At 44.5% G+C, this 72,089-nt stretch overlaps 1 protein-coding gene across 2 annotated transcripts; it reads left to right on the top strand.

Annotated features, from left to right (window-relative positions):
• The first annotated feature begins 27,404 nt into the window (after positions 1 to 27,404).
• Positions 27,405 to 52,287, top strand: CYSLTR2 (cysteinyl leukotriene receptor 2). 2 transcript variants are annotated; one of them, XM_025263241.3, is made up of 4 exons: positions 27,405 to 27,940; positions 46,029 to 46,327; positions 46,812 to 46,922; positions 48,343 to 52,287. In XM_025263241.3, exon 4 carries the CDS (start codon positions 48,344 to 48,346, stop codon positions 49,379 to 49,381), a length of 1,038 nt encoding a protein of 345 aa, XP_025119026.1. In that variant the 5' UTR covers positions 27,405 to 27,940; positions 46,029 to 46,327; positions 46,812 to 46,922; position 48,343; the 3' UTR covers positions 49,382 to 52,287. The 2 variants fall into 2 exon arrangements, with proteins under 2 accessions (XP_025119026.1, XP_025119025.1); XM_025263240.2 differs by lacking the exon at positions 46,812 to 46,922 and having other exon boundaries at positions 27,420 to 27,940; positions 48,343 to 52,286.
• The last annotated feature ends 19,802 nt before the right edge of the window (positions 52,288 to 72,089 follow it).

Raw genomic sequence — 72,089 nt, 5'->3', positions numbered from 1 at the left:
AAGAACAGAGAAATGGACGAGCAGCCAGAAAGGTGTGGGGTCAAGAAATTCACTGAACCTGCCTGTAATGCAGGAGACCCCGGTTCAATCCCTGCATTGGGAAGATCCCCTGGAGAAGGGAATGGCAACCCACTCCAGTATTCTTGCCTGGAGAATCCCATGGACAGAGGAGCCTGGAGGGCTACAGTCCATGGGGTTGCAAACATCAGACACAACTGAGTAATCAACACTTTCACTTCCATTATTAAAGCCTATCAATATGTTGATTGGAATGATGAAGAACTTGATGCTGTAGGAACAGGAGCTTGAGTAGAGATAGGTGGTTGGAGGACAGCACAGGAGAGAGCTGGTTTTGGAGAGGAGCGCTCATCTTCACTCCCCACTATCAATCAAGAAGGCAAAACGCGTGGTCCCAACACAGGTCCTGGGTTTGGTGGTGGGAAAATGAGGTAGTTCTCATCTAATTTATCTATTTTCTCCATAGAGTTTGAAATGAGGTCACAAGCTGAAAGTGAGGGGGAAAGTTTCTTGGAGGTTTGAAGATGGAGGAGAAGATGCCAAATAATCTGATTCAAGAGAAGGGACTGGATTCACATGGGGAAGCAAAATGCCCAGCTAAGTTGTTGTTCTTTAGTTGCTCAGTCATTTTCAACCCTTTGGGACCCTATGGACTATAGCCTGCCAGGCGCCTCTGTCCATGGGATTTCTGAGGCAAAAATACTGGAGTGGGTTGCCATTTCCTTCTCTAGGAGATTTTCCTGACCTAGGGATCAAACACACTTCTCCTGTGTTGGCAGGTGGGTTCTTTATCACTGAGCCACCAGGGAAACCCACCCAGTTAAGAGCTATCAGTTTAAAGTAAAACAAAAAAAGCAGTAGGATGTTTGCTTTTCTTCATCTGGTTTTGGCAGCTGGAGTGCCTGCATGAGGTAGGCAGACAGTTGAGTTTAATTAGGGCTGGAGTTCTGCCAAGTGACTTCAATGGCATGAGAGAGACCGGAGACCAGGGCTGTTTGTAGGAGAGGGGCTAGAATGCTGAACTCTGAGCTGGGAATGGAAGAGATGGAGAGGGTGACTCTTTTGTATGCTGTGTGTGTATGCGTGTGTGTGTGTGCGTGTGTGTGCATGTGTGTACTGAGCATCAGGGCACCTTGTGATTTTGAAGTGTAACTGAAATGCAGGAACATGAATGAATGAGTCAGGAGCTGAGGAAGTGGTGGTCATGCATGAATAGGGTGTTTGAAATAAAGGATTTGGATAACATGTGGTTAATGGTGCAGACGGAGCTGAGGCTGCTCCCGGGGGATGGCTGAGACTGAGTGGAGAAAGTGAACATTGCAGCCAAGAAGCCAAGAGGCTGGAGTTCAGGTCCTTTCTGCTCCCACCAGGCCCTACATTCTATCAGTCCTTGGGAACTGTTGACTAAAGAAGGGCCAGAAGCCAGGTACTGAGGGGAAGAGGGAGTAGGATGGATTTAGTAATGAATGTGGAGGGAGGGAGAGGGGGGAAAAAGAGGGAAGAGCAGTTTCTAAATCATCTCCTGTCCCCTTGGGCCTACCTGAAAGCTGTCACTTGGGAGACTTTAATAGCCTCTAGCAGAGTAATCTGAAGTGGTTTGCCATTCCCTTCTCCAGTGGACCACATTCTGTCAGATCTCTCCACCATGACCCGCCCGTCTTGGGTTGCCCCACGGGCATGGCTTAGTTTCATTGAGTTAGACAAGGTTGTGGTCCTAGTGTGATTAGATTGACTAGTTTTCTGCGAGTATGGTTTCAGTGTGTCTGCCCTTTGATGCCCTCTCGCAACACCAACCATCTTACTTGGGTTTCTCTTACCCCTTGGGTGTGGGGTATCTCTTCATGGCTGCTCCAGCAAAGCGCAGCTGCTGCTCCTTACCTTGGATGAGGGGTATCTCCTCACCGTTGCCCTTCCTGACCTTCAACGTGGGATAGCTCCTCTAGGTCCTCCTGCACCTGCGCAGCCACGGCTCCTTGGATGTGGGGTTGGTCCTCCTGGACGCCGCCCCTGGCCTCAGGCGTGGGTTGGTCCTCCCGGCCGCTGCCCCTGACCTCGGACGCCGCCCCTGGCCTCGGGCTTGGGGTGTGGGGTAGCTCCTCCTGGCTGCCGCCCCTGACCTCGGACGGGGGGTAGCTCCTCTAGGCGTTCCTGCACCATCGCAGCCTGGCACTCTCGGCTGCTGCCCCTCACCTCGGACATGGGGTAACTCCTCTTGGCCACAGCCCTTCGGTCAGTATTCTTCTACTGACCCAGTATTCTTCTACTGAAGCCCAGCTTCAGTATTCTTGCCTTGAGAACCCCATGAACAGTATGAAAAGGCAGAATGATAGGATACTGAAAGAGGAACTCCCCAGGTCAGTAGGTGCCCAATATGCCACTGGAGATCAGTGGAGAAATAACTCCAGAAAGAATGAAGGGATGGAGTCAAAGCAAAAAGAATACCCAGCTGTGGATGTGACTGGTGATAGAAGCAAGGTCTGATGCTGTAAAGAACAATATTGCATAGGAACCTGGAATGTCAGGTCCATGAATCAAGGCAAACTGGAAGTGGTCAAACAACAGATGGCAAGAATGAATGTTGACATTCTAGGAATCAGGGAACTAAAATGGACTGGAATGGGTGAATTTAACTCAGATGACCATTATATCTACTACTGCGGGCAGGAATCCTTCAGAAGAAATGGAGTAGCCATCATGGTCAACAAAAGAGTCCAAAATGCAGTATTTGGATGCAATCTCAAAAACGACAGAATGATCTCTGTTCGTTTCCAAGCCAAACCATTCAATATCACAGTAATCCAAGTCTATGCCCCAACCAGTAATGCTGAAGAAGCTGAAGTTGAACGGTTCTGTGAAGACCTACAAGACCTTTTAGAACTAACACCCAAAAAAGATGTCCTTTTCATTATAGGGGACTGGAATGCAAAAGTAGGAAGTCAAGAAACACCTGGATTAACAGGCAAATTTGGCCTTGGAATACGGAATGAAGCAGGGCAAAGACTAATAGAGTTTTGCCAAGAAAATGCACTGGTCATAGCAAACACCCTCTTCCAACAACACAAGAGAAGACTCTACACATGGACATCACCAGATGGTCAACACCGAAATCAGATTGATTCCATTCTTTGCAGCCAAAGATGGAGAAGCTCTATACAGTCAGCAAAAACAAGACTGGGAGCTGACTGTGGCTCAGATCATGAACTCCTTATTGCCAAATTCAGACTTAAATTGAAGAAAGTAGGGAAAACCACTAGACCATTCAGGCATGACCTAAATCAAATCCCTTATGATTATACAGTGGAAGTGAGAAATAGATTTAAGGGCCTAGATCTGATAGATAGAGTGCCTGATGAACTATGGAATGAGGTTGGTGACATTGTACAGGAGACAGGGATCAAGACCATCCCCATGGAAAAGAAATGCAAAAAAGCAAAATGGCTGTCTGAGGAGGCCTTACAAATAGCTGTGAAAAGAAGAGAAGCAAAAAGCAAAGAAGAAAAAGAAAGATATAAGCATCTGAATGCAGAGTTCCAAAGAATAGCAAGGAGAGATAAGAAAGCCTTTTTCAGCAATCAATGCAAAGAAATAGAGGAAAACAACAGAATGGGAAAGACTAGAGATCTCTTCAAGAAAATTAGAGATACCAAGGGAACATTTCATGCAAAGATGGGCTCGATAAAGAACAGAAATGGTATGGACCTAACAGGAGCAGAAGATATTAAGAAGAGGTGGCAAGAATACACAGAAGAACTGTACAAAAAAGATCTACACAACCCAGATGATCATGATGGTGTGATCACTGACCTAGAGCCCGACATCCTGGAATGTGAAGTCAAGTGGGCCTTAGAAGGCATCACTATGAACAAAGCTAGTGGAGGTGATGGAATTCCACTTGAGCTCTTTCAAATCCTGAAAGATGATGCTGTGAAAGTGCTGCACTCAATATGCCAACAAATTTGGAAAACTCAGCAGTGGCCACAGGACTGGAAAAGGTCAGTTTTCATTCCAATCCCAAAGAAAGGCAATGCCAAAGAATGCTCAAACTACTGCACAATTGCACTCATCTCACATGCTAGTAAAGTAATGCTCAAAATTCTCCAAGCCAGGCTTCAGCAATATGTGAACTGTGAACTTCCTGATGTTCAAGCTGGTTTTAGAAAAGGCAGAGGAACCAGAGATCAAATTGCCAACACACGCTGGATCATGAAAAAAGCAAGAGAGTTCCAGAAAAACATCTATTTCTGCTTTATTGACTATGCCAAAGCCTTTGACTGTGTGGATCACAATAAACTGTGGAAAATTCTGAAAGAGATGGGAATACCAGACCACCTGATCTGCCTCTTGAGAAATTTGTATGCAGGTCAGGAAGCAACAGTTAGAACTGGACATAGAACAACAGACTGGTTCCAAATAGGAAAAGGAGTACGCCAAGGCTGTATGTTGTCACCCTGCTTATATAACTTATATGCAGAGTATATCATGAGAAACGCTGGACTGGAAGAAGCACAAGCTGGAATCAAGATTGCCAGGAGAAATATCAATAACATCAGATATGCAGATGACACCACCCTTACGGCAGAAAGTGAAGAGGAACTAAAAAGCCTCTTGATGAAAGTGAAAGAGGAGAGTGAAAAAGTTGGCTTAAAGCTTGACATTCAGAAAACGAAGATCATGGCATCTGGTCCCATCACTTCATGGGAAATAGATGGGGAAACAGTGGAAACACTATCAGACTTCATTTTGGGGGGCTCCAAAATCACTGCAGATGGTAATTGCAGCCATGAAATTAAAAGACGCTTACTCCTTGGAAGGAAAGTTGTGACCAACCTAGATAGCATATTGAAAAGCAGAGACATTACTTTGCCAACAACGGTTCGTCTAGCCAAGGCTATGGTTTTTCCAGTGGTCATGTATGGATGTGAGAGTTGGACTGTGAAGAAGGCTGAGCGCTGAAGAATTGATGCTTTTGAACTGTGGTGTTGGAGAAGACTCTTGAGAGTCCCTTGGACTGCAAGGAGATCCAACCAGTCCATTCTGAAGGAGATCAGCCCTGGGATTTCTTTGGAAGGAATGATGCTGAAGCTGAAACTCCAGTACTTTGGCCACCTCATGCGAAGAATTGACTCATTGGAAAAGACTCTGATGCTGGGAGGGATTGGGGGCAGGAGGAGAAGGGGACGGCAGAGGATGAGATGGCTGGATAGCATCACTGACTTGATGGACGTGTGTCTGGGTGAACTCCGGGAGTTGGTGATGGACAGGGAGGCCTGGCGTGCTGCGACCTCTCATGGGGTCGCAAAGAGTCGGACACGACTGAGCCACTGAACTGAACTGAGCAGAGTAATCTGAGGTCCATGGGAAGACATATTTCAGATCAGATCAGATTTATTTGATTTCATTCAATTTGACCAATTTTACTGAGCACCTACTGTCCTGGTGGCTCAGACGGTAAAGCGTCTGTCTACAATGTGAGAGACCTGGGTTCGATCCCTGGGTTGGGAAGATTCCCTGGAGAAGCATGTGGCAACCCACTCCAATACTCTTGCCTTGAAAATCCCATGGATGGAGGAGCTTGGTGCAGGCTACTATCCATGAGATCGCAAACAGTCGGGCATGACTGAGTGACTTCGCTTTCACTTTCACTGTGTTTGGAATGGCAGGTTCTAGAAGTTTATACCGTAGTTGGAGAGAGGGCATAACCCAGGTGTTAGAATGTCAGGCAGCTTCAATGAAGTGCCAAACAGTAAATAAAAAGCCTTACACACCATTGCTGGGCTTCCCAGATGGTGCTAGAGGTAAAGAATCATCTCACCAATGCAGGAGACATAAGAGATGAGGGTTTAATCTCTGGGTGGAGAAGATCCCCTGGAGAAGGAAGTGGCAACCCACTCCAGTATTCTCACCTGGAGAATCCCATGGACCAACGAGCCTAGTGGGCTATGGTCCATCGGGTTGCAAAGTGTCGGACACAACCAAAGCAACTTAGCACGCACTGTTGACAGTGAAGTAAATTCCTTGAGAGGATTGTTTGAAATTGTAGAGTCTCTGCAGGTCTGAGTTCTTTTTTGTTTGTTTGTTTTGTTTTTTAATTTTATTTATTTGCCTGCCCTAGGTCTTAGTTGCTGCATGTGGGATCTAGTTCCCTGATGAGGGATCGAATCCAGGTCCCCTGCATTGCAAGTGTGGAGTCTTAGCCACAGGACTACCAGGAAAGTTCCCATGGAAGACAAGATTTAATGCAATGTGGAACTGAGATTGAAGAGGCCCCAAATCAGAAACTCGCAGAGAGTTGGATTGATTACTTGGTTATTATACACACCCTCAGTTCAGTTCAGTTGCTCAGTCACGTCCGACTCTTTGTGACCCCATGAATCGCAGCATGCCAGGCCTCCCTGTCCATCACCAACTCCCAGAGTTCACTCAAACTCACGTCCATCGAGTCGCTGATGCCATCCAGCCATCTTATCCTCTGTTGTCCCCTTCTCCTCCTGCCTCCAATCCCTCCCAGCATCAGGGTCTTTTCCAATGAGTCAACTCTTCGCATCAGGTGGCCAAAGTACTGGAGTTTCAGCTTTAGCATCAGTCCTTCCAATGAACACCCAGGACTGGTCTCCTTTAGGATGGACTGGTTGGATCTCCTTGCAGTCCAAGGGACTCTTAAGAGTCTTCTCCAACACCACAGTTCAAAAGCATCAATTCTTCGGTGCTCAGCTTTCTTCACAGTCCAACTCTCACACCCATAAATGACCACTGGAAAAACCATAGCCTTGACTTTTTGACCTTTGTTGGCAACATAATATCTCTGCTTTTCAATATGCTATCTAGGTTGGTCATAACTTTCTTTCCAAGGAGTAAGCGTCTTTTAATTTCATGGCTGCAATTACCATCTGCAGTGATTTTGGAGCCCAGAAAAATAAAGTCTGTCCCTGTTTCCACTGTTTCCCCATGCATTTCCCATATACCCCCTACCTCGCTTCAAAAATGCTCTGAATTTGTATTCCCCAGAGAGAGCAGTTTTTAGCCTACTGTCTTCCTTGTATATCAATCTTACTTATTTCTCATACATTTGTCATATGTTGTACTTATCAAGTTTTCTCCAGAGAAACAGAACCAACAGGACACAGGCACGCAGAAGTTTATTTTAAGGTACTGGTTCACATGAATGTGGGGTCAAGTTCAAAAACCACTAAACAGTCTAATAGGCTGGGAATTCTAGTAAGAGTTATGTTGTAGTCTTGAGTCCAAATCCCCCAGGGCAGTAGGCTGGAATCTCAGGCAGGGTTTCTGTGTTGCCATCTTGAAAATTCCTCCTATTCTGGGGAATCTTAGTCTTTGCTCTCAAGGCCTTCAACTAATAGGATGAGGCCCACACAGACATGATACAGGATAATTAGCTTTGCTCAAAGTCTGCTGATTTAATTGTTCATCTCATCTGAAAAAACACTATCACAGCAACATCCAGACTGGTGTTTGACTAAACAACTGAGCACCATAACTTAGCCAAGGTGATACATAAAATCAGCCATAGTACCTGCCTAGAAGATAATTCAACATTAAGGAGTCTAAATTTAATCATCTTCTCTGCAGAACTTTCACATTCTACTTGGAGTATAATTTTTGTATAAGTGTCTTATCTGAACTACTAGACTTTGAGCTGACTCACTGGAAAAGACCCTGAGGCTGGAAAAGATTGAGGACAGAAGGAGAAGAGGGCGGCAATGGATGAGATGGTTGGATGGCATCACCAACTCAACGGACATGAGTTTGAGCAAACTTGGGGATAGTGAAGGACAGGGGAGCCTGGTGTGCTACAGTCTATGGGGTTGCAAAGAGTTGGACAGGACTTAGCAACTGAATAAAAAAACCATGCTTTAGGAGACAGTGGGGCTAGAGAGACATCTTGGGTGTTCTAATTCTGGCTCATAAGAAGAAATTCATTTTTTTCTTTTCTATCACTTTACACAGAAAGAAAAAACATAAGCCTTACATCAAGCTGGTTTTTAACACACCCTGCTAGGTTTTCTGGGGTTTCATCCTTCCAGGCTCCTAATTACTATACATGATCAAAACAGAAGAGTGTTTCTATGTGCACCAGCAGAAAGAATTTGTAAGCACTGACATCCCTAGAGTGTGAGAAATTCAGAATGCCTTCCCTGGTGAATTCCCTGGTGGTCCAATGGTTAGGACTCCATGCTCTCACTGCTGAGGGCTTGAGTTCAATCCCTGATCATGGAACTAAGATCCCACAAGCCTCGTGGTGTGGCCAAAAAAAAAAAAAAGCAACAAGAAGAATGCCTTCTCCACTGTGCATTTCCCATCTGTTTATCTGCAGCACCCACACCTTTACCAAACCCACCTCCCTGCACACCACCAGGATGGAGCCCAGGCTCCTTTCCTTCCACAGCATCAAGCTCCCCTGTTCCCCACCAGCACAGAAAGCAGCCTCTAATTGCACCCTGGCTTGTCATCAACAGGAGCCTCCTGGCTTGTCTCTGAGAAGCAAAGTGAATTGGCTGGTCTGGGCAGTTCCAAGGGCTTGGTACTTGGACCTCCCTAATGACTTGGATGAAATAATACAATTTCCCGGGCTTTGCAGATTTCTGAAGTCTCCAGCTATTCAGTTCAGTTCAGTCGCTCAGTCGTGTCCGACTCTGCGACCCCATGAACCGCAGCACGCCAGGCCTCCCTGTCCATCACCAACTCCCGGAGTCTACCCAAACCCATGTCCATCGAGTCGGTGATGCCATCCAATCATCTCATCCTCTGTCATCCCCTTCTCCTCCTGCCCTCAATCTTTCCAGCTATTAGAGTACTGCAAAGTACTCTTGAGATACTTTATTAATTTTATTTATTTATTTAGGGCTGTGCTGGATCTTCATTTCTGGGTGGGTTTTTCTCTAGTTTGAGAGCTCTGGTTCTCACTACAGTGGCTTCTCCTGTCATGCAGCACAGGCCCCAAGGCACAGGGGCTTCAGTTGGAGCATGTGGGCTCAGTAGTTGAGGTTCCCAGGCTCTAGAGCACAGGTTCAATAGTTATGGTGCATGAGCTTAGTCGCTGGCAGCACATGGGATTTTCCCTGATCAAGGATTGAACCCATCTCCTGCACCGGCAGTTGGATTCTTTACCACTGAGCCACCAGAGAAGCTCTCATTAGGTACTTAAATGCATGATACATGTTTTTTGTTTTGTTTTCTTCGCCCGTCTATTCTGTTGCACATGCCCAGTTTCATTTTAGTTTAGCCTGTCCAAGAGGCCCTTGCTGCTTGCATCCTCAAGCTGTTAAGACGCACAGAAGCCTGCTTAACTGAGGAAACAATCATGCTCAGTGAATGTGAGTGTCACGTAAGTGCTCAGCAAGGCTAAGAGAAGCTATTGGTTCTGTTAGTAAGCATAAATTCCCTAATATGGGCAGGATGGGTTTATCATAGCCAAAGGAACTACAGTTGGTATTGTTAGTATTTGCTAATGATAGGAGGATGCATGATTACTCAGGCTTCCCAGGCTAGAGGTAATGAACCCGGCTGCCAAAGCAGGAGACAAAACAGACTCGGGTTCCATCCCTGGATGGGGAAGATCCCCGGGAGAAGGGAATGGCAACCCACTCCAGTATCCTTACTTTGGAGAATCCCATGTACTGTGGAACCTGGCGGCGTACAGACCATGGGGTTGCAAAGAGTTGGACACGACTGAAGTGACTTGGCACGCATGCATGATTACTCAACTTTTCTGAAATGCAGGATCCTTATCATTTGGATATTATAAGATAGGACTGTATTTCACTGTCACTTCGATCACTACATGAAATCTGTGTGTGGCAGTGCCTGGCATGGGCCTGACACGTGAAGGGTGGCCAGCAGCTGACTGCTGGAGAAGTGAGTGTGGTGAACACATCCCTCAAAGATGAGGGAAGGGAAGCCCCTCCCTCAGCTTACCTGGACCTTGGTGACACAGTCACCAAAGACTAACCAGAAACACAGAAGCCATTCTGAATATTTAAAACAGGGAAGGTTTGGGGACTTCTCTGGCAGTCCAATGGTTAGGACTCCACACTTTCACTGCTGTGGGCCTGGGGTTCATTCCCTGGTCAGGGAACTAAGATCCCACATGCCATGTAGGACAACCAAAAAAATAAAATAAAATAAAATAAAAACAGGGAAGGTTTGCTCAGGTGATGCAAGAGCTGAGAGACCAAAAGAGGAAAAGACAGACTAGGGTAACTGAGACTAACAGCCCATGTGACCATCATGGGCTACATGGACAGAGGGCAAACATGGCCTTCTCCAGGCTCAGGGGTCACCCAGCAGAAGTTGGACCCATGGCAGGTGGGGGGGTGGGCAGAAGCTGGAGCCACAGTGGAGACACAGCTGCCATCAGAAAAGCTACCTGGGGGACTTTCCTGGTGGTCCAGTGGTTAAGACTCTGCACTTCCACTGCAGGGGGGTTGGGTTCAACCCCTGGCATGCCATGCAGCACTGCCACAAAAAAAAAGAAAGAAATGTCACATGAGGAGCAGATGAGAATAAATACCATAGCTTTTTCCTCCCTTTCTTCCACTAGTTCCATGCCCCACTAAGGGCAAGAACAGGGGAGAGACAGGAACACAGCTGTGAGTCAACAGGCCCAGGACCTGGGTTACCCAGCTGGCTCCAGAGCCTCTGGAGCAGAGGGACCAAGTGAAGTGGTCTTGCTCCCAGCTCTCCATCTAGGGTGAGTTTGTTTCCAACCCATCTCCTTCTCTCCTGTCCTTGCCCCCAGTCAGCCCCATGCCTCTGTTTCCCCGATGTCCCTGAGGTGTTCTGCTCAAGCTGGGTCATTCTTCCATCTACAGATGGGAAAGGAAAATAGACAACAGGCCCACTGCGCCATCAGGGCAGCACCGCTGTCTAAATGTCAGCGCGCGTGCAAGGTCTGAGCCCGCCAAGCAACACGGAATTCCGGCAACACCATGCCCCTGCAGCGCATGCGCTCTGCCTAGAGTTGGAAAGAAGTAGGATTTTTCCCATCTCTGGGCGCTTGGACTTGGGATATCATATCAGGGGAGACTCCGCTCCCCGAGCCACCTATATTACTAGTTCTTAAAACCCTGGCCTCAGATGCAACTCAGGGAATGTGGAGAACAGAACATTTTTTAGGATTTTCTGATGGCTCATTTGTCATTTATTTCAAGAGTGTTTCCATTATCTGCTCTATTGAGCTTAATGTTTACAAACTCCCTCCTTATATTTGTTATTGAAACTAACCCGGAGCCATCCGCAGTGGTCTGTCACCCCAAATTTGTGAAAAGCTTCATGCATCAGGGGAAAACAGATAACAATGAAGACAATTTATTCTCCCAGCTGTAGTGCCTCTTGTTGACAAGTTAGTTCAGTCATTAAAATGTGTATACTGCCATGGGAAGATCTGTTAAAGTGTATGGTGAGGGAAAAGTGGAATGAAAATTTATGTCAAACACGGGAAGTGACAAATTTATGACAAAAGTAGAATGAAAATTTATGACAAACACGGAAGCAAACAACAGAGTAAAATGTCCAGAAGGCAGTGCAGGAAAATGCTGTGTTTGGGGGCTTTTTAGAATGATTGATGGTGGGGTTCCCTGGTGGCTCACCCGGCAAAGATTCTGCCTACAGTGCAGGAGACCTGAGTTTGATCCCTGGGTTGGGAAGATCCCTTGGAGAAGGGAATGGTTACCCACTCCAGTATCCTTTCCCTGGGAAATCCCATAGACAGAGGACCCTGGTGGGTTACCATCCTTGGGATCGCAAAGAGTCAGACACAACGTTACTACTAGTAGTCGTAGGACTGATATTTGTGGAAGGAGACTAAGTTTATCCTAGAAATCCTTGTGTTCAGTAGTAACTGGTCATACTTGCCTTTGTATCCTCAATTTCTTCCCCTTGCCCCAGGGAGGAGTTCCAGTGTGTTTCCAAAACCACACAACAGAGCCTGAAGACATCGGACCAGACTATCTCTTGACTCTCTTTTCAGGGTTCTTATCTAGCCACCTGTCACCTCAGGCAAAGATGGGAATGAAGAAGGCAGTCAGTTGCCAGGACGGAAGTCACACAGGGCAGGGAGAGAGACTTGAGAGCTGGTCAGGCTGGGCTCATGATGTCATGGTTGGGATTTAAAGGAAACCAGAAGGCAACAATGAGCAATTCCAGATTTGAAACTAAACAAGGGAGTTTAGATTCTCTTCTGTATGTGTGTTTTGTTTAGGCTCTAATTCTGTGGGCTTTTTCCGGAATGCTGTTATGTTCTAATATATTCTTAGGGCCTAATTTATCAAAAGCTACTTTGTTTCCTCTAAAAGGTCCAGGATCGGCAGCAAGAGATTTTCAGGGGCTCAGAGAGGGGGGCCTGAAAAGGAGGGCAAGGGGGTCTGATAAGGGAATGAAGAGTAGGAGGGCTTCTCCATCTTCGTGGGCTAGTCGCTCAGACGTGTCTGACTCTTAGCGACCCCATAGACTGTAGCCTGTCAGGCTCCACTGTTTACCCGCTTCACAAAGAAACCTCTGCGTAAACTCGATTGTACACATCATACTGAGGAAAACGAACTTGCTTCTTTGCCAAGACTGTCAGCTGGGCCCCTTGATGTCTAGACCTGGAGTCTCCTGACTCATTACCATGCAATGTTCTGCAAGGAAAATTAACCTCCTGTTAGACTTCTCAACTCAGCAACGCATCACCAATTTGCTCAACGTTTTTTTAAAAAGCGCTTTGCAGGGTTTCCCTGGTGGCTCAGTAGTAGAGAATCTGCCTGCCAGTGCAGGAGACATGGGCTTGATCCCTACCCTGGGAAGATCCCACATGCCTCACAGCAGCACAGCCTATGCTCCACAACTCCTGAGCCTGTGCCCTAGAGCCTGTGCTCCGCAACAGGAGAAGCCACAGCAATGAGAAAGCCCTGAAGTGCGGCTGGAAGGTAACCCCCTGCTCCCGGCAACTAGAGAACAGTGCAGCGAGGAAGACCCAGCACAGTTAAAGATGAAAAAATAATTTTTTTTTTTAAGTATTTTGCAATGGGATAAGTGTGTATGTGTTGGGGGTGGGGAGGGGGCGCTGTAATGTGTCACGTGACTGACCAGCAGCATGGTTCTCCTCCATCTCCTTCTTCCTGCTCTCTGATTGGCTGGACTAGTGGCTGTTAATGTTCACGTCAGGCTTCCGAGGTGGTGCTCATGGTAAAGAACCTGCCTGGAGACACAAGAGACATTCAGGAGACCCAAGAAACTCGGGTTCAATTCCTCGGTGAGGAAGGACCCCTAGAGGAGGGTGTGGTAACCCACTCCAGTATTCTTGCCTGGAGAATCCCGTGGACAGAGGAGCCTGGAGGGCTACAGTCCATGGGGTCGCAAAGAGTGGGACACGACTGAGTGACTTAGCACAGCACACAATGCTCCCTCCAGCCTCAGCATCTCTCCACGGAGCCAGCCCTCCTTCGAAAGCTAAGTTGTTTCTCTGAAGGGAGGATTAATCATGAAAGACTGAAAATCAAAATATTAAAATAAGAGAATTTTTATCTTAATAAAAACTAAGTCCTCTATGGATTAAACTTTCAGATGGTTCATGGCAACCGACCACTTTCTTCCTGAATTTTAGGTCCTCGAGGTTGGAGAAGGTAGGTGTATGAGCTCCCTAAGACTGTCGTACAAGTTGCCATTAGCTTGGCTTAAAACAACAAAAAATTTATTCTCTCACAGTTCCGGAACCAGTTTTCTGACATCAAGGTGTTGGGAGAGCACCCTCCGGAGGTTCCAGGGGAATTCTTCCTTGTTTTTTTCCAGCTTTTGTGGCTTCCGGTTAGAATCAAGGACAGCGGATCCACTCTGTCCACTTCAGGGGCCCTTCTCCCCGTGGGGTTCTGTCAGAAGTCTCTCGGCCCCTCTGTTACAACAATCCCTGTGATTGCATTTTGAGCCCACCTGAGTAATCCGGGAGTGATTCCTCCTCTTGGGATCCTTATATCAGTCACAACTTTTGCCATAGAAGGCAGTATTAGGTGATCTTTCTGAACATCAGAGAAGCCACACTGGAGAGGATGAAGAACTTGAACTTTCTGGCCATGTCGTGTGGCATATGGGATCTTAGTTCCCCGACCAGGGATTGAATCTGCACCCCCTTCAGTGGAAGTCTTAACCACCAGTCCATCAGGGAAGTCCCAAGGATGAAGTACTCTAACTGTCAGTATGCTTTCTTTTTGCTGCTTTTGTTTTTTAAATTTTAAGTTACTGGGACAAGCCCAGTCACTGCAATATTAAACTCTGGTTGTAGATTTTGTTCTACTTCAACATCAAGGGATGCCTGAAGAGTGGGCACTCAAGACATGGCCTGGGAGGAAGGAGGTCCTAAAGGCTTTCTGTGGATTCCTCACTCGCCAATTGCTGGCTCAGGGTCTCCTCACCACACATTGCATCAAGTAAAGCACACCAGCCTTGCCTTTTGTAGAATTAAACTGATGAGTATCAGGTATAACTAAGGAATAAACATCAAAACCAGTTAAGTGTTTTAACACATATCCAAGACTTCTGATTTGCAAAGAACTGAGCCATACTGAACATAATTTAATCTGATTCAGAATAAATTTAGAACATCTCTCCAAAACATGTACAGATTCTGGGGTTAGGATGTTATGTTTTTGGTGGCACCATTCAGTCCACTACACTGGCTAATTCTTTTCTCTTATCACAGAATGAGTCCAACTGCACATGGAGTTTGTTGTTTTCTAAATTGCATGAGTTTTTAAGTTTTGCTTTCATTTTTTTCCCTTTGCTAATTACCTAAGTTGGACTGAGAAAAGACATAGAAACCAGAGATCAAATTGGCAACATAGAAAAAACAAGGGAATTTCAGAAAAACTTCTGCTTCATTAACTATGCTAAACCCTTTGACTGTGTGGATCACAACAAACTGTGGAAAATTCTTCAAGAGATGGGAATACCAGACCACCTTACCTGTCTCATGAGTAACCTGGATGCAGGTCAAGATGTAACAGTTAGAAATGGATGTGGAACACGGACTGGTTCAAAATTGGGAAAGGAACACATCAAGGCTGTATATTGTCACCCTGCTTATTGGACTTCTATGCAGAGTACATCATGAGAAATGGTAGACTGAATGACTTACAAGCTGAAATCAAGATTGTCGGGAGAAATATGATATGTAGACAATACCACTTTAATTGCAGAAAACAAAGAGGAATTAAAGAGCCTCTTTTTGAGGGTGAAAGAGGAGAGTGAAAAAGCTGGCTTAAAACTCAACATTGAAAAAACAAAGATCATGGCATCCGGTCCCATCACTTCATGGCAAATGATGGGGAAAAAGTGGAAACAATGACAGATTTTATTTTCTTGGGCTCCAAAATCACTGAGGATGGTGACTGCAGCAATGAAATTAAAAGACGCTTGCTCCTTGGAAAAAAGCTATGACAAAACTAGACAGCATATTAAAAACAGAGACATCACTTCACTAACAAAGGTCAGTATAGTCAAAGCTATGTTTTTTCCAGTAGTCATGTATGGATGTGAAAGATGGATCATAAAGAAGGCTGAGTGCTGAAGAATTGATGCTTTTGAGCTGTGGTGTTGGAGAAGACTCTTGAGAGTCCCTTGGGCAGCAAGGAGATCAAACAGTCAATCCTAAATGAGGTCAACCCAGAATATTCACTGGAAAGACTGATGCTGAAGCTCCAATACTTTGGCCAATACATGGTGCAAAGAGCTGACTCATTGGAAATGACCACCTGGTGCGGGGAAAGATTGAAGGTGGGAGGAGAAGAGGGTGACAGAGGATGCGATGGTTGATTGGCATCACTGACTCAATGGACATGAGTTTGAGCAAACTCCAGGAGATAGTGAAGGACAGGGAAGCCTGGTGTGCTGCAGTCAATGGGGTCAAAAAGAGTTGGACACAACTTAGACTGAACAAAAACAAATGACCTAAATAGAAACATGATTCCTGTTTACTTCTTCCTTGTGTTCTGAAAATAAGCTACTCTCTCTGGTTCTGATTATTTAGAAATCCCAGATTTGTGTTTGTGAGAACATGCATGCTAGAGTCGAGCTTGGCGGTGGTGGTGGTGGTTTAGTTGATCACTTGTGTCCGACTCTTTTGTGACCCCCATAGACTGTAGCCTGCTGGGCTCCTCTGTCTGTGGGATTCTCCAGGCAAGAAGACTGGAGTGGATTTCCATTTCCGTCTCCAGGATATCTTCCAGACCCAGGGATCAAACTCAGGCAGATTCTTTACCAACTGAGCCAAGCTTATGTCTAAAAGTCTGAGTCAACAACCCTGTGACTAGTGTTTTCATGTAACCAGCAAGAAATTGGCCCCATTTCTCCTTAACTCACTTTGTCATCCAGGAATAAACTTAAAGATCTCCTTCAAAATTAGAGTTGATTCTTATCATTGATGACTTCTTCTGGCCCTTTAGAGTTCCAGAGAAGTTCTCTGTGCACTGTGTGTATTGAACATGTTGCCATTTTTGTTGTTGCTATTTATTTCTCAAGGTCATCAGGAGTAACAAGTTGAAAAATGTGTTGATTCATTTCTCTGCTGTCTAAGGGTTATCTTCTCTTTAAAGCCATGGACTCTTTCCCTGTCTACTGCAAACAATTTCATTTTTTCATCCTGGCAAATCTGATTAAAATGAAATTTTATTTCTTTATGTCCTCAGATCAAGTTGTACAAGGAAAGAGTTTATAATGGATACCTTTCATCCTGTCTATATAGCTATTCGAAATCCTAGGCTGTTCTAAAAATAAAATCTTGAAGAGATTTCTCCTTTCCCTGAGGTTAACATGTTGAGGTAGGGAGGGAAAAAAATGAAGAAGAAACTTTTCTCTCCGTATCATTCTTTAAAAAGAGTCTTGCTCTGCTCCTTGAAAACCTGGCATGCAGAGCTAGCTCTGGAAGTAGAGGGCTGAATTTTCTTTTAACTTTATTTTAATGAGATGTACATTAGTCAAGACTCTTGAGAGTCCCTTGGATAGCAAGGAGATCAAATCAGTAAACCCTAAAGGAAATCAATCCTGAATATTCATTGGAAGGATTGCTGATGAAGCTGAAACTCCAATACCTTGGCCATCTAATTCTAAGAACTGATTCATTGGGAAAAACCCCTATACTGGGAAAGATTGAAGGCAGGAGGAGAAAGGGATGACAGAGGATGAGATGGTTGGATGACATCACCAACTTGATGGACCTGAATTTGAGCAAACTCCAGGAGATAGTGAAGGACGGGGAAGCCTGGTGTGCTGCAGTCCATGGGGTTGCAAGAGTTAGACATGACTTAGTGACTGAACAACAAAATTAGTCAATCTATTGGACTTTTGGGGAAAAGAATGAAAATCTATAGTGGTCAATTATAGAATTATTTTTTCAAGCTTTTTTTTCCCCCTAAGAGTAAGAACAGTAATGTTGTAATATTTGTACTCTGTGAATTTTCACGTGAGTTAATTAAATATTAGAAATAGAGTCACAGGCTCAGGAAGAATCTTATTTTCAGAGCAAAAGGCTTGGCCTCAGCCCCTCTCCACAGCTCCACGAAGAAGCAGCACAGAGAACTGCCTGCCCTCATACTCAGTTCTTCAGTGTGAAGATCAGACCACCACACTGTCCTGGCCACAGTCATGGCCAGAGAGCAATGGGACATTCAGGCAACAGATCCAGGAGCCTCCTCCCTCTCCATCTTTGTAGCAGCAGCCCAGAGCTTTCAAGGAAGACTTATTTTTCATTGCCTTAAGTCTTCCCTGGTGGCTCAGACAGTAAAGAGTCTGCTTGCAATGTGGGAGACCTGGGTTCGATCTCTGGGTTGGGAAGATCCCCTAGAGAAGGAAATGGCAACAACTCCTGTATTCTTGCCTGGAAAATCCCATGGACAGAGGACCCGGCAGGCTACAGTCCTTGGGGTCACACAGTCGGACATGACTGAGCAACCAACACCATGTACCACTATGTACTATGTAAGTCTCAAGATTTTTGTCATTTTGGGGGAGCTACAGAATGGATGAGGAAGGTCAGGACCAGGGCTGGGAAGGACTGGGGCTGAGTACTGAATTGACTGGTTTCCAGGACAGAGGAGTCCAAGGATGAGCGTGTATCCAGAGATAGCTTGTCTTTCCTACGGCCTCTAGGTCAACAGAGGGCAGAAGGGGAAGCAGGCATCATGGACTCTTAGCAGCTTTTCAGACCCTTGCTCTGGGATCCAGGCCTAGAGGAATATTTACTAGCTGTGTGCAGGGACTGGGGAGGAAGTGAAGGGTTCAGCAGGTCCGAGCCTCTGTTTCTTCATATGGATCATGATCTTCTTTTTTTCCCCCAGATCTTTTATAGTTCCAGCAAATAAACTATAAACAAGCAAAACAACAAAAGCCTTCTTACAGTTCAAGGAAGGATTTGTTATTTATTTTTACCTAACACAATAAACTCCTTACCATTTTGCACTCCTCTCAGGGCTGAAAATAGTGCTTTTTATTTTGGGAGATGAACAAATAGTTCAGTTTGACTGGAGTGTGGGTAAGGAGCAAGAGGGCTCCTTAACAGGACATGTGACCAGAAAGAAAGGCTGAGGTGGGACCTTGAGGGCGGAACTGCTGGTAGCCTAAGGCATGGAGAGACACTGCCCTGGGTGTCAGGCTTTGGTCCACCCCGCTGTGGTCCTCTCCCAGCCCTTTCTGTCAGAAGGGGGCTGGGGGTCTGTGGGGCTAAAGGATGTGCCCATCCCCTTGGCCTCCTTCCTGAGAATCCCCCAGTCAAATATTCCCAGGGGCTGCAAGCTCTCTTCCCTGGATGTGTTGGAGCATACATCTTGCGTACCTCTGTGGCCTAGGGTGGCCAAGAGTGGCTGTTTGCAGGGGCAGCGAAACAGACATGAAGGCTGGAGTGCCCACAGGCCTAAGTGTGGTCTTGGCAATCTTGTCAAACAATGATTGTTTCTCAGCTTTCTATGCTGCACCAGTAAGCAATATATCTGTCTTTATGCTAACCCTAAACATTTGTTTTATTACTGTAGTTTTGTAGTAAGTTCTGAAATCAGGAAATGTTTGACCTCCAACTTTTTTCTCCTTTTTTAAAACACTGTTTTGGCTCTTTAGGGGTCCCTTTAAATTCTCCATTTTGAATGTTCAGGAATAGCTGAAGCAAAGCCAATGAATCCCTGAAGTAGTAATTAGTAAAAGTTTATTGTGCACATATTGAAAAGATACTACAGACTGGGAGGATTCAAATCAAAACCTGGAATGAGGCGCAAAAGTATATTGTTATAAAGCAGCTTCTATAGGGAGAAAGTAGTAACTGCTCATTCTTCACAGTGATTGGTTCATTTTTCACAGTGATTGGTTAAAATATTAGAATTTTCAGTGATTGCCTCATACCAGTCTTGGGAAATAGTTCAAGTTTTGCTTATGATTTCCAGAGGCATAAGCAAGAAATGACCCTAGCAGTGTTAGTCTTGCCAGTAAATGAAATTAATCTTTATATAAACTGGTTTTGTTTTTCAAGGCTGGTCTCCATTTATTTTTTATTTTAATTGTTGTTTAGTCACTAAATCGTGTCCATCTCTTGGCGATCCCATGGACTGCAGCACACCAGGCTTCCCTGTCCTTCACCATCTCCCAAAGTTTTTTCAAACTCATGTCCATTGAGTTGGTGATGCCATCCAACCATCTCATCCTCTGTTGTCCCCTTCTCCTCCTGCCCTCAATCTTTCCCAGCATCAGGGCCTTTTCCAGTGAGTCTGCTCTTCACATCAGGTGGCCAAAGTATTGGAGCTTCAACTTAAGCATCAGTCTTTCCGATTTATATTCAGGGTTGAGTTCCTTTAGGATTGACTGATTTGATTTCCTTGCTGTCCAAAGGACTCTCAAGAGTCTTCTTCTGCACACAGTCAAAAGCTTCAATTCTTCCATGCTCAGCCTTTTTATGGTCCTTTTCATCATTCTTTCAGCAGGCTGAGAGTATCACCAACTGATATAGCATTACTCTCATTTACCTACTGTTGGCAGATAGGCCAAAGAATGGCATATTCGCTGTGTTCATTAGTTGACTCATAAGGCCAAAGGGCCATGTGGTCATCATCTTCATTATTTATGAGGTTATTGTTGATTTCACCGGTTGTCTGATTGTGATGGATACCACTTTGCGTGAGAGCGGCTCTGACAGGCTTTAAAAATCCTCAAGAGAATGCAATGTCCTCAGGAGGTTAATATGATAACTACAAGGAAACTAATAGCCAAGGATTGGAAAGTTTCCTGAAGCAGAGATTCCCCAGGAGACAAGATTTAAGCAATTAAATAATTCAAATGGGTTATAATCAGATGCAAGTTTTACCTCTAAGTCTATTTACAATTTTTTGGATAACGTGTAATTGGGTTTAAATTTTTAAATTTATTTGCATGGACTCAACATGAGGTAATAGCAAACACATATCCTCATATTCTCATGGTTGCAAGATGAACATGAGGATGTTGTAATTCAAGAGATGGTATTGAAGGTGAGTTTCCACTAAGATTAAGCTTCTGTAGGGTGTAAGCTGGGCTTCCCCACTGGCCCAGCAGTAAAGAATCCACGTACAATGAGGGAGACTTGCAGGAGATGTGGGTTCGATCCCTGGGGTGGGAAAATCCCCTGGAGAAGGAAATGGCAGCCTACTTCAATAGTCTTGCCTGGAGAATCCCATGGACAGTGGAGCCTGGCAGGCTACAGTCCATGAGGCCACAAAGAGTTGGACACAACGCTTGAAGGGACTGAGCACACAGCACAGAGTGTGAGCAACCAGGTAATTTAATGAGAGTAGTTTCCATGGAAACAAAAGAAAAATAAAGGTTAATATAAAATTATAAATTCCATTTCTGAGCAAATTATAAATTCAGTTTCTGAGTTTGGAGAGCAGCCAGTTGGGAAAATTTCCAGATGTTGAGTTTGCCCTTCTTCAGGTGGAAGGCGGGCAAGCAGCAGCAATAGGTTTCCCTGGTTTGCAGTGTGAATATCTCGGGTGATTTTTCTAAGTGATCACATAGCAACAGGAACAAAATGGATCACACGTGAGCTGTTGTGATGATTCCTCTGAAGTTTATTTTAACTTGTCCAGCTTTGGCTTGCATAACTTTGGGGAAATGACAGTTTTTGTTTACAAGTCAAAATGGGAAAAAATCAGAAATGTTTATTTGGGAAGTTCTAGCCAAATATTGGAGAAGGAAATGGCAGCCCACTCCAGTACTATTGCCTGGAGAATCCCAGGGATGGGGGAGCCTGGTTGGCTTCCATCTATGGGATCGCACAGAGTCGGACACGACTGAAGCGACTTGGCAGCAGCAGCAGCAGCCAAATATTGGAGGAAACTAGAAGAATTCAGTTTTCATTCCGGTAAATAGGTAGAAAACAAAACCTTAAAGATGACAGCGCTAGAATCTGATATCCAAAAAGGTATATTAATAAAATACAATTTTTTCTCTCTATAATCTTTCCCTCTTTTTTAAATCACAGCTGATTACAGTAAGATGAATTTGTTTGCAAATTAAGCTTAGTTTCAATTAACTTGGCCTGATTATTTATATAAGTGCAGCACGAATAGTGATTGACTATATTATTTTAAATCTCTGCTATAACTTTAGTCAGGAATCGCAGCTTGAACTATCGAAAGACTCTCAAAATAAATAAATAAAAGCAAAGATGGGGGAAAAAAACCTCTCAAAGCTAAGAAGTCAAGGTAAGAACTTGACCAATTGTGCCCTGGCTCAATGATAAAGAATTTGCTTGCCTATTCAGGAGACTTGTGTTCGATCCCTGATCCATGAAGATCTCCTGGAGAAGGACATGGCAACCCACTCCAGTATTCTTGCCTGGGAAGTCCCATGGACAGAGCAGCCTGGCAGGCTACAGTCCTGCTGCTGCTGCTAAGTCGCCTCAGTCGTGTCTGACTCTGTGCGACCCTGTAGACAGCAGCCCACCAGGCTCCCCCATCCCTGGGATTCTCCAGGCAAGAACACTGGAGTGGGTTGCCATTTCCTTCTCCACTGCATGAAAGTGAAAAGTGAAAAGTGAAAGTGAAGTCGCTCAGTCGTGTCTGACTCTTAGCGACCCCATGGACTGCAGCTCACCAGGCTCCTCCATCCATGGGATTTTCCAGGCCAGAGTACTGGAGTGGGGTGCCACTGCCTTCTCCAGGCTACAGTCCATGGGATTGCAAAAGGGCTGGACATGACCAACAGTAAGCAGATTAGATTTCTATTGAGCATAGACAAATACAAACATTGTCATGAAAAATAAAAATCTTTAACAAAAAATTCAAAATTCTGGAAGGATCAGGTAAGGAGAAAAATGTAAGTGTGCTAACTTTTGTTGCAAAGATACCCTTTACCAAATTGTCATAAGTTATTGATAGATTACTTTAAAGAGAGGAGAAAAGGGAGTACTTTGAATCCCAGAAGTAAAACATAAAAGAAGCAGCAGTGTTTTATATGAAGTCATAAAAATTATAGTCATCTTCATCAGTTCATTTAGTAGCCTGTAATTAATTCTTGCTTGGAGAATCCCAGGGATAGGGGTGCCTGGTGGGCTGCTGTCTCTGGGGTCGCACAGAGTCGGACACGACTGAAGCGACTTAGCAGCAGCAGCAGCAATTAATTATTATTTATCTTGATCTGTTATTAACAGTTTTATAAATTCATCAGTTTCCATCAGAGTTTTAGAAATTCTTACTTTGTTTATTATTATGATCTTCAAGTTATCAGAAAACCTCATTCTAAAGTACTTATCAGGGTCTTCTCTGTGAATTTCTTCAAGGATATTTTGCAATATCTTTGAAGCAATTTTGCAAGAACACTTTTGCAAAAGCATCAGAGTAAAGCAATAACCATCGACAAATGACAAAAGACTAAAAAACAGCCATGGTTATAGATCGAGTGAAAGGGCACAAACAGACACACACAAAAAATGGCAATTGGCAAATAAATTTAGTTATTTCTGTGACATACATTTAAAAATTATGACTGATAACATTATGTCGACCAAAAAAAGATGTACAACTTGAGAGTTGTGAGTTAAGTTTTATTTGGGGCAAAATGAGGACTGCAGCCCAGGAGGCAGCATCTCATCTCAGAAAGCTGCTCCAAAGCTGCAGTTGGGGAAGGTCAATACATAAGGTTTTGGTGAAGTGCGTTCAATACGATGAAGCACTCATTTTACAAAAGGGTTTTTGTTAGTCATGAGGATCTGGTGTCACCATGAAGGGATTTAGTGCTTCTCTAGCTATGAGGAGATGCAAGGATTGAGACCATAAAATCTGTTCCTAAAAACATCCAACTATCTAAAGTCCTGTCCCACCAGATTCCCTGGAGCACAGAGTGCCTCACTCCACCCACCCTGAACTCCCTGCGTGGGTGTGGCAGGTCAACAGCTATGGCAGCATGGGGTTCAATCTCCACAGCAGATGGCAAATGCCTCTGTTGTTCAGTCATTGGCAATTGGTAAGTGCCAATTTGTAGTTGACAATTATATCAGAATTTTAGGAATTTTATATTTTTTAATTTCTAGAACATGTTGTTGTTTAGTTGCTCAGTCATGTCCAGCTTTTTGTGACCCCACGGACTGCAGCATGCCAGGCTTCCCTCAGTTCAGTTCAGTTCAGTCGTTCAGTCGTGTCCGACTCTTTGCGACCCCATGGATTGCAGCACGCCAGGCCTCCTTGTCCATCACCAGCTCCCAGAGTTTACGCAAACTCATGTCCATTGAGTCGGTGATGCCATCCAACCATCTCATTCTCTGTCGTCCCCTTCTCCTCCGGCCTTCAACCTCTCTCAGCATCAGGGTCTTTTCAAATGAGTCAGTTCTTCTCATCAGGTGGCCAAAGTACTGGAGTTTCAGCTTCAACATTAGTCCTTCCAATGACTATTCAGTACTGAATTCCTTTAGAATGGAAAGGTTGAATCTCCTGGAAGTCCAAGGGACTCTCAAGAGTCTTCTCTAACACCACAGTTCAAAACCATCAATTCTTTGGCGCTCAGCTTTCTTTATAGTCCAACTCTCACGTCTATACATGACTACTGGAAAAACCATAGCCTTGACTAGACAGACCTTTGTTGGCAAAGTAATGTCTTTGCTTTTAAATATGCTATCTAGGTTGGTCATAGCTTTTCTTCCAAGGAGTAAGGGTCTTTTAATTTCATGGCTGCAGTCACCATCTGCAGTGATTTTGGAGCCCCAAAAAATAAAGTCTGACACTGTTTCCACTGTTTCCCCATCTCTTTGCCATGAAGTGATGGACCAGATGCCATGATCTTAGTTTTCTGAATGTTGAGCTTTAAGCCAACTTTTTCACTCTCCTCTTTCATTTTCATCAAGAAGCTCTTTAGTTCTTCGTCACTTTTTGCCATAAGGGTGGTGTCATCTGCATAGCTGAGGTTATTGATATTTCTCCCATCAATCTTGATTCCAGCTTGTGCTTCTTCCAGCCCAGCGTTTCTCATGGTGTATTCTGCATATAAGTTATATAAGCAGGGTGACAATATACAGCCTTGACATTCTCCTTTTCCTATTTGGAACCAGTCTGTTGTTCCATGTCCAGTTCTAACAGTTGCTTCCTGACCTGCATATAGATTTCTCAAGAGGCAGGTCAGGTGGTCTGGTATTCCCATCTCTTTCAGAATTTTCCACAGTTTGTTGTGATCCACACAGTCAAAGGCTTTGGCATAGTCAATAAATCAGAAATAGGTGTTTTTCTGGAATTCTCTTGCTTTTTCAATGATCCAGCAGATGTTGGCAATTTGATCTCTGATTCCTCTGCCTTTTCTAAACCCTCCTTGAACATCTGGAAGTTCATGGTTCACATACTGTTGAAGCCTGGCTTGGAGAATTTTGAGTATTACTTTGCTAGCATGTAAGATGAGTGCAATTGTGTGGTAGTTTGAGCATTCTTTGGCATTGCCTTTCTTTGGGATTAGAATGCAAACTGACCTTTTCCAGTCCGTGGCCACTGCTGAGTTTTCCAAATTTGCTGGCATATTGAGTGCAGCACTTTCACAGTATCATCTTTTAGGATTTGAAAGAGCTCAACTGGAATTCCATCACCTCCACTAGCTTTGTTCGTAGTGATGCTTCCTGAGGCCCAGTTGACTTCACATTCCAGGATGTTTGGCTCTAGGTGACTGATCATGCCATCATTTATCTGGGTCATGAAGATCTTTTTTGTATAGTTCTATGCATTCTTGCCACCTCTTCTTAATATCTTCTGCTTCTGTTAGGTCCATACCATCTGTCCTTTATTGAGCCCATCTTTGCATGAAATGTTCCCTTGGTATCTCTAATTTTCTTGAAGAGATCTCTAGTCTTTCCCATTCTGTTGTTTTCCTCTATTTCTTTGCACCGATCACTGAGGAAGGCTTTCTTATCTCTCCTCGCTATTCTTTGGAACTCTGCATTCAAATGGGTATGTTTCCTTTTCTCCTTTGCTTTTTGCTTCTCTTCTTTTCTCAGCTAGTTGTAAGGCTTCCTCAGACAACCATTTTGCTTTTTTGCATTTCTTTTTCTTGGGGATGATCTTGATCCCTGTCTCCTGTACAACATCATGAACCTCCATCCATTGCTCATCAGGCTTCCCTGTCCTTCACTATCTCCTGGAGTTTGCTCAAACTCATGTCCATTGCATCTATGATGCCATCCAGCCATCTCATCCTCTGTTGCCCCCTTCTCCTAGAACACATAGCATGTAACTATGCAAATACAACATAAAGCTTAATTTAACATATTAAAGAAACCTAATCAGTTTAACTTATCTCCTTTAAAAGACAAGATAAATCTTTTGCGATGTTCTAGGGGCCTTCTACAAAATCTCAACTTGCTTCCAGATCCAAAAGACTCCAGTTTACAATTTGCTTTTGGGAAGTTTGTCAAAACAATTTTACTCAGGTTAAGTTCATCTTGCAAAATAAATTAGCTTAATTAAAATTATTTTAGTTTAGCTTTAGTTGTGCAATCAGGTTTTGTTTGCTGTTGGAATTTTCAGGGAATTTTTTTCACAGCATGAATTTTAGGATGGATTTTTTCTGTTTCTTTAAAAAGCACCGTTGATAGGGATTGTGCTGAATCTGTAGATCAGTTTGGGGAGTATACTAATAATATGAAGCCTTCCAATTCATGAACATGGGATATCTTTCCACTTATTTACATCTTTCATATTTTTCAGCCATGTTTTATTTTCAATGTACTAATGTTTAACCCCCTTGGTTAAGTTGATTCCTATGGGGATTTTCTGATGCTATTATAAATGAAATTTCCTTGTTGGATTGATCACTGTTAGTGCATAGCAATGCAATTGATTTTTGTGTATCCTGCCATTTTGTAAACTTTTTTTATTAGTTCTGTCAGGTCTCTGTGTATGTGCAATCTTTAATATTTTCTGCATGTAGGATTATATCATCTATGAACAGACATAATTTTACTTCCTTCTTTCCAATTTGGATGTCTTTTGCTGTGCTTAGTCACTCAGTCATGTCTGACTCTCTGCAACCCCATGGATTGTAGCCCTTCAGGATCCTCTGTCCATGGAGATTCTCTGGGCAAGAATACTGGTGTGGGTTTTATTTCTTGCCTAATGTTATTGCAGTATTAATGCTGAAGATATTAATGAAATGGGGAAAGTGAGAAATGGTTAGACTTAGAACATATATTGCAGGTAGAACAAATGGAATTGTTGGCTTGCATGTTGGCTGTGGGAGAAAGAGGGAAGTTAAGGATGGCCTCTAGCTTTATGTGAGATTGGCTGGCTGAATCACTGTGGTGCCATTTCATTAGATTGGGTAAATGAGAGAGTGTGCATTTGAGTAGGGAAGAGAAAAGCTCTGTTTGGACACATTACATCCATGAATGTGGATCATACAGGCTTCCCAAGTGGCTCAGTGGTAAGAATCTGCCTGCCAATTCAGGAGACACAAGAGATGCAGGTTCAATTCCTGGGTCAAGAAGATGCCCTGGAGGAGGAAATGGCAACCCACTGCAGTGTTCTTGCTGGGATAACCCCATGGACAGAGGACCTGGCAGGCCACAGTTCTTGGGGTCGCAAGTCAAACATGACAGGGTGACTGAGCATGCATCCAGGGGGGTAATATAGATAAAAGCAGAATATGATGAGAAGAGATCAGAAGACAGACTGTTGTGTCTTCTGGTCTTGTAGCCCATTTCTAAAAGCTCACATTTAGAAAAAGGAGAAAAGAAGGAGAACCAGAAAGGAAGCAAAGAAGAAATAATCCAAGGAATAGAATAGGAACCAAGAGAGTCAGAGAAACAAGGAGGAGAAAGTTTCAAGAAACTGACAATGGTTAACTGTGCAAAACAAATTGAGGAAGGAAGACGGGACTAAAACGGGACCTTTAAGTGAGGATACCATGACAGCATTTGACAGCATTTTCACCAGAATGGATAATATCTCTGCCTAAGTACAAGTAAGTTGAAAAAGCAAGTGGGTGTTGGAATTGCCCTGTTTGAACAGCTTTGAAGTGCTGTACTAATAAGGTGGTGTTGATTTTTGTGTCATCATAGAAATAAAAATCATGTCGGAGAACTAAAGCCACTTAAAACTCCTGACTCCAGCCCATCACGTCCCCTTGATTTGTTGTGAAAGATGCCAATAAAAACAATGAGAGGGGAGGAGCTAATACAGATTTCTTTCTTTAGCTGTGGTCCCTAAGTAGAAATCTTACACTCTTTATCTTGAGAAGGAAGCCAGCACCATCTCTGACACAAAAGTTCCTTCCAGCACAAATGGCTGTCTGACCAGAGTTCCTTCTTCTCTTGCCATTGGCTGACATTGTTCATAAAATACAATTTGCTGTTTCACTTTTTTTTAAAACAAGCAAACTGAATTACTTGGAGGAGGAAGACAGCAGAGACAGAGGAGACAGAGCCACGGCAGCTGAAAGAAAGAAAACTCAGGTGAGCATTTTCATCTTTGCCCTGTTAACTTGTTAAAAATTGTTCTTTGCTATGCTTCATAGGAAGAAGAATAATTTTTTAAAGTAAGTTTATTTTATTCTACTACAAACTTTTTTCTACTACATGGTACTTTAAAATATACTGGGAAAGTACAAAAAAAGTAGAAGGAAGCAAAAACCACCACTGAGATAGCTGCTATTGATATTTTGGGGGTTATTTCTTTCCATTTATTATGTGCGTCTACCTATGATTTCAGTTAATTTTCGTAGTCATGCTTGTACACAACAGATATGTTTATATTCCTTTTTTCCATTACAGCATACATTTTCCCACATTGCTGTAAATGCTTTATAATCATAATTTAAAATTGCTGCATAGTATTACATGGAGGAAATCTTCTGTACTTTGCCCAAGCATTCCCCTATATAGGGTCATATAGCATCTTTCCTTTTTTCATAGAGTGGGTCATTTGATAACATAAGATATATTTTTTTTCCTTTCAGAGTCTTGTTTTTTGAGGAGAGGAGGTTAAACTTGAGGATGTAGATTTCAGCTCTCAGTTTTACTGAGTTTCAGTTTTACTGAGTTTCAGTTTTACTGAGAGGCACAGTGGGAGGGAAGGTGTGTATGAGACTGTGTGCTTATAATCTGCTTGTGAGCCTTTGGGGACCTCAGTCAGTGGTTCTCAACTCTGGCTGTACATTCCATCAGAATCATTCAATTCTGGGGAGATTAGAAACTTATCTTTAGAATAATTGAAAATTAACTTTGGTGAGGAGCCACTCATCTGTTGTTGTTGCTGTTGTTTTAACTTTTAAAAATTTCTCAGGTGGCTCTAACGGGTGAGAAGCATAACAACAACCAACCTAGGTTATTTGTAATATTTCTCTCTCTCTGACCCATACCTGAAAGCTATACATTTTAAGGGAATGGGGATGCACTATCAAGCAAGCTGTCTAAGTCTCCCTTTCAATACTGCCTTCACTGTCTATGAAATTCCTTCACATACAGTCGTTCATTTGATTCACATGAGTGCTGGAGTGTGTAACTCTTACTTTAAAATAAGAAAGTGCAGCCAAGAGGACACAGGATCTTTCCTAGGATCGAACCAGAACTGGCCCAATCTGGTTCAGTTCAGGGCACATACATCTTGAGTAATGGTTATTGTAGAAAAAAATTGTTCAAATTTTGTTATGTCTATATAATTGCATATTCTGTTAGCTCTTTACATGACATTGACATGTAATAGTTATTTACATGGCAATGATCATGATTTAGCAAGAAGAAAAAAGCAAGGTTACAAAAGAGCATTAAAATATGGACTCATTTTTGTTTGAAAATATGTATATTTGATGAAAAGTGAAAGGAAGTAAAGGCACAAACATTTGTATGTGTCTGGTTGGTGGTAAATCTTATAATTTAAGTTTATTTCAGCTGGTATTACTTTACTTTTTTTTTTAACCACATTCATGGCTTGTGTAATAAAGATGTGAAGTAAATTGAATGGAATTGTTCTTATCTTTCTGGTTGGCTCTTCTCCAGATGAAATGGTACCAGCTCATTTTACTTGGCCATAAAGAAGCCTTTCTTTTAATTCTTGATGAGTTTTGTTCATACTTGTCACAAATGTTCCTGTTGTTGTTAGCTAGCATGTTCTTATTATTGTTAGCTAGCATCACCTGGAAACTTACCAAGTGTCAGGCATTGAGTTAATTGTATCAGTTTTCCTCATCAATGCCCAATCTTCCCTCTGCGGATGAAGGTCTTGAAGCACAGGAGTAATAGTGACCAAGAGGCAGAGCTGAGGCTCAAACCTAGGTCCCCTCTAACTCAAAACACATGTTTTCATTCGTGATCCCATCTTTCCTCCCTGACCCGAGGTCATCAAGGGTACCCCGCATCACGTACACATCACTCATTTGGGAAGAAAGTGATGTATTTTTTGTGGTGTATTCATCGCATTGGAAAAGCCCCTGATGCTGAGAAAGACTGAAGGCAAAAGGAGAAGAGGGCGACAGAGGATGAGATGGTTGGATGGCGTCACTGACTCAATGGACATGAGTTTGAGCAAACTCTGGGAGATAGCGAAGGACAGGGAAGCCTGGCGTGCTGCAGTCCATGGGGTTGCAAAGAGTTGGACATGATTAGTGACTGAACAACATTGCTATCCGTCAGGATCACCTTGGGCATTTGAGTATCTCATGTGTGCTCCAGACCCAGGGACTCCTGCTTTCCTAGTTTGTGTTGCTCACCAGATATCTGAGGCATGCTAATCCCCCAAGGCTAAATCTGGACAGTAGAAGCCTAACAAGGGATTGTGCAATGACCCAGTGAGCTCTGGTTTATACAGCAGCCAAGCTGGGCAATGTTGAGAAAGTCAAGAACTGGCCTAGGTTTTTCAGCTTTTCTGTAGAGCCTTATCAAATCCACAACAGAACCCACAGCACTGTATCTATGGTGTCCTCATGGAACTGCCCACTACTTCTTTGTGTTTGAATTACTTATGTGTGGGTCTCATTCCTTCTGCTGAATGAAGAACGGCTGAAGATGGAGTCTCTGCAGACAGCCCACTACACGGGCTCCATTAAGAATAAATGTTGTTTTTATCGCTAAGTCATGTCCGACTCTTTTGCAATTCCATGGACTGTAGCCCACATGGCTCCTCTGTTCAGTGGATTTCCCAGGCAAGAATACTGGAGTGACTTGGCATTCCCTGCTCCAGAGGATCTTCCCAACCCAGGGATCGAACCTATGTCTCCTGCATTGGCAGGCAAATTCTTTGTCACTGAGTTACCTGGGAAGCCCTAAGAATAAATGGGCAGGTGTAAATACATTAATTCATCAATGAATGTGAACTTTAGTTAACAGCTTCTTTTTATCTCTATTGAACCTATTAACTTCTTTATGTGAATTGACCCACAGAGAATGGGTATAGTCTTGGACAATCTTTAAAGGAAAACTTCTCCTCTGGCTTGGTGGCAGTAAGGGCTGACTCCTTGGACAGAGAAAGTAATGGAAGCTGGAACAGCAACCTGGAACCAAAGAATCTTAAAGTTGGAGCATCCTCAGGAAGAGCCAGGGTTAGTGCAGAAGCTTTTTACATCTTCAGTATTTCAAGAAGAGGTTTTAAAGAAGCAAGCAGATCTGAGGAAGAACAAGAAGAAGGGGGGATATGTGGATAAGTCAGGGGAAGAGCAGCGAAAGGAAGAGAGAGGAAGAAGGGGTAGAAAGGGGAGTCTATTTGCTCCGGACGTTCATCAAGCCGGGAGAATTGAAAAGGGTCCAGTCCATGGTTATTATTTCTATTGCATGTTATGAAAACAAGAATATGTTTATCATGGAAAAAACAAAACACCATTCCCCAAGTAAGTGTCTTCCTGTGGGATTATCGTTTTAGCTTGTTTGTTCCTCTGGTACATAAAACACAATCATCTACAAAATGCTTGAAGGCATCACAGATTCTTTGAAATAAGTTTGTTATTTTTATTTTGAATCTTACCTCAACTAGAATTTTGTTGTCTTGCAAATTCTGCGAGTTTTGAAAGCCACTCCCCTTGTTAGTTGCAGTGGAAGTTATTGGCCCAGAGCCAGGAAGACAATTTGCAACCCTCAGAGATAAAAAGAGAGTCACCTCCTATGATATCTGGGTGTCTTTTGCAACCTTCCTCTTGCCTATACACCATTGACCTGATATATTTCTGTCCCCGATGGCTCAGCAGGTAAAGAATCCACCTGCAATGCAGGAGACACAGAAGACATGTGCTTGATCCCTGGATGAGCAAGATCCTCTGGAGGAGGAAATGGCAACCCACTCCAGTATTCTTGCCTAAAAAAACCCCGTGGATGGAGGAGCCTGTCGGGCTACAGTCCAAAGGGTCACAAAGAGTTAGACACACAACTGAGGGGCTAAGCACTCACATGCATTCCTGTCCCCAGATCTTAGATTTGAACTTCAGAGACAAAAAGTTTGTAAGGAAAAATGCCTGGACATCAGTTCAGTTCAGTTGCTCAGTCATGTCCGACTCTTTGTGACCCCGTGGACTGCAGCATGCCAGGCTTCCCTGTCCTTCACTATCTCCCAGAGTTTGCTCAAACTCATGTCCATTGAGTCAGTGATGCCATCCAACCATCTCATCCTCTGTCGCCCTCTTCTCCTTTTGCCTTCAGTCTTTCTCAGCATCAGGGGCTTTTCCAGCGAGTCAGTTCTTCCATTCTGTTGTAAAAGACCATTGAGAATTTTTCTTCCCCAGAAGATATCTATTGTGAAACATAAAATGAGCAGGGAATGGGTGAATCATAGCTTCATTTGCTCACTCACTGCTTATTTCTTTGTGCACATTTATGGCCACAAGCTATGCCAGGGCCCAGGATACAGCAGTGACAGGTAAGGTATTCTTGCTTCGGTGAGCGAATACTCAGCGGGGTAGGGATAAGCAGGAGCTAGTGGCTGCCCCGTGGGTGGTGTGAAGACAGGAAGCACTGGAACAGCCAAGACCCAGAAGGCTCAGAGAACGCTCTTTCTAGAAGTGATTCTGGGAAGAAACTTGAGGCTGGTAAGAAAGAGCCTGGAGTAGGAAATGGCAGCCCACTCCAGTATTCTTGCCTGGAAAATTCCATGGACAGAGGAGCCTGGTGGGCTACATACAGTCCATAGGGTTGCAAAGAGTCAGACATGACTAAGCACACACACACTCAAATAAAGGGCCAGGTGAGGAACTGGAGTTCAGACTAAGTAGGTAAGACAGAGTCTGGTATATTCAGAGCATTGAAGTAAGTTATGAGGCTGGAGTGGATTTTTCTGAGGACAGCGGTGGAGAGATGACAGCCTGCCGTGGGCGACCTTGAGCGGGCCCCTGGGTGGAAAGAGGGGCTGGTGGGAACCTTGGGTAACAAGGGCAGGCCTTCCTTGAAGGAGACATTGGGTGGCAGGATGATCTGGGGCTGTGGGCTGAGGGGTGGGGGGAGCCGGCGGTAGGCTTTGTCCTTTGACCTCTCCCTTTTAGGTCACCCATGTCCACTGTCCCCCAGGCTACTGGCAGCTGGTTAGGACACCTTCCTGGACAATTCTTCTGATTTTCAATTTTTTTAAGACCTAGGAAAACATTTTCTTCTTATCCTTTACAGCTTTCTTACTTTCCTTTACAGCAGGGGTAACCCTAACCTCCTAACCTCCAGGATCTAATGCCTGATGATCTGAGGTGGAGCTGAGGTAATAATAATAATAGACATAAAGTGCACAGTTAATGTGATATGCTTGAATCTTCCAGAAACCATCACCCCCTGCCCTGATCCACAGAAAAATTATCTTCCATGAAACCCATCCCTAGTGCAGGAAAGCCTGGAGACCACTGCCTTACAGTTTTCTTACCATTCTTTACAGGTATCCTGCACCTGGTGTACTATTTTCCCTCTGGCAGTAGCTGGGCTTGCACAGGCTGCTGATGCCTTGAAAATGTGTGATGTGCAGGCTCCGTGCAGCTGTGGGGGGTCTTTCACGGTGTTGTCTCCCTGGTCCTCTCAATGATGCCGAAAGGCTGAGTACTTGCTGAAAATGCTCAGGCCACCGCTAAGAGCTAGAGCTAGGGTTTGGATCCTGTTGGGATTTACTCCCCAGATTTTTCTATGACTTCAACCCACCACTGTATCCTGCCAGGAATCATGATGCTTAACTACCTACCTTGGTCAATAATTTCTTTGCTCCAAGAAGTGAATTTAATAATGGAAGGTGAAATGCTAAGGTGGAAGGGGAAAGACAGAGAGGGAGTTTTCATTTGAATAAGTGGGCTTTAGGGGAGCCCCTGAGTCGTGTCTCATAGTCACTTGGATTGTGGACAGCAAGAGTCCTGATGCTGACTCGACCCCCGTGAAATCACTGAGGTGAGTAGGCAATGGCCTCTGAGATCACACTTGCTGGTTTTCTGTCTTTGGAATCAGAAGACTTGGAAATCAGAGGCTCAGCTTCAGAATGAGTCTGCAATGTTTCTTGGATCAGAAATTGGGTTAATAACAGATACTTCCAATCATCATAGACTGATGAAGTGCATTAGAAAACAACTTTTTAAATGCTCAGATTCTTTATGAAATTAAATCCATAATCAGCTTTGTTGCTGTTGTTGTTGTTCAGTCACTCAGTCGTATCCAACACTTTGCAACCCCATGGATTGCAGCACACCAGACCTCCCTGTCCCTCGCTCTTTCCTGGAGTTTGCCCAAGTTCATGTCCATTGAATCGGTCCACTGATGTGAGCCAAGCATCTCGCTGTCAGAGGCAGAAAGGCCTCTGTCTTGGGTGTTAACCCTCCCCTAGGGTTCAGTCCCCTGGGATAAACTGTTTTCTGGGAGCATTTTCTCCTCAAAATAGCACATCAAATAACAAAATTGTGCAGAGACTCCAGTACTAAGGCATAGTTCTCCCCACATATGTCCATAACCCATGGGCACCTTTGGGCACAGGGAAATTCTCGAGAATGGAATTTTGGAAGAGCGTGTGCAAACTGAGCGGGACAAGTGGCTGGCAAGAGAGAGAGAAAAGGCAGCTATTGCTAAACCATCAGCAAGATGCTGCGACTCAAAGGAGCTGACGTTTTGACAACGCCAGTGCTCTCCAAATTGTCACCTGTCATGCATCCGTGCTGATCTTTGCCCTGATGGTGGCCCTGGCAACACGCTTCTTCTCGAGGTTCTTCTTCCTGCATCTGCCCGCGTGCATTTGCGGTGGTGAATGTCATTGACCACACACTCTGCATCTGCGTCAAGTTCTCCTTTCGGTGGCAGCAGGCCAGAGCTCCTGTGCACTGCATATGCACCCCACCCCCATGGGGCCTGACAGACAGTATTTCAAGCAGCCTGAGGCTGAGTCCAGGCAAGGAAGGTTCTGGGGGCTCCCAGGGCTTCCATCCCTAGATCAGGAACATCCCCTGGAGGAGGGCATGGCAACCCACTCCATTATTCTTGCCTGGAGAATTCCACAGACAGAGGAGCCTGGCAGGCTATATAGTCCAGAGAGTTGCAAAGAGTCAGAAACACAACTGAGTGACTAACACTTTCCCCCTTCCTATTTGCCAAATCCTGTGGGGTTCCTGAGAAATCTGCAGAGAGATAAAGGCAGGCCAGGCAGCTTCCTTATAAAAGAAGCCAGCGAGAGGAGGCAATTATAAGCAGAAAACTACTCAGGGCCTTCAGTCTCCCACAGGGGCCCTCCGCCTCAAGGACTCCCACCCTTGCTGCAAAGACTCACTCAACTCTTCCCCTGATGACAGAGACCAGATCCAAAGGCTATCCCTTGGGTCTTCAAGCTCCCCAGGAATTCCTGGAAATTTCTTGAAGAGCACACTGACTTTTCTGTCTGCCGAGCCCTGGAGTGAGTCCGGAACAGTTTGGTTGGGATCTGGGAAGAGAGGTCGGGCCTTATGAGCTTTGTAACTTGTGCACATGAACTCCTAGGCAGAGGACAGATAGGAGACAATGAAAGTCAGGCCCTGGAGGGGAAGCTTCAGAGTCATCCTATCAGGCCCAGGACTCTGGTTGAGGGGTCCCGCTGGGCCCCAGATCTGTTAAAGAGATCTTGGCAGCACAGACTGGAGAATTTGCTCCTGGAGGAACTTCCCAAGCCCTAAATGCTATTTAACACCTACTGGTTTACAGCAGATCCGCTAGCACCTCTTTCACTGACAGACTGACATCATAGCTATGAAGTGTGGGAGGAAAATGGCATTTGGCAGACAAAAGACCATTAGGCTGGTGGTACGGGAAAGGATGGGAGGCATTGGCACTATGGGACAGATGGGGCAGAGAATCAGAGTGGCAGAACACTCCAAGATGCTGACTCCATAGAACAAGGCTCTGAGTGGTTCACTCATCTGCCCCCTGTTTATTTTAGAAGCCCAGAGACCAGCTCGTCATTCAAAAGATACGGGAATCTCAGATCTGTTCGTTTGTATTTCTGTTTTGATCTGTAAGCATCTAATTCACGTTAGCCCTTGAAAAACTCTATAAGTATTAATACAAGACTGTTTCTGGGAGGCTAAAGAAGTGTCTCAAGCTATACATTTCCACCTGGACATTTGGAGCCTGTTACAACTGAGGGCTGAGCTAGCAGGGTTGGATTTCAAGAACAAGGCACTCACTGATACTTCTCTGTTTTGGAGGTATATTAGCTACCACTCTGGGGCCTCTGGGATTCTGAGGCTGTAAAACCTTTCAATCCAGAGGGTTGAGTCCTCTTTGTACAGCTTCAGGGAGCTAAGTCTATGAACTTTTACAGTAATAACAGCTAATGATACAGAAGTGCTTTCCAGGTGGCTCCGATGGTAAAGAATCTGCTTGCAAATGCAGGACACCCAGGTTTGATCCCTGAGTCAGGAAGACCCCCTGGAGAAGGAAATGGTTACCCACTCCAGTATTCTTGCCTGGAGAATTCCTTGGACAGAGGAGCCTAGCGGGCTACAGTCCATGGGTTTGCAAAGAGTTGGACATGACTGAGCTACTAACAATTTTAATTCTTTAATTCTTCCCTGGTCACTCAGACAGTAAAGAATCTACCCTCAATGCAGGGGACCTGGTTATGATTCCTGAGTTGGGAGGCTACCCTGAGAAGGGAATGGCTACCCACTCCAGTATTCTTGATGGTGAAATGATGCTGAAAGCTCAGCCTCTGTGCACTGGTGCTGAAATGAAATCTTGGAGACAAAGTTTGGGGTGAAGTAGAAAAGAATAGCTTTATTGCTTTGCCAGGCAAAGGGGGCACAATGGGCTCCTGCCCTCAAAATGGTGTATCCCAACCCGGAAGGATTTGATGAGGAGATTTATAGCAAATGATTCAAGGGTGGGAGTGGTGATAAGATTAGCGTGTGTCCAGAGCCTACACTCCTCTAATCTGGTCTCAGTTCAGTTCATTTCAGTCCCTCAGTCATGTCCAACTCTTTGTGACCCCATGGACTGCAGCAGGCCAGGCCTCCCTGTCCATTGCCAACTCCCAGAGTTTACTCAAACTCATGTCCATTGAGTCGGTGATGCCATCCACCCATCTCTCATGCTCTGTCATCCCCTTCTCCTCCTGCCTTCAATCTTTCCCAGCATCAAGGTCTTTTCAGGTGAGTCAGTTCTTTGCATCAGGTGGTCAAAGTAGTAGAGATTCAGCTTCAACATCAGTCCTTCCAATGAACATCCAGGACTGACTTCCTTTAGGATGGACAGGTTGGATCTCCCTGCAGTCCAAGGGACTCTGAAGAGTCTTCTCCAACACCACAGTTCAAAAGCATCAATTCTTTGGCACTCAGCTTTCTTTATAGTCCAACTCTCACATCCATCCATCACTACTGGAAAAACCATAGCCTTGACTAGACAAACCTTTGTTGGCAAAGTAATGTCTCTGCTTTTGAATATGCTGTCTAGGTTGGTCATAACTTTTCTCCCAAGGAGTTAAGCGTCTTTTTATTTCATGGCTGCAGTCACCATCTGCAGTGATTTTGGAGCCCAAAAAAATAAAGTCTGACACTGTTTCCACTGTTTCCCTATCTGTTTGCCATGAAGTGATGGGACTGGATGCCATGATCTTAGTTTTCTGAATGTTGAGCTTTAAGCCAACTTTTTCATTCTCCTCTTTCACTTTCATCAAGAGGCTCTTTAGTTCTTCTTCACTTTCTGCCATAAGGGTGGTGTCATCTGCATAGCTGGGGTTATTGATATTTCTCCTAGCAATCTTGATTCCAGCTTGTGCTTCATCCAGCCCAGCCCAGAGTACATATGATGTACTCTGCATAGAAGTTAAATAAGCAGGGTGACAATATACAGCCTTGATGTACTCCTTTTCCTATTTGGAACCAGTCTGTTGCTCCATGTCCAGTTCTAACTGTTGCTTCCTGACCTGCATACAAATTTCTCAAGAGGCAGGTCAGGTGGTCTGGTATTCCCATCTCTTTCAGAATTTCCCACAGTTTATTGTGATCCACACAGTCAAAGGCTTTGGCATAGTCAATAAAGCAGAAATATATGTTTTTTGGGAACTCTCTTGCTTTTTCAATGATCCAACGGATGTTGGCAATTTGATCTCTGGTTCCTCTGCCTTTTCTAAAACCAGCTTTATGAAAGGTTATGGAGGCTGGAGTCTGTTTCCTGCAAGAAATGGAATGACAGAAAGACTTTCATGCCCAGGAGCCCCACTGGGAGCTCAGTTTCACTAACAAGTGTTGCTTTCTCCAAGGTTTCCTGTGACCCAGGTTCTAACCTCATGGGTTATCTTGCTTAATTCTCAAAGCAACCCAGACAAGTAAGAACTATTGTTTTAGTTATCTCCATTTTATTGATAAGGAACTGAGGCTCAGTGAAATAAGGTCCAAGGTCACAGAGTTGGTGAGTGAAAGAACCAGGTTTCAAACCAAAGCTTTAGCTCTCACCTGCTGCTCTAGTACTGCTTGCCTGCAGTAGAGGGGAACCCCTGTTATCCTTTCACCATCTTTATCATTAAATCACCTCTCAGTCTTTCACGGGGGTTCCCTGGTGGCTCAGATGGTAAAGCATCTGTCTGCAATGCAGGAGACACGGGTTTGATCCTTGGGTTGGGAAGATCCCCTGGAGAAGGAAATGGCAGCCCACTCCAGTATTCTTGCCTGGAGAATCCCATGGACAGAGCCTGGTAGGCTACCGTCCATGGGGTCGCAAAGAGTTGGACACAACTGAGCGATTTCACTTTCACTTCCAGCCTTTCATATTTTTACTAATGCTCTGAGATCCTTTTCATCTCTTTACCATGGGTCTAAGCCCACACTTTGAGATTTAATCATGGTAGTTGATGTCATTGAGTGCTCACCTTTAAAGTGTGAAATACTTTAAAGTCATCATGCCACTTACAGATGAGGAAACTGAGACTCTGAGAAGATAAATTGTTTGTGCAAGATTCCCAAACTTGTAAGTGGCAGATTTGGCTCCTTACACCGACATTTCTGTGAACTTTAACAAGGACATTACAAGAGCTGCAGGAGTGATGAGAGAGACCTATGAAAAGTGTCAGTTGGGTAAGGCGACATGCAGAAGGTGATGCAGGTGTTAAAGAAGAAGATTTGGTTTGACTAGAGTTGGGCTTCCCTGGTGGCTCAGTCAGTAAAGAATCTGCCTGCAATGCAGGAGACCTGGGTTCGATCCCTGGGTTGGGAAGATCCCCTGGAGAAGGGCAAGGAAACCCATTCCAGTATTCTTGCCTGGAGAGTCCCCATGGACAGAGGAGCCTGGTAGGCTACAGTCCATGGGGTCGCAAAGAGTTGGACATGACTGGGTGACTAAGTACACACACACACACACACAGAATTGGGTACCTTGCAGACTGGGGAGGAGGAAGATGGAGAAGAGGGGGAAAGATGGAGAGAACAGAGTAGACAGTCCAGTGTTCAGGACTCCATGCTTCCAATGCAAGGGCCACAGGTTTGATTCCTGATTGTGAAACTAACATCTCACATGCTGCAGGACATGGCCAGGGGGAAAAAAAGTAGCAGAGTGAACAGCACGGGTACATACCTAAAGAAGTGCAAATCCAGTCCCCAGCTTCCTGGCACTGAGGAGCAGCAAAATAATAGCGATAATGCCAGCTTCATGGTTTGCAAAGTGCTTTACCCACATTTGCTTCTCTTGGAGCTCTTTTCAGTTACAGAGTCAGTGGAGAGCATTATCCTCATTTCACAGATACACTTCCCCAAATAAGCGAAGTGATGTGTTAGCCAAGGCCACATGTATCTAGAAACTGACAGAGCAGGACCCAGGCTTCTGTGCTTTTTCCACCGTCTGTGGCCTGGTGGCATGGATCCGTTAGCTGACTCTCATTTATAAAAATACAGGTATAACTGTGACCAGTGGTGCAAGGTCTCAACAGCTAGAAATTGGGAGAGCTGAAAGTCAAATTTCAGGTTCAGTGTCCATTCTACTCTAGCTTGGTTCAGGTGTATGAAGTTTGAGGAGATAGGACAAGAAATGAACAGAAGAAGAGATGGAAGCCCATTTGGAGATGGGCTGAGAGTTAAGAGGGTGTCCGCAGAGAAAAGAATGCATCTTTCCTCCCTGACTTCCTCCAGCAACAAACACTTCACAGAAGCTGACTGAGACTTTCTCACCTCTCAGAGTGGCCACTTATTTAACCCCTGCTCCTTTATTAGCTCTCTGGCCTTGGGCTCCCAAGCCACCACACCCGCTCTCCCCCAGGAGCACTGATAAGCTTGCTATGAAATCTTTCAACCCTTTTTATCCCCCATGACCATGCCCTCCTCCTTAAACTCCTTAAAGCAGTCTTGGCCTCCCTGAAGTTGTGTTCTCTCTCTCTCTTTTTTAAGTTCTCTGATTTTTTTTTTTTTTTTGCAGGGGGGTGTTCCACTAGGTCTTAGTTGTGGCATGTGAGATCTAGTTCCCTGACCAAGCATTGAACCCAGGTCCCCTGCATTGGCAGTATAAAATCTTAGCCACTAGACCACCAGGGCTGCCCCAAAGTTGCATTTCTGATTCATCTCTTATCATTCAATCACTTTCTCGGTTGTCTTTCCAGGTTCCCGTTCTCTCTTCCTGTTCCTTAATTGTTGATGTTTCCCGAAGTTCTGTCCCTGATCCTCTCCCATCTCTGCTGTTGTAGCCACGCGTTCCGGGAAACAAACTCACTCAGAAGGACAATGCAGATAGTGGCGTGCAGTTTATTACACCGGTGGGCCCAAGGCAGAGTCTCCTCCTACCCAAGGACCCTGATCAGCATTTGTGAAAATCTTTTATACCCCATGTATACGTGTCTGAACCCACCACTCCAAATTCCTTGAGACTTACATAAACCAAGGAAAATACAATCCCAATAACCCCATCATTCACATGCTATGTGCTCATGTGCTCAAGCAGTCAAACAATTAGCCAATAATCATTGGCCAATAATCAATAAACCCGAGGTTACACTCCGATAGATACAAAAAAATTTATGGCCTGTCTGGAGGAAGGGGTGATTAGTGTATGTTTTCTCTTAGGCGATGAGTAACCTAGATACGATCTTCAAGGTTCCCCTGTCTGGAGGGGGTCTTATCCTTCTGTTGTTGTTTTCATAGGCACTAACCACAGAGTTCAGAGTCCATTGGAAGGGTGGCTGAGCATGATCAGCATGAACAGGCCTAAGATGGAGTCCAGGCCCTATGAATTCCTTCTTCACTGTCACACCCCTACAGGAGCTTGTCCACTCTTCTGGCTTCAATTACCAAGTGCTCGTGGCCCCTAAACCCAACAGGCTTGCCTGTCTCCTCCTCCCTGGCTCTAGACTGTGATCAGACACTTCTTCTGTGTGTTTCATAAATGCTTCAAGTTCAAAATGCTCAGTTGAACTCATTTTACATGGCCCTTCCCAAATAGCAACTTCCTCTTATTCCTTTCATGTTCTTTTTATTAACATAAGACACCATTCTCTCACAAAATAAGAGAATGTTGACCATCCCCTACCCGAACTTTTCCTGACCTCCCAACCCCCCATAATGAAAGTGAAAAGTGAAAGTGAAGTCGCTCAGTTGTGTCAGACTCTTTGTGACCCCATGGACGGTAACCTACCAGGCTCTGCAGTCCATGGATTTTCCAGGCAAGAATACTGGAGTGGGCTGCCATTTCCTTCTCCAGGGGATCTTCCCAACCCAGGGATCGAACCCGGGTCTCCCACGTTGCAGGCAGACGCTTTACCGTCTGAGCCACTAGAGAAGCCAGAACCCATCCCCAACTCCAGTCTCATTTCTTTATATTCTCAATCTCATTCAAATATGTTCGTGAGCGTGCGCGTGCGCACACACACACACACACACACACATCGGCTTACCTGGACAATCACAAGAGCATCCCCGGGAGTCTCTGGGGACCTAGGCTTGTCCTCCATCACACCTGTAAAATGCAAATCCACTTTCCACCATTCAAGGGCTCCCACTGCCCTCAAGGTAAAACCCAAACTCCTCCGTGTGGAGGTAAGTCGCTCTTCTCGCCCTCTGCCCACCTGGTCCTCCCTTCATGCCTCAGCTGGACTAGAATGCTTGCAGACTGTGTCACTGTGACCTAGGGCCTCGGTCTTTGGGGTCCGCAGCCAGGTCACAGGCTCGTACTTGAGACACACAGGTAAGCACACCTGTGGGCTCTGTCCTGGTCAGTGCTGAGAGTGCGGACAGGATGTGAGACAGGTCTATCAAGCTCCTGGCAAAGCAGTAAAAGATTCTGGGGTGGGGACCTCCCTGTCAAACCGGTGGTAAGACTCCAGACTTCCACTGCAGATCCCTGGTTGGGGAGCTAAGATCCTGCAAGCTGTGAGGTGCAGGTTGGCCAACAAAGAAAAAAAGAAATAAAAGATTTTTTTTCTAAGTATAAATAAAAATAAACTTCTGTGAGGTTTTGAGGAGTTGCAACTTTGCAGTGACCATAAAGACGTTTCAATCATCCAGGTTAGCTCTTTGTCCTCATCAGCGCACGTGCAGCATGTCTGGTTTTCTTCATAACTGTGACACGGAATCTCCATCTGCTGCTGCTTTACACTCTTTCTTCTTTGTCGTTTTAGTACCATTAAAGCTGCAGGAGACAAGGACTCAATTCTTTCTTTGTTCTGAGGCCCCTTTCAGTCCAGGAAGCTATGCACATACTCAAGCCCTCCTCTCTCTGCGTGCACGCGTGTTAAGTCACTTCAGTTGTATCCAACTCTGTGCGACCCTATGGCCCAGAGCCCGTATGGACCAGGTTCCTTTGTCCATGGGATTCTCCAGGCAACCATACTGGAGTGGAAGCCACGCTGTCCTCCAGGGGATCTTCCCAACCCAGGGATCAAACCCGCTTCTCTTACATTTCCTGCATTGGCAGGCAGGTTATTTACCACTAGCGCCACCTGGGAAGCCTCTCCTATCTCTCTGCTGCTGCTACTAAGTTGCTTCAGTCGTGTTCGACTCTTAGCGACCCCATGGACTGCAGTCTACCGGGCTCCTCCGTCCATGGGATTTTCCAGGCAAGAGTACTGGAGTAGGGTGCCATTGCCTTCTCCGTCCTATCTCTTTAAGGCAGTGCAAATTATGCTGTCAATTTTTTTCCTAATTTTCCTTGAATTTGCCTCCTCTCAGCTTCATGTCACATACTTAATTTGTCTGGCTGATTTTTAGAGCCACATCTAGTAGATGGTTTTCTTTTCCTTTCCTTTTTTTTTTTTTTAACAGTCTCATGAAAGGTAGCAGTACAGTGTAGTCAAATGCATGTTTTTATGGGCAGTAAAGAACAAAGTGTTTTAAAGGTTTCTTAAAGGAAAGCCATGAGCTGAATGGAATTTTGGATTTGAGCTGGCCCTGCTTTTAACCTGTGACTCTTAGTTAAATGAGGCTTCTAGAAGGGGTTGTTGTTTAGTTGCTCAGTTGTGTCTTTTTTGCGACCCCATGGACTGTAGCCCATCAGGCTCCTCTGTCCATGGGATTTCCCAAGCAAGAATACTAGAGTGGGCTGCCATTTCCTCCTCCAGGGGATCTTCCCAATCCAGGGACTGAACCCACATTTCCTGTTTTGCAGGCAGATTCTTTACCGCTAAGCCACCAGAGAAGACCCTCTAGGTGGGGGGTTTGCGTTTTTCTTTCTTTAGCTGTCCAAGGATGAAGATGCTCTTCAAATCAAAGCCCCAGCTTCTGTAGCCTCAGCCCCTCTTCCTCCCACAGGGGCAGTTTGACAGCCTTGAGCCACGCCTGTGCCCACCCCCACCCCCCCACCTCCAGCCCCTCTGGGGCCCAGAACACATCCCAACCCGAGGCAGAGAACTTGAAGTAACTCTGGGACTCTCCTTACCCTTGGAGTTGATCTCTTCCTGATCTGGTGCCTTGATTCTAAAACTGAGCATCTCTCTCATTCCTGAGATTCGGTCCCCTTCTCAACAAAGGCAAAGGGCCCCTCTCTTGGCATCCCTGGCCCAAATCTCTGCACCCAAGGTGTTGTCTGGCATTCAGGTTCTCCCGCAATGACTGGGGCCTGCCTGCCATGGCCAGGCCTCCTCTCAGGCTCAAAGTCCTCTCTTTCCCTGATGGCCTGGCAGTACAAGCACCTTGCTGCCTGCCAATGTCTCCTGAGTTCTGCCTTCTTCCCCAATTGCTCAAAAATTTCCTCTTGCCAGGGGCTCTTTTTGGTTCCCTCACAGCCATCAATATCCTGGGGAGCAACTGCTACCATCTTTTTTTGCTCTCCTGTCCATGCTCATACCTGCTGGGTGCCATGCTCTGCCTGGGATAAGGGACTCTCCCAGCATCTGTGGCTCTCCTTGTGGGCTCACCGCCCCCAGTGATGGAGAGGACAGGGTGGAGGGCCAGACTGCCTTCTTCATAGCAAGTCACAGGGATCTGCCTTCCTCATCGCAAGTCACAGGGATCCTGTTGGTCTTGAGATGAGGGAAGCAGTTTTAAGGTCTTTATGGTCAAAACATTTAAGGACTTGATTGCTCTCAAGTCTATTTCTACTATTTTAGATCCTTTCCTGATATAAACTTTTCCTAAGATTTTGTCCAAGTTCTGGCTCCAAAGTCAGGGCCATATGGACAGGACTCTGTCCTTTTCTAAAAAGGCCATTGGTAATAGAACACATGGGCTTCCCAGGTGGCTCAGTGGTAAAGAATTCATCTGCCAATACAGGAAAGGCGGGTTTGATCCCTGGGTCAGGAAGATCTCCTGGAGAAGCAAATGGCAAACCACTCCAGTACTCTTGCCTGGGAAATCCCATGGACAGAGGAGCCTGGGGGGGCTACAGTCCATGGGGTCTCAGGAGAGTTAGGCAGGACTTAGCGACTAAATAACCACAACCCATGTAGGACATCACAGTGCATTAGATTTCCCTGTGCTAGACACTGTGTTCCCAACAGTTGTGTATTTTGTACATTGTATTGATAGTTTGTATGTATCAATCCCAGTCTCCCAATTTCTCCCATTCCACCCCTTTCCTCCTTGTGTGTGCATGCTCAGTGGTGTTCGATTCTTTTCAGCCTCAAGGACTGCAGCCCACCAGTCTCCTCTGTCCATGGAATCTTCCAGTCAAGAATGCTGGAGTGGGTTGGCATTTCCTTCTCCAGGGGATCTTCCTGACCCAGGGATCGAACCCATGTCTCCTGCATTGATAGCAGTAGTAGTAGTGTTAGCTGCTCAGTCATGTCTGACTCTGCGACCCCATGGACCATAGCCCACCAGGCTCCTCTATCCATGGGATTCTCCATGACAAGAATACTGGACTGGATTGCCATTCCCTTCTCCAGAGGATCTTCCCGACCCGGGGATTGAACCCAGGTCTCCTGCATCACAGGCAGATTCTTTACTGTCTGAGCTACAGGGAAGACCATTGATAGGCAGATTCTTTGCCACTGAGCCACCAGCAAAGCCCCGTGGGTGTGTTTTTTGTTTGTGTGTTTGTTGTTTGTTTGTTTTGACTGCACCACATGGCTTTGGGGATTGAATCTGCAACACAGCAGTGGAAGTGCTGAATTGCAACCAGTAGACCACCAGGGAACTCCCTGTGGAAGAGCCCTAGGAAACTAATACAACTCTCATTTCACAAAGTAATGGATACTTAGAAATGCTCATTCCACCAATAGTAAGTGCTTCCAAATTTCATTGACTCTAACATAAAAGGTAGAAAGTGAAAGTGAAGTCACTCAGTCGTGTCCGACTCTTTGTGACCCCATGGACTGTAGCCTGCCAGGCTCCTCAGTCCACAGGATTTTCCAGGCAAGAGTACTGGAGTGGGTTGCCGTTTCCTTCTCCAGGGGATCTTCCCAACCCAGGGATCGAACCCGGGTCTCCCACATTGCAGGCAGACGCTTTACTGTCTGAGCCACCACGGAAGCCCCCAAAGTAACTTAGAGCTCTTTAATTCCAGACATTTGAATCCTGGCTTGTTGATCTGGCCCATTAAGTAGGGATCTTCTTCATCTATCAATATCATATTCTAGATAAATTATATAATAACATCAGCATTTCACAGGGAAGATTTTATAGAACATTAGTTCTGTAGAATAGTAGAATGTTTCAATGTGCAAAAACATTTTCAGAGTAAAAAAAAAATAAAGACGGACACCCTGTATTAATCAGACTTTTTTTTTTTCTTATAGGACCTCCTAGAGCTTTGACATGTGTTACGAATCTCCAAGAGAGGGATACTAAAGCTTGCTGTGTCTCTCAGGCTGATTTGAACACAGAAGCCTTTCCTTACACAGAACATCTCATGGAATTTGTAGTTTGTGGAAGATACTTTGGGAAGTGCTGAACTAAAGAAAAGACTTTTTTTTTTCTTTTACATCATTTACATACCAACCATATTTTCTGAGTTGCATCTTCACATCAGTCTCTGAAGGAGAATTGAAAAACATATTTGCCGTATCGGAAATACATTTACAAAGCATCCATTTGGGTAGGTTAATTTAACTAACATTTTACCATGCTTCTTTTAGTCTTTAGCTCATTCTGTGAATTCTCTGAGTCAGTGTCTTCTCGTCAAAGGCCTTTAGGAACACCCCTGTAGTTGGACACCATTGTGTTTATTGACTTGTTGTATCAAGGAGAATGCACACCATGGGAAATCAGAATATCTCAGGAAGAGGGTGTTGGAAAAGAATTATTGTAGGAATTGTGCTTGTGTTAGGTAATTTGGGGCTTAGATTAAAAAATGGAGGACTTTGCAGAAACAAAAATGGTTATTAGTTCTTATAAAAAATTCTGTAAAACAGGGACCTGGACTACCATGCCCAGACAATGAAAATATGTCCCCCCAAGCCACTTGTTTTTTCCCCTAGACATCTAGAAGTCTGCCCCTACCTCTGCAGTTATGGGCTGTCCTGTAGTATTTACATAAGTAATGCAAGAAGTGTTCAGTATAAATTTCTCTTTTTGACTAGAAAAGAAGAAATTAAGAAACTTGTGATTATCCATGACAACTGTGCCTAGTAAATTTACATTTAAACCAATGCTTGGTCAAAGATAAACAAACCTGCACACTTCTAAGAGTGGTAAGACAGATTTTATTCAATCATATACTATTGCAATTTTTTCAATAATATACTAGTCCAACATGAACTGAACTCAGAAGTAACTAGATGTTTTATTTTATTTATTGAAAAAAAAAAAAACTTACTTATTCATTTATTTGGCTGTACCGAGTCTTAGTTGCAACACACAGGATCCTTGTTGGATCCTATGGGATCTCTCACTGCTGAGCTTGGACTCTCCAGTCATGGAGTGCATGCTCAGCAGTTGCCCGGCACAAGCTCAGTTGCTCCATGGCATGTAGGGTCTTAGTTCCCTGACAGGGATCAAACCCACATTCCCTGCACTGCAAGGAAGATTCTTACCCATTGGACCACCAAGGAAGTCCCTGCTGCTGCTAAGTCACTTCAGTCATGTCCGACTCTGTGCGACCCCATAGATGGCAGCCCACCAGGCTCCCCCATCCCTGGGATTCTCCAGGCAAGAACACTGGAGTGGGTTGCCATTTCCTTCTCCAATGCATGAAAGTGAAAAGTGAAAGTGAAGTCGCTCAGTCGTGTCCGACCCTCAGCGACCCCATGGACTGCTGCCCTCCAGGCTCCTCCGTCCATGGGATTTTCCAGGCAAGAGTACTGGAGTGGTTTGCCATTGCCTTCTCCAAGGAAGTCCCTAGGTATTTTAAAAAGAGACTGAGAAAAAGGAGAGGGAAGGGAGTGAGCAGGGGCTCAGTAGAGTCAGGGAATTTAAAAAATGACAAATAGGAAGGAGGGGTTGGGTCCAGGTGGAAAATATCTGGGTTTTCTAACTGGTGCTTAAGAGATTAGGCTCCTATCCTCCCACAGAGGCTTGAGGTAGAGGCCCTATGTCCAAGTGTTGGCTGGAACAAACACTGAATTCTTTTGGCAGCCTTGAGTTTTCTCAGGCTATGTAAGAAGGGGAGGTTATGGTCATCCTCGAGATGCAGTCTTGAGTTGTTCAAAACTATGTTAGTGTTTTTATGTTAGTTGTTATTCAAGTCAGCGTAAGCCAAGGTTGACACCTGGTTGACGAGGGCTCAGAGGAGACTGGCTAGAGTTTCATCAAGAAGAGAATCTTTGTCAGCTTCCAAAGCAGAAGATGTGTAATTGATGACTTTCTCCAGGGTCACAAACAAGCTTTAGATGATCTTCATCTGGACCCTGGGCAAGAGTTCCCCTAGTCTGAGACTTCAGCTTCAGTCAAATAAATGAATGGTTATTCTGCATTCTGGAAGTTTATCATGAAATGAAATGAAACATATAGTAAAGACAGATGGTAAAATGATAAGCACATGGTAAGACATAGCCAATATTTTTTGATTCAAGTTTCAAAGAAAAGCTAGTATTTCTCTGTTTCATTAAAACCTGGATAAATGTAAGCAATGAGCAGGAAGCAACTTTTTGTATCTGTTTCTTTTTGATTCAGCATGGAAAGAAAACTTATGTCCTTATCTCCATCCATCTCCGCATCAGAAATGGAAACCAACAGCACCTTCAGCGATCACCATAGCAACAGGAACTGCACAGCTGAAAACTTTAAGAGAGAATTTTACCCCATTGTGTACCTGGTAATATTTATCTGGGGCGCCTTGGGAAATGGCTTTTCCATATGTGTTTTCCTGCAACCTTATAGGAAGTCCACATCTGTGAACATTTTCATGCTCAATCTGGCTACTTCAGATCTCTTGTTCACAGCCACACTGCCCTTCAGGGTGGACTATTACCTCAGAGGGTCCAATTGGATATTTGGGGACCTGACTTGCAGGATTATGTCTTACTCTATGTATGTCAACATGTACAGCAGCATTTATTTCCTGACTGTGTTGAGTGTGGTGCGCTTCCTGGCAACCGTTCACCCCTTCCGGCTCCTTCATGCCACCAGCATCAAGAATGCCTGGATTGTTTGTGGCATCATATGGATCTTTATCATGGCTTCCTCAACAACGCTTCTGAACAATGGCTCTGAGCTGAAGGGCAATGTCACGTTGTGCTTGGAGCTGAATCGTAATAAAGCTCCTAAACTGAAGACCATGAACTACATTGCCTTGGTGATGGGCTTTCTGCTGCCCTTCTGCACGCTCAGCATCTGCTACCTGCTGATCATTCGAGCCCTGTTGAAGACAGAGGTCCCAGAATCAGGGCTGCGGCTTTCTCACAGGAAGGCATTGACCACCATCATCATTGCCTTGGTCATCTTCCTCCTGTGTTTCTTGCCCTATCATATACTGAGAACCCTCCACCTGCTGCAGTGGAAGGCGGATACATGCAGAGACTCGCTGCATAAAGCTGTGGCCATCACACTGGCTTTGGCGGCAGCCAACAGCTGCTTCAACCCTTTGCTTTATTACTTTGCTGGGGAGAATTTTAAGGACAGACTAAAGTCTGCACTCAGGAAAGATCATCCACAGGGACCAAAGTGCAGCTTTCCTTTCTGTGTGTGGCTGAAAAACGAAACAAGAGGGTAAGGGGTTCTTGGGCGAGGCTGTTCCTATGTCTTGTGTCCACCTTCATTCACATGTGGTCTCCAAAAGACCATCTATTTACACCATTCCCAACAAAGGTCGATTCCCAAGATTTAATTGACCATGATTTTATTATAAGACCTACTGCAAATCTTTCATTAGGTGTATCTTCAGTGTTTGAGCCTAAATAAGGAGTACAGCAGGAAAAATCCCCGTTAGAGTCTTGCAACCAGAAATGTCAGACTGGGAGAACATGCTGAGCACAGTGGCTGCTGCTTCTCATCAAATTCTGTGTCAGTCAGATCTCTGGCTGACTAGGCATTCTAAATGCTTAGTTTTAAGACAACCCCAACGTTTCCAGCTTCCCTTGTTCCTCGTCCTTCTTCAATCTCCTGTTGTTATTGTTGTTCAGTCACTATATGTCCGACTCTTTGCGCCCCCGTGGACTGCAGCATGCCAGGCTTCCCTGTCCTTCACCATCTCCCAGAGTTTGCTCAAATTCATGTCCATTGAGTCAGTGATGATAACCATCTCATTCTCCTGAGATACAGCCAATTAACAAAGCTACTGGAGGCCCCAGAACAGATAAGAAAAGCATCCTTAGAATTCAGGGGAAAGATTGTGAAGAGGAAATCTGCCCTCTAACAAAGCAGAGTCAAGGTCCCCAACAAAACCTGAGGGAGAAAAACAGAGAGAAGCCCCGGGACAAGAGAGAAAGGGGAAAAAGAATTTCATTTTGCACTAGGAGAGGATTTCTAGTGCAAAATGAAAATCCAAAGGCAAAAGCTATGCCTTTCTCTTGTCAGGGGCTTAGGAAAGACAGGAAGATTAGGAGAAGGATGCGGGGCATTGCCCTCGGGATGGAGGGATTATGTGCAGAATAGGAAAGAAGGGGGTCAATTTTACTCTTGAGAGTTGGGTTCGGGTTGTTTACTGCAGTTCTCATCCTACAAGTTAATCCATTTGGATGGGATAAACCTCCAGAATAAAGGAGATGGTGCTAAGGGTTTGGTTGGGCACTAAGAGAGAGGGTAAGCTGGAAGGCAAGTTACAAAGATTGTGGTACCCCTGAAATTTTATGAAATTCGATAAACATTTTGACAGAACATGAGAAGGGTGGCTTTCTTCTGAGAGAGTGTAGAAAAGCACTGGTTTGTGGGAGGTGGGGTCCTGTCTGCCACTGAAGCAAAACCAAGTCGACTACCTACTGCCACCACCATGACCACTGTACTGTCAACAATCGAGTGCCCTCTCTGTGCTGGGCAGACTGTGCAAGGCACTGTGCTGTGCTGTGCTTCGGCACTCAGTCATGTCCGACTCTTTGTGACCCCGTGGACTGTAGCTCACCAGGCTCCGCTGTCCTTGGGGATTCTCCAGCAAGAATACTGAAGTGGATTGCCATGCCCTCCTCCAGGGGATCTTCCCACCCCAGGGACTGAACCCAGATCTCCCACATTGCAGGTGGATTCTTTACCATCTGAGCCACCAGAGAAGCCTGTGCAAGGCACTACTCATCCATTAGTCCCACTTAGCCCTCACACCAAAGCCCTGTATTTTCATTTTACAGATGAAGGAACTAAAGCCCAGAGAAATTAAGAATTTTGTTCAAGTTCATAGAGCGCCACAAGAATTTTAAAAACATCTGTGCAGAGGGGTTGGCTAGGTGCTTCACCCACCATTTCCCTGGCAACCCTCCAGGGACATTACTTGACTGTCTTAAGTGAAAGGTTTCTTCCCTCATCAGGTACCTACCCCTTCTTACTCTCATGAAAAGACTGAAGGCTGAAGTTTCTCTCTTTGGAATTAGCCTCAAGATAGAGTGGAGGGTGGGAAGGAGGTGGTGTTCTGAAACTAGGAAGAGACTGAGGGAAAGTCCTCATAGTGAAGAGGAGCCTCAGAGTTCTTTGGTCACTCAGCTGCCAGAATGCTGACAGACACACACCTTGTCAAGACACATGCCTGGAGGGTCCTTCTACAGGACAGCAGTCAATGACTACTACACATCGGAGAAAAGGGCCAGAACATGAAAAAGCAACAGTAAATGAGAGGGTAGATAGAAACATTTTCAGTATGAAAGGTCTCAACATTTTCAACACCTTCGCATTTTTTAACAGAACCCTACAGGAGAGTTTGCTTCTCCAAAATAAGAGAGTAAACCAAGATAAAGGAAAACATGACATTTAGAAAGCAGAGACTCCAACACAGGATAAAGATGAAGAAAATTCCTAGGACGTTGGTGTGTAGCAGAAAAACAAGAAATTGATTTATTTACATATGTTGGAGAGATTTATGTCTTTCTTGGATAGCGTGGGATGAACTGGTAAAAATATACAGGATAATAAGCAAGTTAAAAGACAAGGCAATTATTAAATACTAGGGGGAAAGAAACCAATGTTCAAGAATGGAAATAAAACCACAGTACACTACATGGTTCAGCTGTGAACAATATTTACATAGAGAATATAAATAGCAAAATACTGTGATATAATTTTTTTCAGGAAATGAGGGGGAGAGGTTGTGTATGTGGAGGGAGGGGTATAATAAATCTATGTCTCTAATTTTTATCACAGAAAATGCATAATAGCTAAAGCTAAAGAATGATAACTACCTGTATAAAAATGTTATTTAACAATAGAAGCTAAAGCCCAGAATAAACAGTAAAAATGATTGATAGGATTGCCTTTGGAGAGAAGTTGGGTATGGGAAGATAGGGTGGGGATTTCTCTTTTCCTTTTAATAACTATTTAACTGTCTAACTTGTGACTATGTATTGCTGAAATAAAATAAAAATTAAGTCAAAATTAAAATTTTAAATGTGAATTAATTCTGCCTTAAAAAATAAAAAAGACAAGGAAGAAAAGAAAGGCTACCAGAAATGGAAATTGAACACTGAGAGAAGAAAGGAAAGCAGAAAAGGAGTACATTTGGATCTGGGCCCCTGAGGGTAGCGCACCCAGCCTTGCCATGCAAGGGAAGCTCCATTTTGAGGTGAGGGGAGTCTGAGCTCAGGGGTGATTTGGCATGTTAGAATTTTTTTTTTAGTTGCAAGTAACCGAAAACCCAACTACAAGGGGCTTAAACAGTCACTATGTCACATAACTGAACCATACAGAGGAAAGCTGGGCTTCAGGTCCTATTCAGTCAGGATGTCTATGAGGCTTCCTCTTCAGGTTTGGGCTTGGTCCCAAGGCTGAATCACCTCATGGAAAACAAGCTGATTGCAAAACAGCCAGGGGCTGCATACTTACTTACTTGTATCCAGGAAAGTGAAAGTGAAGTCGCTCAGTCGTGTCCGACTCTTTGCGACCCCATGGACACCAGGCTACTCGGTCCATGGGATTTTCTAGGCAAGAGTACTGGAGTGGGTTGCCATTTCCTTCTCCAAAAAAAAAGAAAAGAAAAGAAATAGTATCTCCTGCCCAAGTCATCTAACAAAATCACCAGCTTCCTTCTGATAGACCTACTATGTAATCCTACTCAGATGACATGGGCTTCCCTGGTGGTTCCATGATAAAGAACACCCCTGCCAATACAGGAGACCCAGATTGAATCCCTGGGTTGGGAAGATCCCTGGAGAAGGAAACGCAAACCTACTCTAATATTTTTGCCTGGGAAATCCCTCAGACAGAGGAGCCTGGTGGGCTACAGTCCATGGGCTCAAAAACAAGTCAGACTAAACAACTCAGATTACACACCAGCTCCTTAATAAACTAAGAAATAAGGGATTGCTCTGACTGAGTGAGGACAAAAAGTCTACACCTCAAGAGGGCGTTGAGGGGAGGAGATCAAAATGGCGGAGTAGGAGGATGCAGACCTCACTTCCCCCCACAAACACATCCAAAATTCATCCACACGTGGAACAATTCTGACTGAAAACTAACTGGAGACTGGCAGGAACACTCGTCTACAATCAAAGCTATAAGAAAGATCCACGCGGAATCAGGTAGGAAGGGAAGAGAAGCTACTGGGACTCGGAAGAGAAGGGAGATTATGTGTGTGGAGACCCTCCCTGGGGAGTGAGCAGTTAGAACCACATATTAGGCACTCCTGCCCTGGGGTTGGACACCAGGAAGATGCATCCCTTTGGCTGCTTGGAGGCCTGGTAAGACTAAGAGGAGGACTGTGGGAAGACTGGACTCCACTCGTGAGAAACATGGACACAATATTTTATCAGGGTGGAGAGAGAGGGTGGGTTGAAACTGCACGGGTGACTGGGTGGTTTTGCACAGTCGCCCCCGCCTGAACCGTGGATTGCTCCAGCCCGGCTTGCTTCACAACGCGGCTCCACGCTGGGGCAAGGGCTGCTGCAGTGTGGCCGCAGGGTGGCCAAGGTCAAGGGAGAGGTAGGCTGTGAGGGACAAAGGAGCCTCAGATCCCCCAGTGGTATCTGAGTGTGCGTGTGTTGGCAGGGGGGCAGCCATTATTTCCACAGGCAGCTCAGCAGCAGCAGAAGCATCTGGATCCCACAGCCCAGGCTGCCAGCCACGCTGAGCACCCGCACAAGCCCTTGTTGCTCCAGCACGGCTCCCCTCTGGGGTGGGGTGCTAGTTCTGGGAGCCGGCAGAGCAGACGCTTACAGGGAATAGAGCCAGCTTGGATACGACCCTCAGGGCTTCCGCTCGAGCAACTTGGGACCCACCCCCACCCCCAATAGGGAAGTGACAGCCACTGAGCAGAGAAGAACCCCCTCCCCCGACACACACACACACACACACACCCCTGGCTCTGACTCGCGCCCCTCCACCTCCAGCCCCACCGCCTACCAAAACGATAGCTGCCAGCACATCCTGAGGCAGATGGAACTTGTGTTCAGATCCCCTGGAGGAGGGCACTGGCAACCCACTCCGGTATTCTTGCCTGGAGAATTCCATGGACTGGAGAGCCTGGTGGGCTGGTATAGTCCATAGGGTCGCACAGAGTAGGACATTACTGAAGCAACTTAGCACGCACGTGTTCAGATCCAGGTCTCCCACCAAAGCCAGTGGCGCACTTGCAGTGGGTACAGGTGTGACCCAACACTAGGGTATCCCTTCAAGACCCCTTCATGTAGGTAACTGTTTCTCCTAATTTCACAGAGACAGAGGAAGTTAAGCAAAAGGAAAAGAGAGAAACTTGTTTCAATTGAAAGAGCAAGAGAAAATCCCCTAAAAAGACAACTAGTGAAACAAAGAGTAGTAATAAGTATGGTAACTGGATTAGGGAACAGAACAGATGAAAACAGTGAGAATTTTAACAAGGAAACAGAAACTATAGAAAAACATCAGTCAGAAATGAAGAATGTAATAACTGAAATGAAAAACACACTAGCAGGAATTAAGAGTAGACTATGTGATACAGAAGAATGAATGCATAAACCAGCCAATCAGAACAGCAAAAAGAAAAATAAATTTAAAAAATGAGGACAGTCTGAGACAGCATCAAGTGTACCAATATTCACATTATAATGGTTCCAGAAAGAAATGCGGGAAAGGGTTTGAAAATGCATTTGATGAAACAATGGCTGAAAAATTCCCAAAACTGAAGAAGGAAACAGATAACCACGTACAGGAAGCACAGAAGGTTCCAAACAAGATGGTCCCACACAGACCCACACCAAGACATATAATAATTAAAACAGCAAAAGTTAAAAGATAAAGAGAGAATTCCAAAGGCAGCAAGAAAAAAACAGAATCATGTACAAGAGAAACCCTAAAGGTTATAAGCTGATTTTTCAGAAGAAACTTCACAGGCCAGAGGGAGTGGAATGATATATTTAAAGTGTTGAAGGGAAAATCCTGCAACCTACTATACTCTACCCAGCAAGAGCATCATTTGGAATAGAAGGAGAGACGTCCCTAGTGGTCCAGTGGTTAAGACTCCACACTCCCAATGCAGAGGGCCCAAGGTTCTATCCCTGGTCAGGGAACTAGATTCTGCATGCCACAACTAAGACCCAGTGCAGCAAAATAAATAAATAATAAGATAGAATAGAAGGAGCGATAAAGATTTCTCAAGTGAGCAAAAGCGAATATCGTTCATCAATGCCAAACCTACCCTACAAGACATTAAGGGATCTTATCTACATGGAAACCATAAATCAATCATAAGTGTTTAACAAAACAGAAACCAACTCATGGTATACAGAGCAAACTAGTAGTTACCAGTGGGGAGAGGGAAAAGTGGAGGGGTGAGATAGAAATAAGGGGTTGCTACTTATAAAAGATGGAATCAAGATTACCGGAAGAAATATCAATAACCTCAGATATGCAGATGACACCACCCTTATGGCAGAAAGTGAAGAGGAACTAAAGAGCCTCTTGATGAAAGTGAAAGAGGAGAGTGAAAAAGTTGGCTTAAAGCTCAACATTCAGAAAACTAAGATCATGGCATCTGGTCTCATCACTTCGTGGGAAATAGATGGGGAAACAGAGGAAACAGTGGCTGACTTTATTTTTTTGGGCTCCAAAATCACTGCAGATGGTAATTGCAGCCATGAAATTAAAAGACACTTACTCCTAGGAAGGAAAGTTATGACTGGCCTAGACAGCATATTGAAAAGCAGAGACATTACTTTGCCAACAAAGGTCTGTCTAGTCAAGGCTATGGTTTTTCCAGTGGTCATGTATGGATGTGAGAGTTGTACTATAAAGAAAGATGAGCACCGAAGAATTGATGCTTTTGAACTGTGGTGTTGGAGAAGACTCTTGAGTGTCCCCTGGACTACAAGGAGATCCAACCAATCCATCCTAAAGGAGATCAGTCCTGGGTGTTCATTGGAAGGACTGATGTTGAAGCTGAAACTCCAATATTTTGGCCACCTGATGCGAAGAGCTGACTCATTTGAATAGACCCTGATGTTGGGAAAGATTGAAGGCAGGAGGAGAAGGGGATGACAGAGGATGAGATGGTTAGATGGCATCACCGACTCAGTGGACATGAGTTTGTGTAAACTCCAGGAGTTGGTAATGGACAGGGAAGCCTGGCGTGCTGCAATTCATGGGGTCGCAAAGAGTTGGACACAACTGAGTGACTGAACTGAACTGAACGTATAAAATAAACAATCCACAAGGATGTATTATGCAGCACAGGGAAATATAGCCATTATTTTGTAACAACTTTAAATTGAGTATAATAAAAATAATGAATGACTATGCTGTACATCTGAAACTATACAATACTGTAAATCAAGTATCAGTTCACTTCAGTTCAGTTCAGTCACTCAGTCGTGTCCGACTCTTTTCGACTCCATGAATCGCAGCACATCAGGCCTCCCTGTCCATCACCAACACCCGGAGTTTACTCAAACTCACGTTCATCGAGTCAGTGATGCCATCCAGCCATCTTATCCTCTGTCGTCCCCTTCTCCTCCTGCCCCCAATCCCTCCCAGCATCAGAGTCTTTTCCAATGAGTCAGCTCTTCGCATGAGGTGGCCAAAGTACTGGAGTTTCAGCTTTAGCATCATTCCTTCCAAAGAACACCCAGGACTGATCTCCTTTAGAATGGACTGGTTGGATCTCCTTGTAGTCCAAGGGACTCTCAAGAGTCTTCTCAAGTATACTTCAATAAAAATAAATAAATAGAAAGATGAATGGAAAAAGAAAGAGGGATTAGGGTTGCATGCATGCTAAGTGGCTGCAGTCATGTGACTGAACTCTCTGTGACTCTAGGGACTGTAGCCCGCCAGGCTCCTCTGTCCAAGTGATTCTCCAAGCAAGAATACTGGAGTGGGTTGTCATTCCCTCCTACAAAGGATCTTCCTGACCCAGGGATCAAACAGTATTTCCCTGCATTGCATGCAGATACCGCTGAGCCATAGCAGAAGGCTATGGTTAAACCCATTGAAATCTCAGCTGAGAACAGGTCGAAATGGTGCTTACAGAGACCACATATTCTGTGTTGTAAGTGAAATGGAAAGAGAACCCCCAGCCAGCCAGCCATCTATAATGGACATAATCTGAATCCATTCGACAGACCCAGCAACTGAGCAGGGTGGAAGGAATGATGTTCTTAAAGAAGGGTGAAAGCTAAAACACATGTTTTTATTGTACAGTCTTAGAGATTTGTAAATGGCAATTAAAAATCTCAATGGGGGCTTCCCAGGCTCAGCAGTAAAGAAACCACCTGCAATGCAGGAGTCGCAGGAGACATGGGTTTGATCCCCTCATGGAGAAGATGCCCTGGAGAAGGGCATGGCAACCCACTCCAGTATTCTTGTCTGGAGAATCCCATGGACAGAGAAGCCTGATGGGCTGCAGTTTATGGGATCGCAAAGAGTTGGACATGTCTAAAGCAACTGAGCACAACACAGCACAGAAATCTCAATAACTTTCCAAGGGTCAGCCTAAATAAAGCCGGTGATACTGGGAGCAACCAAGGATCCTTGTGATGAGTAGTGATGAAAATGTTGTGAGTTAGTATCTTTAAGTCTATGGTGTGTGTGTGTTTATAAGAGAGAGGAACTTAATGATTTACTTTTCTTTTTTCCCAAGACTTCCTTTTCCCAGTGGGGTGAAGGACATTGCCCTTGAACAGTAAAATAAAAGGGAGCTCTTCATTTACCAAAGTGAAAGCCAAGAGTGTCTGGGGTTTTGGATACAGTCCTTTTTATTTGAGCGGTTAGGCATTTCCTCAAATAAGTACATATATTGTTCAATGGAGAGTAAAGATTTTTGTTGTGTAAACTTCAGTAGAATTATGATACTGGGACTCTGCTTTTACCATGGGACCTAAAAGGCATTCTATTTTGTAACTATTTTAAATGACCAATTCTCTGTTTTTGATTTAGTTAAGCTGATTTGTAATTTATAGTGGAGTAGTGATGTGGTAGTCGCTCAGTCATGTCCAACTCTTTGAGACCCCATGGACTGTAGTCTGCCAGGATCCTCTGTCCATGGAATTGTCCAGGCAAGAATGCTGGAATGGGTAGCCATTCCCTTCTCCAGGGGATCCTCCCAGTCCAGGGATTGAACCTGGGTGTCCCACAATGCAAGCAGATTCTTTACCATCTGAGCCACCAGGAACTGGAGTAGAGATCGTATCAAACTAGTCAAAGATGTGTTAGGAGGGATATCAGTAAGGGAGATGGCTTTCTATAGAGAATTTACTTTTCTTCTTGGAAAAGATGTTGAAAATAGAAGTCCTATTTGTAGAGAATGGGAGTGGGGAGGGAGTAATCTGGGGGATGTAGTGACCATGGGCTCCTATACTTTGGATTTTGATCAGTGAAAAAATCTTGAGGTTCATACTGCCTTTCCTTCACAGAGGTTTTGCCCTTGTTTTCTGCCAGGTTCTTGAATGCATTGCAATCCTATGACCACATTAGATTAAATTCATTACTGAATTTCCTTTTTACACCACACAGGTAATGAAAATTCTGGCCATAATTCCCCAAGAACTGGCTTGTGATTTAAATTTGCCACCTGCACCTCAGGGGTCCACACAGACAAAGTCTATTACTTCTGTCTGATGTCTGTTTCTTATTTGCTCTTACACTGAGAATGGAGCTTATGAAACCAAGTAAGACCCTATGGGGATCCTGGGCATGAAAGGCTTTCTGTGTCCCCCATTTCTTGTTTGTAGGGAATAGGCTTCAGTCTCCATGACCTTCCCTGAGTTCCAAAGAGCAGGTTCAAACGGCTGCTAATTAGGGAAGGAAGGCAATGCAGAAACAAGGGAGGAGCAGTCAAGAAACAATAATACAGCGCTGGGACAGGATCCTGTCCCATCTCAAAGGATAAATATAACAATATCTTTGAGCTTTTCTGCAAAACTAAAACCCCCAACAAATGGAAGATGTTAACCACTTGATGAAGCACCCTTCATTCCAGAGAGAAGGTCACAGTCTGATAATCCTGAAAACCACAGAAGCTCATCAGGAGACCACCTAAGCCCAGATTGAAGGAATGTAGGCCCTGCACACACCCTGACCCTTGTCAGCAACCCCCCCTTGAACCATTACTATAAAGCTCCTCACCAAACCGCCATGTTGGGACACACAGTTTTGAGGGCGTTAGCTATGTTCCCCTCTTCCTGGCAAAGCAATAAAGCCACTGTTTTCTACTTCCACCCAAAACTCTGTCTCTGAGATTCAATTTGGCACCGGTACACAGAGGCCAAGTTTTGGCATCACTTACAGAAGTGTTCTAGCTTTATTTAAAGGTATTGTAGACCTTCTCCAGAAAGGTCAACATTGAGTCCTTCTTGATCTGTGATTGCATAGTGTTCATCACATCAAAAAGTGGAATCTAATTTCCTATCTCTTGAATCTGGTCTGGGCTTAGTAATTTGCTTGGACAACAGCATACAGCAGAAGTGACATTCTGGGACTTCCAAGACTCGGTCATGACAAGCCTTGAGGCTTCTGCCTGAGTCTTTTGGACAATTGCTCTTGAGATGCTCACTCTTAGAATGTGACTGTCATTCTGTGGGAAGACCAAACTACCTGGAGAGATAACATGAAGGTGTTTTGGTTAGCAGCCCTGGCCAAGTTCCAACCAATAGCTAGCATCAACTGCTAGCCACATGAGTGAGCTCTCCCCGGTGGCCAGCCGAGCTTTCAGATGACTCCAGCCTCAGCTTCCCTCCAGATACCACCCCAGGAAACTCCCCAAGTGAGAACTTCCCAGCTGAGTCCAGTCAACCCACAGACAGAAATTAGCAGGCAGACACCGAGGAAGAGAAAAGTAAAGGGAATTTTAATTGAGGGACATGGATAAAGACACAAATAAAATCTGGTGCTTTTTGAAAATTGTAAGCACTCTAATGTGGACTGGTGGACTTACAGGTATTTAGGAGGCCATGGGAAACCATAACAAACTTCTGAGAGAAGTGATATTAATTAATATAATGACTAAGCCACGTGTGTGTGAGAACCATCACTCTAGAAGTAGCTTATAGGCTAGATCTTCAGCATACTTATAGAACCATGTTCTAAAGCTAAACAGAACTTATTCTTGATTGTCTTCAATTATAAATGATTCATTCTTCTCTGCAAGAGGAGTTAAGTGCAAATTAATTTTATTAAATTTTCCTACAAGGAAATGGCATAAATCTATGAGCATAGGAGCCATTTACTTTGAAAATCTCGGTCTTTTCAGCTGTCCTCAGATTTCCTCACTCTGGCCACATTTGAACTTGTGCTTTTTAGTTGTAGCTGACTCGCCTCTTTAAAGAAAAACAAACAAACCCACACCTGGAAATTCTTACTGAGTATAATTGTAGTCTGGGATGATCATCTTTTTTTTTTTAAAGCTTCATCAGTTATTTGGATGAAGCATATTTTTAGATCCTCTTTTCAGAACCACACAGATCTCGTTACCCTCTTTGGAACAAGTCAAATAATTTATTATAAACAGTTCTCCATTTAAAATTTTAATATACTCCAAAATAGCTCTTAAGTTTTCTGAGTTCTGCTACAAAGGGAAAAATAACTCTAAAAAAGAAATGTGCTTATAAAGGAAAGAATGTTTTAATGAAGAGTCCCATGAACTGGGGTCTAACATCATCTCAGACACTTTTCAGCTATGTGACCTCAGGCCAAGGACCAAGGACTTAGCTCTCTTGGCTTGGTTTTCTCATCTGTAACACTGGAATGACAATACTCACTCCCATCTTGCAAAGTGATCCTGATGACAAAATCCTTGTCACTTGAAAACCCACGTCAAATCCAAAATTTCAAAAGAAACCCACCAGCCCCCGCAGAAATGTCAGCTATTCTATGCTACTAGATGTTTTGCATAAACAGAGTTCATATTAATCAATTTACATGTTAAATGCCTTTGGGGAGTCTGCCCCTTAAACGAAGCCAGGCAGTGAAGCTTTCCTTAAAGTAAATAATTAATTTGTGACATTAGTGCCTGATTTTTCTGTTCTTTGAATTTTGCTATTTTGAGCGTTCTGAAAATAGGGCGCACTCGAGTTCCTACTTAAAAGATTCCAGTGATTATGCTGAGCGTAATGCAGTGCTGGACAGAGGGAGCTCTGATGTTGGCATCAGCTCATGTGATGAGTGACCAGCAAGCCTCCCGGAATGCCTCCACGTGCCCCCCAAGGGCTCCTGACACACGACTTCTGTCCTCTTTATGCATGAAGTTATGTCACGGGAGCTTAATGTATTATGACTCAAAGCCACTCTGAGTCTCCTTAACCTCTTCTTAAATGCAGGCATCTATAAACAGCTTGTTTCATAAATATAGTTAGCCATTTCCAGAAATATGGCAATAGAGCCATAATCTCAAACGAGAAAGGTTAGACTCTCAAAGCTGTGTGCTAGAAATCAAGAGTGATCCAAAGCTGGTTGAATTCAGTCTTGACTATTGGTTCTTTAGGGAAGCTTGAAATGCATAACCTTAAACCAGAGGTTATGGGGTTTATTTCGTGTTGCTTTTTTTTTCATTTTACCACAAGGCTGCACTCAGAATAGTGAGGACTAAGCTATGGGTCACATACAAGACTCAAAGCTAAGGTTCTCAAAAACAGTTTAGTGAGAGTGTGGGGGGAGGTGGGTGGAGTCGGGGTGGGTGGAGGGTGGAGGAGTTGGGAGTGGGGATGGGGAGGAAGGTTGTGGACTCACAGTCTGGGAGACCAGCATTTGAACTGTGGCTCTGGATTCACGGGCAAGGAAGGCAATCTCTAGAACCTTTGATTTTCTAATCTATAAAACTGAAAATATTGAAATCTCACGGTGTTGTGAAGATGATCATCTGTATGACAGCAGCTAGCCAAGTACTGGGTACAGAGGAGGCATTCAATGAGTTGTGCTTATTGTAGTAGAGTGAACCTGTAGGGGAGAAAAGAGAGTTTTTTAATTAAACTGATGAAGATGGATGCAGTAAAATAAGAAATCTATTTGTTCTTTGTCCCTGGATCCTAGCTTGAAAGAAAAGTCGCTCAGTCGCTTTGCGACCCCGTGGACTGGATAGTGCATGGAATTCTCCAGACCAGAATACTGGAGTGGGTAGCCTTTCCCTTTTCCAGTGGGCCTTGCCGACCCAGGAATCGAACTGGGATCTCTTGCCATTTCCTGAGCTATAAGAGTGTGTTTCTCACAAGTGCCCCTTTCAAGGACACAGAGTTTATGCTAACGAGGTGCCTTAGAGTAGGATCCCTAGACAGCCTTGGGGTGACTGGGAGGGGGGCAGAGGGAAGTCACTAGAAAGACAAAGTGATTAAGGGTTGGAACTTTCAGCACCATCCACTAGACTCGGGGGTGGGGTGGGTGGGGCTACAGATGAAATTCTGGAAATGCCCTTGAACATTGAAAGCTGATGAGCGTCTGGGGTGATGAGTGTCTGGGACACGTGTGGAGAGGACAGTGCACACAGCTCCATGGAGACAGACACTCTGCACTTGGGACCCTTCTGGACCCCTCTCTACCTCTTCATCTGGCCATTCATCTGTACCCTTTAATATTCTTCCTTTTTTTTTTTTTCAAATGATCAGAAATCTGTCTCTTTTTTGTTTTTTGGCTGCCCTGTCAGGCTTGTGGGATCTTAGTTACCTGACCAGGGGTTAAATCTGGGCCCCTGCAGCAAAAGCTCAGAGCCTTAACCACTCGGATGACCCGGGAATTCCCTAATAAACTCTTTGTTGTTCTTTAGTCTCAAAGTCCTGTCCAACTCTTCTGTGACCCCATGGGCTGTAGCCCACCAGGCTCCTCTGCCCACAGGATTTCCCAGGCAAGAATACTGGAGTGGATTACTATTTTCTTCTCAAAGGGATCTTCCTGACCCAGGCATCGAACCCAGGTCTCCTGTGTTGGCAGGCAGATCCTTTACCACTGAGATACCAGAGAAACTCAATAAACTGGTAAATACAAGTAAATGCTTCTCCTAGTTTTGTGAGCCACTATGGGCTTCCCAGGTGGTACTATTGGTAAAGAATCCTCCTGCCAATGCAGGAGACATGAGAGATGGAGGTTCCATCCCTGGGTCAGGAAGATCCCCTGGACAAGGGCATAGCAACCCACTGTAGTATTCTTGCCTGGAGAAGCCCATGGACAGAGGAGCCTGGTGAGCTACCATCCACAGAGTTGAATAGAGTCAGACATGACTGAAGTGACTTAGCTAACACTTTAGCTAAGTCTTTAGTTAGTCTTGGCTAACACTTCAGCAACTTAACCAAACTGAAGGAGGAGGTCAGGGGACCCTCCAATGTATAGCCAGTTAACAGGTAACAACAGGAAGCACAGGTAACAACTTGGATTTGCAACTGACATCTCACATGGGGTGGAGGAGGGCAGTCTTGAGAGACTGAGCCCTTAATCTGGGAATATGATGCTCTCTCCGGGTAGATAAAGGTCTGTCTAGTCAAAGCTATGGTTTTTCCAGTATTCGTGTATGGATGTGAGAGTTGGACCATAAAGAAAGCTGATTGCTGAAGAATTGATGCTTTGGAACTGTGGTGTTGGAAAAGACTCTTAAGAGTCCCTTGGACTGCAAGGAGATCCAACCAGTCCCTCCTAAAGGAAATCAGTCCTGAATATTCACTGGAAGGACTGATGCTGAAGCTGAAGCTCCAACACTTTGCCCACCTGATGCAAAGAGTGGACTTATTGAAAAAGACCCTGATGTTGGGAAAGATATAAGCCAGGAGGAGAAGGGGATGACAGAGGATGAGATGGTTGGATGACATCACCAACTTAATGGACATGATTTTGAGCAAACTCCAGGAGATGGTGATGGAAAGGGAAGCCTGGTGTGCTGCAGTCCTTGGGGTTGCAAAGAGTTGGACATGACTGAGCGACTGAACAACAGCCAGGTAGATAGGGTTCAGTTCAGTTCAGTTCAGTCGCTCAGTTATGTCCGACTCTTTGCGACCCCATGAATTGCAGCACGCTAGGCCTCCCTGTCCATCACCAACTCCTGGACTTCACTCAGACTCACGTCCATCAGTCGGTGATGCCATCCACCCATCTCATCCTCTGTCATCCCCTTTTCCTCCTGCCCCCAGTCCCTCCCAGCATCAGAGTCTTTTCCAATGAGTCAACTCTTTGCATGAGGTGGCCAAAGTACTAGAGTTTCAGCTTTAGCATCATTCCTTCCAAAGAACACTCAGGACTGATCTCCTTTAGAATGGACTGGTTGGATCTCCTTGTAGTCCAAGGGACTCTCAAGAGTCTTCTCCAACACCACAGTTCAAAAGCATCAATTCTTCGGCACTCAGCTTTCTTCACAGTCCAACTCTCACATCCATACATGACCACTGGAAAAACCATAGCCTTGACTAGACGGACCTTTGTTGGCAAAGTAATGTCTCTGCTTTTGAATAGGCTATCTAGGTTGGTCATAACTTTCCTTCCAAGGAGTAAGCGTCTTTTAATTTCATGGCTGCAATTACCATCTGCAGTGATTTTGGAGCCCAAAAAAATAAAGTCTGCCACTGTTTCCACTGTTTCCCCATCTATTTCCCATGAAGTGATGGGACCTGATGCCATGATCTTCGTTTTCTGAATGTTGAGCTTTAAGCCAACTTTTTCACTCTCCTCTTTCACTTTCATCAAGAGGCTTTTTAGTTCCTCTTCACTTTCTGCCATAAGGGTGGTGTCATCTGCATAGCTGAGTTTATTGATATTTCTCCCGGCAATCTTGATTCCAGCTTGTGCTTCTTCCAGTACAGCGTTTCTCATGATGTACTCTGCATATAAGTTAAATAAGCAGGGTGATAATATACAGCCTTGACGTACTCCTTTTCCTATTTGGAACCAGTCTGTTGTTCCATGTCCAGTTCTAACTGTTGCTTCCTGACCTACATATAGGTTTCTCAAGAGGCAAGTCAGGTGGTCCAGTATTCCCAACTCTTTCAGAATTTTCCACAGTTTATTGTGATCCACACAGTCAAAGGCTTTGGCATAGTCAATAAAGCAGAAATAGATGTTTTTCTGGAACTCTCTTGCTTTTTCCATGATCCAGAGGATGTTGGCAATTTGATCTCTGGTTCCTCTGCGTTTTCTAAAACCAGCTTGAACATCTGGAAGTTCACAGTTCACATACTGCTGAAGCCTGGCTTGGAGAATTTTGAGCATTACTTTACTAGCTTAGAACTGAGTTAACTGCTTTGTGGTATTGGAAAAACACACATTAGAACAGATAAACAAGAAAGAGCATATACACAATTATTTAATATAACTGTTACATGTCACAGGAAATGAAGGAATTGAAGACCTGGAAGAAACCTTTAGACCTGAGTGTTTTCATGCTAGGTTTGATAAAGAGCTAGCAGAAATATGGCAGTTAAGGAAAATGAGATGAGTGGAGTAAACTAGGGGAAACCTGGCAAGTCCTATTCAGATTCTTCTTGGAGTCCCTTTATCTTCGGAGAGAAGAATGCGTCTTTCCTGTGGGTATGAGAAGGGCACCCTAACATGAAAGTTTTGTGAGGAGTTTTTAGGGAAGAGGGGCCAAGGAAAGCATAGGAGTGACCTTCCTGCTTTTGCTGTTCTTTCAAATTTTCTCGGCCCCAAATATTCAATATGCCAAGATGCCATATTTTGATATATTGTGTCCTGAATTCCATCAAACCGCAGGGTCAGAACATTTGAACTTTCATAGTATTGTAAGATAGTAATGAAAGAGGGAACCATAAAGAATCCCAGCTCAGTGTGTGTGTGTGTGTGTGTGTGTGTGTGAGTATGTGGGGTCATTTTGTAGGTCAAAAGGGAAACATTTCAAGCATTGGATGAAAGTTCTAGCCTTTGTGGTTTTTGTGAAATGCTCTGATCTAAATACCATCAACCTCTATCTATAAATCAACTTGGACACGGTCATTTTGCAGGAATTTTAGGTTTAGGCCATTGGTGTAGCAGTGATAGTTTAGTCCCTAAGTCATGTCTGACTCTTTTTTGAGCCCATGGACTGTAGCCTCCAGGCTCCTCTGTCCATGGGATTTTTCAGGCAAGAATACTGGAATGAGTTGCCATTTCCTCCTCCAGGGGAACTTCCTGACCCAGGGATCCAATTTGAGTGTCCTGCATCTTCTGCACTGGTAGGTGGATTCTTTACCACTGCGCCACCTGGGAAGCCTGAAATGATCTTACACATGCAATTTGTTAAATGATTACCATTTATTTGAATGTCAAATAATCAACAATCCTCTAAATATCCTCAGACTAATTACATAACTAATAAATCAAATATATAAATTTAATAAAGTGAATTGTTTCAAATATTTAGACATTGCAAACCTATTTAATCTAATACTTCTAAATGTTAAATTGAAGTCACAAATATATTAGACTTGTAAATGTTTTAACACCTTAAGAGACAATATTTAAAGTATCATAGTGATTAAAAATCAGTTAAGTTTACACTAAGCAAGTAATAAGATTGTTAACATTATGGGGAAAAAAATTCTCTTTTAAAAATGTCAAAAATTAATTCTGTTAGTCTCAAAAACATACAAGCAGCTCATGCAGCTCAATACCAAAAAAATAAACGACCCAATCAAAAAATGGGCCAAAGAAGTAAACAGACATTTCTCCAAAGAAGACATACAGATGGCTAACAAACACATGAAAAGATGCTCAGCATAACTCATTATCAGAGAAATGCAAATCAAAACCACAATGAGGAGCCATCTCATGCTGGTCAGAATGGCTGCTATCCAAAAGTCTACAAGCAATAAATGCTGGAGAGGGTGTGGAGAAAAGGGAACTCTTACACTGTTGGTGGGAATGCAAACTAGTACAGCCACAGTGTGGAGATTTCCTTGAAAAACTGGAAATAGAACTGCCATATGACTCAGCAATCCCACTGCTGGGCATACACACCGAGGAAACCAGAATTGAAAGAGACACGTGTACCCCAATGTTCATCAAAGCACTGTTTACAATAGCCAGGACATGGAAGCAACCTAGATGTCCATCAGCAGACAAATGGATAAGAAACTTATGGTACATATACACAATGAAATATTACTCAGCTATTAAAAAGAATGCATTTGAATCAGTTCTAATGAGGTGGATGAAAGTGGAGCCTATTATACAAAGTGAAGTAAGTCAGAAAGAAAAACAGCAATACAGGAGGTTAATGCATATATATGGAACTTAGAAAGATGGTAATGACGAACCTATATGTGAGACAGCAAAAGAGACACAGATATAAAGAATAGACTTTTGGACTCTGTGGGAGAAGGCAAGGGTGGGATGATTTGAGAGAATAACATTGAAACATGTATATTACCATGTGTGAAATAGATCGCCAGTCCAACTTTGATGCATGAAACAGGGTACTCGAAGCTGGTGTACTGGGACAACCCTGAGGAATGGGATGGGGACAACCCTGAGGAATGGGATGGGGGGTTCAGGATGGGGGACACATGTACACCAATGCCTGATTCATGTCAATGTATGGCAAAAAACCACCACAATATTGTAAAGTAATTAGCCTCCAATTAAAATAAATTAATTAATTAAAAAAAAATTCTACAGCTACTGAACAATGCACCTTACTATCAAGAAAAATTTCCCACAAGTGAAATGTACATATTTACCCTTACATCCTTCCCAGCACAAGACCTTATGCATAAATTATGTCAACAGCTATTTATTCAACTGGATTTTATATTTATAACTTTCCTCAAAGCACTGGTATTATCTTCTCCAGTTTTACAGATGAAGAAATAGAAGCATAAACAAGTTATAGTATCTTGGATTCCAAACAGCCCCTTGTTCAACCCTCCTGCAAGCAAAGCTGCATTTCCTATTAGTCAGAGGGTCCCTTCTTCTCTAATCTGGTGGAGAGGTAAGCCATTGCCAGGCCTGCCAGAGATCAAGTGATGCATGATAAACAAAATACCCAAATAACTCACTGGGATGTGTATGAGCTAAGGCAGCCATAACAAAATTCCACAGATTGGGTGCCTCAAACTACATTTTCTTACAGTTTTGGAAGATAGAAGTCCAAGATCAAGGTGCCATCAAGATTGGTTCCTGGTGTCAACATTAAATTCTCAGAAGGCAATGATCAATCAAACTGTTTATCTGGGATCAAAGAATTGCAATTCAGGGTGCACAGATTTGATTAGAAACCTAAAGAGTATCCCCTTAGGGAGTGACAGTCAGGGTGTTTTTACAGACAAAAGGAAATGCTTGCATAAGTTGTTTACAAAAAATTTTTATTGGTGTTGGCGCAGAAAGCTTGCCTTGGCTACACAAGATTTGGTTGCTAAGGCGGTCACTAGGCAGACGCCTGTTAACCGGAGCAAGTTGCAGGTATTCTTGCAGAGTTGTTGGAATATTTGCAACTTGGCCTAGCTCAAAAGTTCGCAGTCCCACCGAGTGCGGACATGCATCAGGCCCACCTTGCTGTCCTCCCAGCTCCACTGAAAGCCCCATAGTATAAGTGATCCCATTTTATTTCACCTTTCACACTGATGAGGTCTCTCTTCCTGACTTGTAGACAACTCCCTGCTCCCTGTATCCTCACATGCCTTTTCGGTTTGCACAGAGTGGAAGGGAGTGGGGGGAATAGGGTGGGAAGGGGGCTCTGCTCTCTTCTTCTTCTTATAAGGACACCAGTCATATCAGATTAGGGTCCACCCTTAGGAACTTAATTACCTCCTTCAGGTCCTGTCTCCAAGTAAAGTCATATTGGCAGTAGGGCTTGAACATACGGATTTTGGTGTTGACATAGTTCATCCATAAGAGAATGCAACAACTAAGTGGAGGCCAAGACCCTGAAGGCAACAGGACCCTCCTCAGCCCAATGGTTCTGGATGCTTCTTGATGGCAGATTCCACTCTCCTCGTGGGCTGTATGAACTCAGAGCTTGGGATATGCAGTTTATTGAGTCTATGAAGACTAAGAAAGCTTTGTTCTTTGTATTTTTGATCTTGTGCATAACTTTCACTCTGATTGTTGGTTGGTTTGCAAGTAAACTGAAGGGAAGAAAATATAGAGTCCAAAGCATCATTTCTGCTGCTCTTCAAAGCCAGACTCTCTCTTATGACAACTTTTTTTTTTTAATGGCCTCACCACAAGGCATGTGGGATCTTAGTTCCCTAACTAGGGATTGAACCCATGGCCCCTGCATTGGAAGAGCAGTGTCCCAATCACTGGACCTCCAGGGAAGTCCCATGATAACTTCTTGCAGAGGCAGCATGGCACAGTGTAAAGAGCCCTCTACCTGGGAACAGAAGTCCTGGGCTCAAATCCTAACAGCCTTCTGTAACTCATAAGCCCCTCCAGGTTTGGGGCTCTGACTCCATGCCCCTCCCTCACCCTCACTCCTGACCCCTCTTCTCTCTAACAAGCACCCTCCCACCTCAGAGACTTTGCAACAGCTATTTCCTCTGCCTGGAATCTCTCCATCAGGTATTCATGTGGACCACTCTCTTACTTCATTTATTGTTGTCGAGTCACTAAATCGTGTCTAACTTTTTGCGACCCAATGGATTACAGCACACCAGGCTTCCCTGTCCTTCACCATCTCCCAGAGTTTGCTCAAACTCATGTCCATTCAGTTGACGATGCCATCAAACCATCTCATCCTTTGTCGGCCCCCATCTCCTCCTGTCCTCAATCCTTCCCAGCATCAGGGTCTTTTCCAATGAGTCAACTCTTTGCATCATGTGGCCAAAGGATTGGAGCTTCAGCTTCAGCATCAGTCCTTCCAATGAATATTCAGGACTGATTTCCTTTAGGATGGACTAGTTTGATCTCCTTGCAGTCCAAGGGACTCTTAAGAGTCTTCTCCAGCACCACAATTCGAATGCATCAATTCTTTGCCGCTCAGCCTTCTTCATGTATTACTTCACTTAAATGCCACCCCTCCCCCCGGGAAAGGCTCTTCTCTTACGACACTACCCAAAACCACACTACCCACACCCTCCCCTCATGTCCATCAGCTCTGTCCCCACACACTGCTTTATTTCTCCTTGTATTTATCACCACCTGACACTCTTGTATATATTTATTGGTTTATGGTTTGTCCTTCCCAGTATACTATAAACTTCCCAAAGGCAGATTTGTTGGTTCTCTTCATTGTAGCCCAGGCCTAGAATAGTCCCTGAGACAAAGAAGGCACTAAATGAATGAATGAGGCACTTAACCTGTTTCCTGTTTCCTGAGCTGGCTCTTCCTCACTTAGGTGCTGCTCTCAGGGGCCTCTGGCCTGCCCTTGGCCTCACGGAGCTCTCTCATCTTGACCTTGACCAGCATCACCCCACAGCCTCTAGGGCCATGTCAGCTTCCTGCTTTCTGCAGACAATGGGTGTCAGGCTGCCATGAGTTGTATGAAAGTTCCAGAAAGTCCAGATTCCCCGAAATGGTGGCTTTCCCCTGAAATGGTAGGGGGCAGGGGGTTGGATGAGTAAAAGCAGGGGGCTCAGGGCCAGCTGACCTCTTAAAGGCCAGGAACCAAACTGGCAATGGCAGGCGTTGCCTTGAGAGAGGAGAGGCTGGGAGGGGTTTGCGAAAGACACAGCACAAGGCAATCCATTGTCCTGTCCATATGTGCCCAAGATAAAAGTGCCTCTGGAATAAAAAGGCAGAAGACAGCAGATGAAGTGAAAGTACCTGAATGAGCCCCAGGATCAGTGCAAAAAGGAAGAGACTGGAAGCTCTGTGAGAGAAGGCCTGCTCACCACTCTCTCCCAGGTCCTAGGGCAATTCCTGGCACATCACACGGACTCCATCAACTTGTAGTCTGTTGGAAGATTTGTTTAGAGGGCACCTGGTAGGTATGTGTGAGATGAGACCTATCAAAGTTGGCACACGGTAAATACACTGAAGATGGACAGTGACCAAATGAAAGAGCTGCTTAAAAGAGGCATCCGTGATGAAATGGAAAGTCAGGCAGCCATAGGGTCACAGCCTGGTCCCAGTGGTAATGGCCATAGGAACCTGGCTGTTGTTATTCAGTTGCTCAGTTATGTCTGATTCTTTGCGACCCCATGGGCTGCAGCATGCCAGGCTTCCCTATCCTTTACTATCTCCTAGAGTTTGCTCAAACTCCTGTCCATCAAGTCAGTGATGCCATCCAACCATCTCATCCTTTGTCACCTCCTACTTCTCCTGCCCTCAATCTTTCCCAGCATCAGGGTCTTTTCCAATGAGTCAGTTCTTTGCATCAGGTGGTCAAAGGATTGCAGCTTCAGCTTTAGCATCAGTCTTTCCAATGAGTATTCGGGGTAGATTTCCTTTAGGATTAACTGGTTTGATCTCCTTGCTGTCCAAGGGACTCTCAAGAGTCTTCTCCAGCACCACAATTGGAAAACATCCATTCTTCAGCACTCAGCCTTCCTTATATCCAAACACGACTACCGGAAAAAACATAGCTTTGATAAAGTAACCTGGGTAAGTTACTTAATTCATTTGTGCCTTATTTTTCTGGTCTGGAAAATGGGTACAAATGCTACTCACTTTGCATCTTAATTACTGTATATGCAAGAGTCCAGCATGGCCCTGGCATGCAAAGGGCAGTCTACTGCAAGCAGAGGAGAGAGGAGAGGGTAAGAAGGGCTTAAGTGGAGAGGTGGGGCTGGACAGGGAGAGAGCCAGAAGTTGGTGGAGAGGATTCAGGCTGGGGTCCATGCCCACACACACGCCCACCATGCAAACAGAGGAAAGGCCGTATGAGGACCCAGTGAGAAGGTAATTGTCTACAAGTCAGGAAGACAGACCTCACCCATGTGAAAGGTGAAATAAAATGAGGTCGCTTATGTCAAGGGGTTTTTCAACAGAGCTTGGAAGGATATTAAGGAGGTGGGCCTGATACATGTCCTCACTCGGTGAGA

Source organism: Bubalus bubalis, chromosome 13 (genome assembly GCF_019923935.1).
Source record: "Bubalus bubalis isolate 160015118507 breed Murrah chromosome 13, NDDB_SH_1, whole genome shotgun sequence".
NCBI classification, from domain to species: Eukaryota; Metazoa; Chordata; class Mammalia; order Artiodactyla; family Bovidae; genus Bubalus; species Bubalus bubalis.
Note: the sequence above shows the minus strand (reverse complement) of the source record. Positions and strands in the feature narration are given on the sequence as shown.

Coding starts and splice junctions, on each gene's coding strand:
- CYSLTR2 (XM_025263241.3), top strand. CDS start 48,344: ATGGAAAGAAAACTTATGTCCTTATCTCCATCCATCTCCGCATCAGAA.